General features: G+C 37.0%; 1 long non-coding RNA gene across 1 annotated transcript; it reads left to right on the forward strand.

Moving 5' to 3' along the window:
- Window positions 1–13,002: 13,002 nt before the first annotated feature.
- LOC136793923 (uncharacterized) lies at window positions 13,003–57,343 on the forward strand. Its single transcript, XR_010840007.1, has 4 exons — window positions 13,003–13,182; window positions 13,294–13,412; window positions 54,899–55,097; window positions 56,987–57,343. It is a non-coding gene; the product is annotated as an uncharacterized lncRNA (long non-coding RNA).
- Window positions 57,344–72,089: the final 14,746 nt, after the last annotated feature.

A 72,089-nucleotide genomic window follows, 5' to 3' on the forward strand; every position in this document is an offset into this window, starting at 1 on the left:
ACTGCTGGTAAAAATGTAAAATTGTGCAACCCCTATTGACAGAAATGTATCAATATCTAGAAGTACATATATATTTACCCTTTTCCAGCATTTGCATTTCTAGGATTCTTCCCCAAATGAGAAGATACAAAATGACAAAAGATATACTTTCACATAGGTCTAGTCAACATGTTCTTTAATACTATTAACAAGTTGTTTACTTTTTATTGAAGTATAGTTGATTTAAAATATTGTGTTAGTTTCAGGTATACAGCAAAGTGATTCAGCTATATGTATATTTATTTTTTTCAGATTCTTTTCTATTATAGGTTATTACAAGATACTGAATATTGTTCCTTGTACTATACAGTAAATCCTTATTTCCCATCTATTTTATGTATAGTAGTTTGTACCTGTCAATCCCATACTCCTAATGTATCCCTCCCCCTCTTTCTCCTTTGGTAACCATAAAATTGTTTTCTATGTCTGTAAGCCTATTTCTGTTTTTTCTGTTTTTGTTTCTTTATTTTTATTGGAGCGTAGTTGCTTTGCAATGTTGTGTTAGTTTCTACTGCACAGCAAAGTGAATCAACTATATGTACACATATATCCCCTCTTTTCAGATTCCTGTTTCTGCTTTGTAAATAAATTTATCTGTATTTTTTTGGATTCCACATATAAGTGATATCATATAATATTTGTCTTTTGCTAACTTACTTCACTTACTATGATATTCTTTGTGCCCATCCATGTTGCTGCATATGGCATTATTTTGTTCTTTTTTATGGCTGAGTAATAGTCCATTGCATGAATATAGATAGGTAGATAGATAGATAGATAGATAGAGATACTACATATTCTTAAACCAATCATCTGTTGATGGATGTTTAGGTTGTTTCCATGTCTTGGTTATTATAAACAGTGCTACGATGAAATTAAGGGTGAATGTGTCCTTTTTTTATTAATTTTTAAAATTATATATATATATATATTTTGGCTGCACTGGTCTCTGTTGCTGCACCCGGGCTTTTCTCTAGTTGAAGCAAGCAGGGGCTACTCTTTGCTGTGGTGCACTGGCTTCTCATTGTGGTGGCCTCCCTTGTTGTGGAGCTCAGGCTCTAGAGCACAGGCTTAGTAGTTGTGGCGCATGGGCTTAGTTGTTCCGTGGCATGTAGGATCTTCCTGGACCAGGGCTCGAACCCGTGCCCCCTGCATTGGCAGGTGGATTCTTAACGACTGCGCCACCAGGGAAGCCTACCTGTGTCTTTTTGAATTATAGTTTAGTCCCGATATATGCCCAGGAGTGGAATTGCTGGATCACATGGTAGCTCTATTTTTAGTTTTTTAGGAACCTCCATACTGTTCTCCGTAGTGGTTGTACCAATTTACATTCCCACCCAGTGTAGGAGGGTTCCTTTTCCTCCATATCCTCTTCAAATTTATTGTTTATAGACTTTTTTTTTTTTCTTTGCTGTATGCGGGCCTCTCACTGTTGTGGTCTCTCCCGTTGCGGAGCACAGGCTCCGGACATGCAGGCTCAGCGGTCATGGCTCACGGGCCCAGCTGCTCCGCGGCATGTGGGATCCTCCCGGACTGGGGCATGAACCCATATCCCCTGCATCGGCAGGCGGACTCTCAACCACTGCACCACCAGGAAAGCCCTTACAGACTTTTTGATGATGGCCATTCTGACAGGTGTGAGGTGATACCTCATTATGGTTTTGATTTGCATTTCTCTAATAATTAGTGATGTTGAGCATCTTTTCACATGCCTGTAGGCCATCTGTTTGTCTTCTTTGGAGAAATGTCTGTTTAGGTCTTCTGCCCATTTTTCAATTGGGTTATTTGCTTTTTTGATATTGAGTTGTATGAGCTGTTTGTATATTTTGCATATTAACCCCTGGTTGGTAGCATTGTTTGCAAATATTTTATTGCATTCTATTGGTTATCTTTTTGTTTTGTTGATAGTTTCCTTTGCTATGCAAAAACGTCTACGTTTGATTAGGTCCCATCTGTTTATTTTTGCCTTTTTTTGGGGGGTGGGGGGCTTGGGAGAGAGATCTAAGAAAATATTGCTACGATTTATGTCCAAGAATATTTTGCCTAAGTTCTCTTGTAGGAGTCTTATGCTGTCATGACTTAAATTTAGGTCTTTAATCCATTTTTTAGTTTATTTTTGTATACTGTGTGAAGGAGTGTTCTAATTTAATTGATTTACATGTAGCTGTCCAGCTTTCCCAACACCACTTGCTGGAGAGACCATTTTTAATCCATTGTATATTCCTACCTCCTTTGTCATAGATTAATTGATCATAGGTGTGTGTGTGTGTGTGTTTATTAATAAATTGTTTTTGACACACCTCACAGTGACTGAGACACTGTAGTGCTTAAAGATCCTATAGTTTTAAGTGTTGGCTTTCTGATTTTTCTGGCTTCTGCATTAATCTCCAAACTTGCTCAAAATGCTACTACTGCTTTTCCTTCTTTTCTTGTCTACCTTGCTTTCTGTCTCACTTCAACTTGGCTTGTTCCTAGAGTAAGAAATATGTGTATTTTCAATTACTTCCCTGAATCTTTATTCAATTTTACTCCTATTCCTCCTAAGTGTTGCTTCTATGACTTTGTTTTGACTACATAATTTGTCTTTCCTTCATTCTCATTTTTACTTTTAAATATTCTTTCATAATCTACTAGGATCAATGCCTGCTTCTTCTAGAGATGAAAATGGGTAAGTTGACCTTTTGGTCCTGATGTTTCCTTGAAAAGAATCACTTCTAAGTAACATAGGAAAATGGAGACTTTTCTCTCTCTGAACACACAAGACACCTTCCTATTAGAAACCATTTACTATGGACTTCCAGACAACTTTTCTTTCCACTATTACCTATTATTGTAATTATTATAACAATCTCTCATTTTTCTATATTACATAAAATCAAGTGTAAACTCAACCTTTGAGATATGAAACTCTTTCCTCCAGCATGGTTGGGATCAAAATTTATTTTTGTAATATTTAATTTTTAATTTAATTTTTAATGCTGACAACTTAGAAATGTTTCTACTTCATAGTTTATTAATGATAATAATATTTAAATATTTATGATTGTTGTCAAATTTGAGAAACCCTCTCTCAACTTTCTTTCATATATAAATTGTACAATTTTACAGTATTTCAAGTTTTATTATACAGTGGCTAATCTTAAATATTTATTCTTTCAATTGAAAACACTCATTAGCCAGTGTGCCAATAATTGGAAATGGTTATACAAATTAACTTTGCCGCCATATAGCTCAAACATGCTTTCTCTTCCACTGTTCATATACTTTCATTGCCCAGGATTATAGAACATATTAATATTGCAATGATATTTCTGGCCCTAAACTTCAGGCTCACAAGTCAGGCAAATCAGCACAGTGGGTGTGAAGGGTGATTCTGGACACCATTACTTCACCAGGATAGCAAGCAATAAATGAACTGTAAATGAAAATGATCATAAACTATAAAATGATCATAAACCATAAATATATCCCACTAAGCTCATCTTCTGCTTGGCTGCAACCCAAACATCCCATTCCAATACCACGTAAGTAAAGAAAAAGTATAGTAAGCAGGAAGTCAGTGTGATAAAAGATGGTGGGTCCTAACTAATTGCACTTAAAATACTTTACTTTTAAAGAACATATATACATATATATATATATATATATAATTGAATCAATTTGCTCAAAGTACACCTGAAGCTAACATAACATTGTAAATTAACTATACTTCAATTTTTAAATATGGTTATTGAAAACAATAAATCAAAATACTTCTAAAAATTTATAAAATTGTTCAACCATGTGAATATATTACTAGGACCTCTCCCAGGGGAAGCAAAGGAATCTGAAGCTTAAGCGTTTTATTAACTTCACAATTAATCCACCTATGAATAGAATGCATAGCTTTATGAATAGGAATCAGAACTTCTAATTCTATTTATCAACGTTATGCTCATGAAAATTCTCCAGAAGATAATGGAATATAATGCAATGAGATAATTCAATGTGATGCCCAATTAAAAATCTGTATAAGGCCATCAGATGGGCTGGGAGCAGGGCCAGGGTGAAGGAGTGGTATTGATGAGAAGAAATGCAGCTAATAGAGAAGATAAATGAATCCAGCCTGGTGATTCTAATACTCAAAAAGTTACAATGGTTCAGACCTAGTCATTTCTTCAGAGTTTACCCTAAAGCAGGCCTGTTTACCTTCTTACACTGTAAATTGGGTAGAGGCAAAAACTGCTCAATTTATGTGAACTTGTGATCATCAAAGCATTTATTAGCTCACTCCACTATGAATTGTGACAGTATTAAAGTGTGTGTTCTGGGCCTTAAGACATTGAAAAGTCCATTCCAATAGCCCTCACTTGGAACACATTTTCTAATGTTATAAAGAATCTGTTGTATGAAATTTTTAAAAATGTGTCTGTGAAATCTGGATAATTTATAGTTCTCTTGTTTTTTCTCTAGTCTAACAAAGTGAGCAAGAGGGCTGAGAATAATTTTCTGTTTTAAATACTGTAAGTATAAATTGTCCTCAACTGAATCACCCAATAAATGAACATCTTAAGCTTATAATATTACATTTTCCTGAATAAAAGCTCTGGACAGGAAACAATAAAATATTACAAAATCTAATTAATACATATAAGCTTAAAGCATTTTTACAGAAAAAGAGGGAGAGGTTTCATTTTATTTTCAGGAATAAAACATTATTGCAGAGCTCATTGTGCAACTTAACATCTAAAGCTTCAATAACATGGTCATTTAAGGCACATACAGAGTTAAAAAACCATCTAGTACACCAGACCCATTAACATAACAGTTTTCTACTGGTTCCATAAATAGTGAAAATTTCCTATTATACTCACGCTGGTCTATATTACATGCCTTTTTATGAACACAATCATTTCATAGTCTTTTTGGTTTGATTTTGGTCAGGAGACCAATAACAAGTGGCTCTTTATTCCCAGAAACATCTCCATCCTTAATTCAAATGAAGAGGTCATGTTCCCAAGTACTTAGAGCAAAATTATTGGAGATACAGGAGCTTCTGGTTTCAACTTCTGACTGTGAGACCTTAGAAAATATTTTATCGAGTTGTGCTTCAATCCTTACAGCTTTTAAAATCAAAATGTGAAATAAAAATAAAGCCCTAGATTATATTCAGGTGCCAAAGCTGAATTTTGAAAATCAGAAAATGCCATAAGTGCAAATACTCTATGCTTACACAATATTTACATAGTCCCTTACAGACTACAATTTTGCCTCCCTAAAGAGTCTATACCTACTTGGTGGCTAACTTGCCTCCTTGCTCCTGACCCCTTATGATAACAATTTACTAAAACTTAGGAAATTCCCTCAGTTTTTCCCATCCATACTTCCAGACTCATCTTTTTTTCTTGTTGTTGAATACTGAGTATAACTTAGGGAATAAATGCCTATGTTCTGCCCCTACTTTACACTCCTTCCACTGCTTTAATATATCCATAATGTTAATATTTATATCCACAGGGTATTCCCTGTCTATGGATTTCATATTTCATTCTGTGCTAATATGCAGATAGTTTATCTTCTTTCCCATTATGCAAAACCCGTAATCACTATCTTGACATACATCCGTGGCTACTCTAAAAATCTACATTTAACTTGGCTCACAGAGTTTAAAAGAAGTGTAGACCCCCCCCATCCCAAGCTTACCCTCTGCCTTAGATAATTTCAACAAGTTATAAAAGAATGAAAAGGGACGATTATGAATTCTCAAATCAACGGTTTAAAGGCAGCCAATAAAATCTATAAAAATGCATCAGGAATCTATGCCACAGAACTGCAGACTAGAAATTACAAATAAATGTGCTCTTACCTTTGTCATAGTTTTACAGGCTTTCAACATCTTATCTGGAATCACATTACTCTTCTCAATGAAGTGCTGAGATACCCCCCATCTTTCTCAAAGTGCCTTTCTCCCCCATTCCACTAAATCCATATGAATGTCCATTCAATCTTTCTATCTGGTGGGACTGTCTGAGCTGAGATCTTTTATGAGATCCTTAGAAAAGAAAAACAAGCTACTCTTCCTTGAAAGTTAACCAATTCAGGGGTTTCACTATATTTTCATTTGAGAAAAGTACAGTAAAACTGCTCAGGCCTGGGGGACATGAATAATATCTCATATCTCTTTGATGTCCTAACAGAATCTAATACCATTCCAGCATGCAGTGTTCACTCAAAAATACTAGTGGCATACAAACTACTCGATAGCATAAATCTGAAGTATGTGGCATTTCGCTATTGCCATGGTCTCTAATGTCTCCTGTGTTGTGGTGACCAGAGCCCCTCAATGCCACAGAGGGAAAAAAATCAGTTAAAAAAATGAAACAATTATTTACATTTTAAATTTCATGTCAGGAATGCACACTTAAGATAAATCATAAATGGGTTCAGAATTTTTCTTTAGCAGATTAAAAATTTTCATTCCTTTCCACATACATGTGCACACACCTACACAACATAGGCTGACAAGATGTAAGCAGACAGTCCTAGCAAAAAGTAAAACAAATCATCTCCCATGATAGAACATCCCCAATAATTTCTATTTTGAGAGACTTTGTATAAAAGCTAGATGCCTTGCACAAGTTGTCTTGTCTGTAAGGATTCTGCGATGTATTTTATTTTTACAGTGTTGTTGAATGTCTACTCAATATATTATTGTGTTAGGATATCAATCACAAAGGAACAAAGTTAATATAACAATATATGGGAAACTCTGGCATGTTGAAAGTCAAGGGTCTGACACTGAAAAACTTTTCCCCCTGTAGAAAACAATTTTTTACTGGGTCTAAACCGTTCAGTTGAAATTTGTCACCAGTTACCCTGACTACACAATAATTTTCTACATGCACACTCTTTCACACCCACTCCTGCCACTACCCCTTTTTTATCTGCACAGTTTACCAATATAAAGAAATTGCCTAATTCAAGTACAATACCGGTAATCACTATCACATTTATTATTTCCTTATATGGTACCTCACATTGTTACGGTTCAATTATCTTATTGAAAATATGTTGAACACTCACAACTACATCATTAATAAATTCTGTTAAAGTCGCAGTGACCTATACTGTGTGGTTTTGGTAAGATCTGGTTTCCTAATGTCACTCTGGTCATAGACAGATTTTGCCCTTAGCTCACTCAACACTTAGTCAATGCCCTTGCCTTTGTCTTGTAATTCTAGTACATAAAATGCAATTATAGATAAAATCCCTCTTGAGACTAGTTTTTCATTGTCTCTCCAAAGTAAATTTCCTTTATGCATTAAATCATATCCCAGGACATTCCACAACACTGGCTGCCACTTGGATTCTTGTTCTCTCTGTATCAAAGTGGTCAATTTATATTCTTACCTTAATACTTCTGAGTTCTAGTCAATTTCCCTCGTATATTTGTAGTTATCATGGTTTTTTTTTTAAAGTAGGGTTCTTGATGTGTTCATAGGTAATCAATAATTTACTTTAAGTAAAAATTTGAATAAAACAGATTATTTGGAAACTGAATAAATTATAGGCTATTTTTGGCATACTAAACTTTCAACATTTAAAAAAGTATTTTTCCCCTTTATGTATTGCTGTTATCAATTCTGTGGCTTTTGGCTATAATGGTGTGTTGATTTTCATCTAATCCCTATAACAACTATTTTATCTTTCTTGTTTTAAACCATATGGCCTTTAAATTTTTAGTTATCATTGCATATTATGGGCCTCACTCAATACTCCCAGATGACACTTTACTTTGTTTGTGGTGCATTTGTTTTTCCCCTCAGTAAAATAATTATTTTAACAGAAACAGGTGGATCAAAATTGTGATCTTTATCTTTTGTATTAAAATTATATTTAAATCTTCTGCAGGTAAAAGAGCTATGTTACAAATTTCAAAACTCTAGTTAGCTTTAGTTTCTAAATGTTATCATATTTTTAAAAGTTTAAAAAATCTTTCCCCCTTCTCTTTTCCTCTCTCCCTCCCTCCTTCTTTTCATCCCCTCCTTCCTTCTTCCTGCCAATAAATATTTATTGAACACTTATTTTGTACCAATAACATAGTAGATACTGATGTTATGGCTGGAATTAAGACAAGCACCCTCATTGGCCTTACAAGCTATTGAAATATGTTGACATATTTTTAAGTGTTAGGGTACAATTTTGGAATGCTTTTTAATTTCTTATAAACCCATTAGCTTAAACTAAAGCTAAATGTATCATAAGAGATTAAAATCCCAATCACATCATGTTGGAATCCTACTTTTTTTTTTTAAGTTGTGGGCTGTTCTTTATTTTTTTCCCAGTAATCTCTGTCTCTGCCAGTTATTCTGAGTTGGCTGCCATTTCCTTTCAGTCTCTGCCATCTTTTTGGTCCAGCAGGGTTTCTGATCCAATTTTTTTTTCAGTTTTATTAAGAAATAATTGACACAGATCATGTAAAAGCCTAGGGCATACAGCATGATGGTTTGATTTGCATATTTTGTGAAATGATTACCACTGTAGGTTCAGCTAAGAACAATCATCTCATACAGATACAATAAAAATAAAAGGAAGAAGAATAAAGAAAAACATTTTTTTCCTTGTGATCCATTTTAGGGTCTACTCTCTTAACTTTCTTACATATCACACAGCAGTGTTAGCTCGAGTCATCATGTTGTACACTACATCTCTAGTATTTGTCCTGTAATGGGAAGTTTGTAACTTTTGATCACCTTCCTCCAATTCCCCCTCTCCCAACCTCCTGGCTCTGGTAATCACAAGTTTTGCTTTTTTTTTTTTTGCTATGAGTTTTGTTGTTGTTGTTTTCTAGATAGAATTCTATTCCTTATATACACCTGATGTTTTGGATCTATGTTATTTGGGGGGGAACCACATACACTGATGGGCTTATTCTTCTGATATTTAAAGGTGGATGTCTGAGTAATTATGATGAGAATAAATCTGGATAAATAAGTTAAGACACAAAAAATATAATTGTCACCTCTATCTTTCCTATGAAAGAAATTCATCTGAGCCCTAAAGGTCCCTGAGATCCAGGGTCAGCACATACAATAGTTACAAGGGTGAGTGGAGTGTGCAAGGCTATGTCTCTCCACCTGCAGGAGGCAGCACATATTTTTTCATACAAAAATGATATTTGATGGCCCAGCCTTGCTCCTAAGAGTCTATAACTTCCAAGAAAGGGACTCCTTTTATTTGCTCTCTGGTAACCTGCAGGCTAATGGTGTCCTTGGTTATATCTTTGAAAGTTTATCTTCCTTTCTTTAACCTGCAAATCAACTGTAACTGCCATCTTAAGGTTTTCTTTACAACAGTAATAGTGGAATGACTATGTGCTTTCTTTCTCTCTGCAAAGGCTGGAAGTCAGAAGAAAGTCAAAATATTGTGGATTGTTTTGGCAACCCAAGCAGCCAGCTATAAACTGGAGTTCCATAGGACTAGCCAGGGATGTCAGTAGTTGACTCTGGCATCTATGTTATGAGTGACATCTTGGGATAAAATCTCCCTTCTCATTTCTTGGCAGCTTAAGAATCTCAGATGGAGATAAAAACATGGCTCTCAATGCCTCGATGAGTAGCTGGAATATTTTGGACCTGCTTGTGCCAGTATGAGATTTGTGCACATTTCTGATTTTCAACCCAGTTTTGAATTGATATTCAACACCCAAGAAGTAGAGACTTACAATGAAAAACATCTTTAATTGGTTCAAAGCTTCAAAGTTCCATTACTGTGAAGAAAGAATACTTGTACAGGTTTTTCTGATCTTTCATCTGCCCATGATTGCTTTTCCTCATCAAAAGTAGCAAGGTAAGAGTCTTTCTTATTTGCTCTTTGAAATACAGTACGAATCTTTGTAGACAAGCAGAAGGAAATTATTCTTTTCACTAGCAATAGCTGTTTAAATTTCAAAGTTTATATTAAAATGTGCATCCTCATTCTGTTTACAGTATTTCAATCCTTTCCAGTAGCAGCTTGGATATTATATCACAGTGGCTTTTGTTTTTAGAAAAAAGCAGAAGTGTAGACTCAGGATGCTCAGTTTGTAAGATGGGGAAACAATGACTGCTATTAGGGCATGTCTGAAAATAGGGCAGGAGATGAATAGGTGAATTAAGCCACCATATGCCCAGCCAATTAAATTAAATCCTGGCACATTAGAAAATGCTAATCTGATTTAAATAGGACATGTTTTGCCTAAGAACACAAAGAAATGAAAATAGACTTCAATCATATATTGCTGACTAGTTACAGCCTAAATGCTTTACAACTATGAAATAAAAACATTATTTTAAGAAAAGCAAACTAATTCACGATTACTTCAGAAAATTTCTTCTTACATCCAGGCCTTGTTGAAAGCCTCACCTAACCACCCACACACACACATATACATATGTGTGTGTATGTTATATATATGTGTGTATATATGTATATGATTACTAGTAAATACTAATATACTTCATTGCTAACGTACAACGTCCCCAGAAGGAATAGACAATGAGTTTGGAAAAACCATGATATAATGAAGAGTGCCTTCTACAATATTCTGCATTTGTAGTTGAAATTGTATATCTTAATGAAAATAGTTAAAGGATGATTTTTTTGGTCTGGAAAAGTCTGTAGATCTTCTCTTAAACATCAGTTTTATGAGGAAAACAGCATTTAAAGATTTAAAAATATTTGTTGTTTCACTAGACGGGATTCTGTGGGAGTAATTACATAGCCATATGGTGACGGCTTAAGAAATTTCATTTTGTCTATAATGTCTGAGATTCTATTTTTAGTCTCAGTTTGCTTGACTTCAATTATTACGTTACATACATTTTAAATAACAATTTGAGCACTTATTATTTTAGGCATTGTGCTAAAGAATTTATAACATTGTCTTATTTCAACTTCACAACAATCCTGTCATGTACTATGAGTATCCTTACTTGACAAATGGTAAAATAATCTTTAAAAGTTATATAATCAGCCCAAAGCTATACAGCTAGCTCTCTAATGACTTAATTAACTCCTAATCCCATGCTATTGAAAATTACTCTATATATATTCCTCATAATTTTCATTCATTCTCAAAATTTTCTGGTAATAAGTAGACAAATATCACTGAGGTTTTATTTACATGAAAGACAGCTAGGTCCACTACAAGGCTTACTCTCATGACCAATGACTGCCGTGTAGAAGTAAGATGACTTATGCCTTGTTTGTTTATTTAGGAATGAGAAGGATAGGACCTACGTATGTCTGTCTATTCCAGACAGAACTGAGAGCAAACAACTTAGTAATGTCTTTGTCTAATAATTTGCACTGTCAACTGTGCAGTGAGGACTGCATAGCCACAATAGCCAGTGATGAGGAAAGGGAGATGGAAATGCAGGGATCCGTTCTGAGATCACATCCTTCCAATTGGTCATAGTCAACCCAGCTCTCCTCTCCTGGACTACACTCTATCCACGCTTGATTCAGTGTAAAACAAATACCCTCTGACCAGCTGTGCTTTACATACAGTAGAATTAATAGAGGGCAGATTCATAACCCCAATTAACATTGGCTTAAGTGTCAGCCTGACTAATAAAAGATAACTAATCTAAAGTGCTAACTTAAAATATGAAGCAATACATTTTTATGTTTTATTTTTATATGATGTATCACAATTTTTATGTTTTATTTTGTTATATGAGACTTCTAAATATCATAATAGTATGTTATTAACTTTCAATGATTTTCAAACTAGTGTTGTAACATCTTTAATCAGTCAAGATGATGCTCCAAGATTCATTACCCATTCTTGTATATAAATAATGTCCATATCTATTTTAACATGAGCTAAAGGTATTTACAGTTTGGAAGAAAGCCCCAATCTTTGGAGGCAGACAGAAAATTACCCTTTTCTTTAGCAATTTTATGTATATGTGATGTTTACATTAGTCATTTTTTTATATATTATCTTCTCTCCCAGATTAAAGATACATCATATTTGACAGTTTTCATTAATCTCCCTCAAATTTCATTATGACTGCAGAATTCTAATGAAGGTGTATATTCACTTGTCTTTTCTGATAACCTAAAAAATGTCATTTCATTTTTGGATATAAAATAGGGAAAATTTACTTTCCAGGTTAGTAAATATCTTGACCTAGATATTAAACCTTCTGAAGTACATAGGATAAGAAACAAAGTCAAAAGTTGTCCCTTGGGATGTTTATACTAGATGATAAGATTTCATTAGAATGACTGGCAAGTTTCAGCAATTTTCTAGACATACTCCAAAAAGACTTTTCCCTCAATCTCCACATAGCATAAAATTCCAAGGAAATATATATTGTTTAATCAAATAATGAGATTTGCATATCAATTTTAAAGATAGTTCACCCAGTTTTCCAATTGGATTGTTATTGCCATCCTCACCACAATTGAATTTAGACACACTGGAGTGGAATATTTAAAATTAGAGTTAATAGCAAAGAAGTAATGGCTGATTTGGTTATTTTTCAAATAATTGAAGAATGACTTTCCCTATATTCACTACTGATAAAGAAAAAAATGTCCCTACAAAGGAAGTACCTTAAATGCTGAGCTCTAATCACCCATTTCTCCAGTCTGTCAGTCTTAAAATATTGCAGAGCTGACTTCCCAGATGCCAGCTGGCAGCCCAATTTAAAGAAGCAGCAGCCTAGAGAAGTATACAAAAGAGCTTAAAAGCTATCTCCATGCTGCATGTCACGAAGTCTGCTGTCATCTCATGAACAATCACAAAGAACACAATGCAATGAGTTAGTTAGGAACTTAAGACAAAACTCATGGCGTGTGGCTAACTTCCTTTTTAACCCTATTTGTTGTAATATTTGCAATATGATGTTTGTGCTTTCAGACTGCATAATAAATTCATTTGAGGATTTTCTGAATATATTCATATCCTTCAATTAGATGAACAATTGAAAAAGTTATTCCTCTAAGAATGCATTTCATCAAAAACACCATTGCCATTTCAAAGCCATTGTTTGAAGCAATCAGTTAAATATCTGGGCTTTTATAGAGGCTTCTCACTTTTTGGTTGCCCAAGGGAAGTCTGGCTACAATATCCTACTGCTTTGAAATCAACAGAAGCAAGGAAATATAAAGGTAATTTAAATAAACCTATTGCTCAGCGATGCTCAGCAGACATAAATGAATACATTTTTTAGAAGCTGTGAATACTTTATCATAACCATTGTTCTTTTTAACGTATTTCAGAGGCATTGCAGGTATTATAATTCCAAATGATTTCCACTTAAAGTCCTCACTGCATATGGTTTGCACTTAAACTGAAATCCCAAGAAAAGGTCAAGATGAGCCCGATCACCACTACACTGGTAAGCAGAATAATAAAGGGCCTAGATGTGCAATTTATAAGCATGCAAACTGCAACATACATGCTAAAAGAATGTAGGATTAACTATATGACCAGAAAAGTTTAAGTATTTAGGCTTAATTATTAGGTTTATTAAATAACCATATTTCTTCTTTAACATCTCTTCTTTCTGATTCTCTGGTTGCCCAACTTCGAGATGTATAATTACATGTAACTTGTTCAGCAAAGGAGAAGAAAAAGGAGAGACATCTCAGTACTGCTGTAGCCTTATTCATCTTACAGCAGATCTATTTTTAGATTGGTGCCAATGGTCAAAATTCTATTTTTGAGGCATTTTAAGGTTCAAGTCAAAGTTAATCTGGAAGCACCATTCATCTGTCCATTCATTTGTTCATGAGGAACAGCACAGCAGATTGGTTAGAGGTGAGAGCATTTATTTGTCCAAATCCTAGGTCTACCACTTATTTACCCTGTGTCCTTTGATAATATGTTTAACTTTCCCCTCTACGCTTCAGGTCATCATCTTAAAAATGGGGACAATTACAGAACCACCCACTTAAGGTTTATAAGAGAATGAAATGAGAATTCCATTTAGGTAGTACTCAGTTTAGACATGACACAGAGAAAAGCCCTCAAAAACTATTACTTTTAATTGCAAAACCCTTGTTTTATACTTTTTACAGAACAGTGCTATGCTAGAAGCTGGAAACAATAATGTATGATATAGCCCTCCACTCAATAGATACAGCTTAGTCAAGGAAACAAAAGCAAATGATCATAAAGAGTAGAATATTCGTGGTAAAAAATATGCAGAGATTTATAAAGGTACTTTGTATAGTCAGGGGGTGAAAGGAAACGAATCCCAGAAGATGCCATCTGGGTCTATTCTTAAAGCATAAATAAATAATTTCTGAAAAGTTTCAAATTATTTGTATTTAATTAGATCCTTTCTTGCTTCTAGAAGATTTGGTCCTTTTTCCAACCTCTTTTCTGTCCTCTTTTACTCATCTGTATTAGCAGGTTATAATGTGAAACAGAGAGATACAAAGATGATAACAAAGAAAATCGATGAAAATTGGTCTTGGATAATAGCTTGCATCCTCCTTTATATAATCTCCATGATATCCTAGTGATAGGATTTCCTAGGCTTAAAACAGCTAAAGGTAGTAAGTTCTAGAATTACACGAAAAGTGACCCAATATAACTTTCTAATAAAGCAAAGGGGGGAAAATCCATTTGGTAAAGAATTTTCTATTGTATGCCAAAAACTCTGAAAAACAGGAAGGGTTTGAAGGGAAGACTCAGGAAAAATAACTGTTTTTAGTATAGGAGAAAACCATGAAGTCACAGATCCCCTGATTCCAAGGGTCTCAAGAAGTCCAACCCTTTCAGTACACTTAACTGAAGTTCTCAAAGTCCCTAAACCAATAAAATCATCAATCACAAAAATTAAGGAAGTAATCACAATTGTCATGTCCTGTGTTAAGATTAAGCATGGACAAATTAACTAACTATATCAAGAGAGGACAAATAGGGACCAGTGAAAATTGTATGAAACTTGCCCACCATGTTGGAACAGGTGGAAATTTTGGGGGTTAATGTTTAGGAAGGGATTGATCAGAACACTGTGGTAAAGGACAGGGAGAGAGAGTGTATAGGCGACGACTATGTTTTGCTTTAACTTGCCCTTTTGGTTCAGCATAACACTCAGTCTTTTAAAAGTCAGAAGGTTTTTATTTTTTTTTAAAGCAATTATTATTTTTTGAATTTTATTTTATTTATTTTTTTATACAGCAGGTTCTTATTAGTCATCCATTTTATACACATCAGTGTATACGTGTCAATCCCAATCTCCCAATTCATCATACCACCAACCTCACCCCCTGCTGCTTTCCCTGATTGGTGTTCATATGTTTCTTCTCTACATCTGTGTCTCTATTTCTGCCCTGCAAACTGGTACATCTGTACCATTTTTCTAAGTTCCACATATATGCGTTAATATACGATATTTGTTTTTCTCTTTCTGACTTACTTCACTCTGTATGACAGTATCTAGATTCATCCACGTCTCTACAAATTACCCAGTTTCATACTTTTTATGGCTGAGTAATATTCCATTGCATATATGTACCACATCTTCTTTATCCATTTGTTGCTCGATGGGCATTTAGGTTGCTTCCATGACCTGGCTATTGTAAATAGCACAGCAGTGAACATTGGAGTGCATGTGTCTTTTTGAATTATGGTTTTCTACAGGTATAGGCCCAGTAATGGGATTGCTGGGTCATACGGTAATTCTATTTTTAGTTTTTTAAGGAACCTCCATACTGTTCTCAATCTACAGTGGCTGTATCAATTTACATTCCCACCAACAGTGCAAGAGGGTTCCCTTTTCTCCACACCCTCTCCAGCATTTGTTGTTTGTATATTTTCTGATGATGCCCATTTTAACTGGTGTGAGGTGATACCTCATTGTAGTTTGATTTGCATTTCTCTAATAATTAGTGATGTTGGGCAGCTTTTCATGTGCTTCTTGGCCATCTGTATGTCCTCATTGGAGAAATGTCTATTTAGGTCTTCTGCCCATTTTTTGACTGGGTTGTTTGTTTTTTTCATATTGAGCTGCATGAGCTGTTTATATATTTTGGAGATTAATCCTTTGTCCGTTGATTCATTTGCAAATATTTTCCCCCATTCTGAGGGTTGTCTTTTAGTCTTGTTTGTACTTTCCTTTGCTTTGCAAAAGGTTTTAAGTTTCATTAGATCCCATTTGTTTATTTTTGTTTTTATTTCCATTACTCTAGGAGGTGGATCAAAAAAGTTCTTCCTGTGATTTATATCAAAGAGTGTTCTTCCTATGTTTTCTGCTAAGAGTTTCACAATGTCCGGTCTTATAGTAATGTCTCTCATCCACTTTGAGTTTCTGTATGGTATTAGGGATTGTTCTAATTTCATTCTTTTACATGTAGCCGTCCAGTTTTTCCAGCACCACTTATTGAAGAGACTGTCTTTTCTCCAATGTATACCCTTGCCTCCTTTGTCATAGATTAGTTGACCATAGGTGTGTGGTTTTATTTCTGGGCTTTCTATCCTATTCCATTGATCTATATATCTGATTTTGTGCCAGTATAATACTGTCTTCATTACTGAGGCTGTGTAGTAGTCTGAACTCAGGGAGTCTGATTCCTCCAGCTCCATTTTTTTCCCTCAAGACTGCTTTGGCTATTTGGGGTCTTTTGTGTCTCCATACAAATTTTAAGACTTTTTGTTCTAGTTCTGTAAAAAAAATGCCACTGGTAATTTGATAGGGGTTGCATTGAATCTGTAGATTGCTTTCGGTAGTATATTCATTTTCACAATGTTCATTCTTCCAATCCAAGAACATGGTATATCTCTCCATCTGTTTGTATCATCTTTAATTTCTTTCATCAGTGTCTTATAGTTTTCTGCATATAGATCTTCTGTCTCCTTAGGTAGGTTTATTCCTAGGTATTTTATTCTTTTTGTTGCAATGGTAAATGGGAGTGTTTCCTTAATTTCTCTTTCAGATTTTTCATCATTAGTGATAGGAATGCAAGAGATTTCTGTGCATTAATTTTGTATCCTGCAACTTTACTGAATTAATTGATTAGTTCCAGTACTTTTCTGGTAGCATCTTTATGATTCACTATGTACAGTATCATATCATCTGCAACCAATGACAGTTTAACTTCTTCTTTTCCAATTTGTATTCCTTTTATTTCTTTTTCTTCTCCAATTGCCATGGCTAGGACTTCCAAAACTATATTGAATAATAGTGGTGCGAGTGGACATCCTTGTCTTGTTCCTGATCTTAGAGGAAATGCTTTCTGTTTCTGACCATTGAGAATGATGTTTGCTGTGGGTTTGTCATATATGGCCTTTGTTATGTTGAGGTAGGTTCCCTCTGTGTTCACTTTGTGGAGAGTTTTTATCATAAATGGGTGTTGAATTTTGTCAAAAGCTTTTTCTGCATCTATTGAGATCATATGGTTTTTATCCTTCAATTTGTTAATATGGTGTATCACATTGATTGATTTGCATATATTGAAAAATCCTTGCATCCCTGGGATAAATCCCACTTGATCATGGTGTATGATCCTTTTAATGTGTTGTTGGATTCTGTTTGCTAGTATTTTGTTGAGGATTTTTCCCTCTATATTCATCAGAGATATTGGCCTGTAATTTCCTTTTTTTGTAATATCTTCTTCTGGTTTTGGTATCAGGGTGACGGTGGCCTCATAGAATGAGTTTGGGAGTGTTCCTTCCTCTGAAATTTTTTAGAAGACTTTGAAAAGGATGGGTGTTAGCTCTTCTCTAAATGTTTGATAGAATTCACCTGTTAAGCCATCTGGTCCTGGACTTTTGTTTGTTGGAAGATTTTTAATCACAGTTTCAATTTCATTACTTATGATTGGTCTGTTCATATTTTCTATTTCTTCCTGGTTCAGTCTTGGAAGGTTATACCTTTCTAAGTATTTGTCCGTTTCTTCCAGGTTGTCCATTTTATTGGCATAGAGTTGCTTGTAGTAGTCTCTTGGGATGCTTTGTATTTCTGCGGTGTCTGTTGTAACTTCTCCTTTTTCATTTTTAATTTTTACTGATTTGGGTCCTCTCCCTCTTTTTCTTGATGAGTCTGGCTAATGGTTTACCAATTTTGTTTATCTTCTCAAAGAACCAGCTTTTAATTTTATTGATCTTTGCTACAGTTTTCTTTGTTTCTATTTCATTTATTTCTGCTCTATCTTTATCTTTCCTTCTGCTAATTTTGGGTTTTGTTTGTTGTTCTTTCTCTAGTTCCTTTAGGTGTAAGGTTAGATTGTTTATTTGAGATTTTTCTTGTTTCTTGAGTTAGGCATTTATTGCTATAAACTTCCCTCTTAAAACTGCTTTTGCTGCAGCCCATAGGCTTTGGATCATCGTGTTTTCATTGTCATTTGTCTCTACCTGTTTTTTGATTTATTCTTTGATTTCCTCAGTGATTTCTTGGTTATTTAGTAACGTATTGTTTGGCCTCCATGTGTTTGTGCTTTTTACGTTTTTCTCCCTGTAATTGATTTCTAATCTCATAGCACTGTGGTCAGAAAAGATGCTTGATATGATTTCAATTTTCTTAAATTTACTGAGGGTTGATTTGTGACCCAATATGTGATCTATCATGGAGAATGTTCCATGTACACTTGAGAAGAAAGTGTAATCTGTGGTTTTTGGATGGAATGTCCTATAAATATCAATTAAATCTATCTGGTCTATTTTGTCATTTAAAGCTTGTGTTTCCTTATTTTCTGTTTGCATGATCTGTCCATTGGTGCAAGTGAGGTGCTAAAGTCCCCCACTATTATTGTGTTACTGTTGATTTCCTCTTTTAGAGCTGTTAGCAGTTGCCTTATGTATTGAGGTGCTCCTATGTTGGGTACATATATATTTATAATTGTTATATCTTCTTCTTGGATTGAAGCCCCTGATCATTATGTAGTGTCCTTCCTTGTCTCTTGTAACATTCTTTATTTTAAAGTCTATTTTATCTGATATGAGTATTGCCACCCAAGCTTTCTTTTTTTTTTTTTTTTTTTTTTTTTTTTTTGTGGTACACATTCCTCTCACTGTTGTGGCCTCTCCTGCTGCGGAGCACAGGTTCCGGACACGCAGGCTCAGCAGCCATGGCTCATGGGCCCAGCCGCTCTGTGGCATGTGGGATCTTCCCAGACTGGTGCAAGAACCTGCACCCCCTGCATTGGCAGGAGGACGCTCAACCACTGCACCACCAGGGAAGTCCTCTAGCTTTCTTTTGATTTCCATTTGCATGGAATATCTTTTTCCATCCCCTCACTACAGTTTGAATGTGTCCCTAGGTCTGAAGTGGGTCCCTTGTAGACAGCATACATATGGGTCTTGTTTTTGTATACATTCAGCAAGCCTGTGTCTTTTGGTTGGAGCATTTAATCCATTCACGTTTAAGGTAATTATCGATATGTATGTTCTTATTACCATTTTCTTAATTTTTTGGCTCTGTTTTTGTAGGTCCTTTTCTTCTCTTGTGTTTCCCACTTTGAGAAGTTCCCTTAGCATTTGTTGTAGAGCTGGTTTGGTGGTGCTGAATTCTCTTAGCTTCTGCTTGTCTGTAAAGCTTTTGATTTCTCCATTGAATCTGAATGAGATCCTTGCTGGATACAGTAATCTTGGTTGTAGGTTCTTCTCTTTCATCACTTTAAGTATATCATGTCACTCCCTTCTGGCTTGTAGAGTTTCTGCTGATAAATCAGCTGTTAACCTTTTGGGAATTCCCTTGTATGTTATTTGTCATTTTTCCCTTCCTGCTTTCAATAATTTTTCTTTGTCTTTAATTTTTGCTACTTTGATTACTATGTGTCTCAGTGTGTTTCTCCTTGGGTTTATCCTGTATGGGACTCTGCACTTCCTGGACTTGGGTGGCTATTTCCTTTCCTATGTTAGTGAAGTTTTCCACTATAATCTCTTCAAATATTTTCTTGGTTCCTTTCTCTCTCTCTTCTCCTTCTGGGACCCCTATAATGCGAATGTTGTTGCATTTAGTGTTGTCCCAGAGGTCTCTTAGACTATCTCCATTTCTTTTCATTCTTTTTTCTTTATTCTGTTCTGCAGCAGTGAATTCCTCCATTCTGTCTTCCAGCTCACTTATCCGTTCTTCTGCCTCAGTTATTCTACAATTGATTCCTTCTAGTGTATGTTTTCATTTCAGTTATTGTGTTGTTCATCTCTGTTTGTTTGTTCTTTAATTCTTCTAGACCTTTGTTAAACATTTCTTGCATCTTCTCGATCTTTGCCTCCATTCTTTTTCTGATATCCTGGATCATCTTCACTATCATTATTCTGAATTCTTTTTCTGGAAGGTTGCCTATCTCTACTTCATTTAGTTGTTTTTCTGGGGTTTTATTTTGTTCCTTCATCTGGTACATAGCCCTCTGCCTTTTCACATTGTCTATCTTTCTGTGAATGTGATTTTTGTTCCACAGGCTGCAGGACTGTAGTTCTTCTTGCTTCTGCTGTCTGCCCTCTGGTGGATGAGGCTATCTAAGAGACTTGTGCAAGTTTCCTGATGGGAGGGACTGGTGGTGGATAGAGCGGGTTGTTGCTTTGGTAGGTATAGCTCAGTAAAACTTTAATCTGCTTGACTGCTGATAGGTGGGGCTCGGTTCCCTCCCTGTTGGTTGTTTGGCCTGAGGAACCTCAACACTGGAGCTTACCTGGGCTCTTTGATGGGGCTAATGGCAGATTCTGGCAGGGCTCACACCATGGAGTACTTCCCAGAACTTCTGCTGTCAGTGTACTTGTCCCCACAGTGAGCCACAGCCATGCCCTCCCTTTGCAGGTGACCCTCCAGCACTAGCAGGTAGGTCTGGTTCAGTCTCCTATGGGGTCACTGCTCCTTCCCCTGGGTCCTGATGAGCACACTACTTTGTGTGCGCCCTCCAAGAGTGGAGTCTGTTTCCCTCAGTCTCATCGAAGTCCTATAGTCAAATCCCACTATCCTTCAAATTCTGATTCACTAGGAATTCCTCTTCCCGTTGCCAGACCCCGAGATTGGGAAGCCTGACATGGGACTCAGAACCTTCACTCCAATGGGTGGACTTCTGTTGTATAAGTGTTCTCCATTTTGTGATTCACCAACCAATCAGTTATGCGATTTGATTTTATCCTGATTTCACCCCGCCTACTGTCTCATTGTGGCTTCTTTGTCTTTGGATGTGGGGTATCTTCTTTGGTGAGTTCCAGTGTCTTCCTGTCAATGATTGTTCAGCAGTTAGTTGTAAAAGTCAGAAGGTTTAACCTACTGTGTTACATTTACAAAATATTTTGTGGATACAGAAGATTTGCCACAGCTCAGACAATATCTGAAAATAATACTACAGTTTCTAAAGTTAAATCTAGTCTTTATATAGAACATCGATAAAACCTAGTATCACATTCATTTTCATTTTATAAACAGCTCTTCTAAAATATGTTTAAATAGCATTCTGCTTCAAGACAGTTAGTGAGGACCTTTTGAGATTCTATGAATTATTCCTCACTAGTCAAGTACATAGGGTGGTGAGGGAAGGCAAAAATAAATATTAAGGGGAATTTCATAAGACTTCAAAATCCATATGGGAATGGGGTAAGAGAAGCAGGTATTTATATGCAACATGAAAGACCTAAAAGAACTAGCTCTGAGGAAAGCTTTTTGAGCACAAATTTTTATTTGTATGGACAATAAAGAAGAATCAGCAAATCCAGCAATCTAGTTCAGTCTTTTTGCTAATGGACTAAAACGAAATCCTACTGCAGCACATATGTTCTTAAGAAACAGCTTGAATTAACATTACTTATGTTCTTAGAACTTTTCAAAAAGATATTTTAGAGTGAGAACCAAAATATACCATGTTTCTTGAACAAGGGTTAGAGGAGAATGGAGGATTTGGCACATGTAGACTGAAGTTTAAAAGAAATGACCACATTTACAGTGGTGATGGGCCTTTGGGGAAAAATATGTATGGATGGCAGGTGGCTAATTGGGAGAATAAGCTATTTCTGCAATTGGTTGAAGAAAAAAATGAAATGCAAAGGGTTGGAAAAGTCATGGTTGTAGAGCACAATAGAAAGGTAAGAATCGGCAATTTCTCTTTTAATTTCAAATGTCAAACATGGTTTAAAGAAAAAATGTGTTGCCTGAGGACGTTGGCACTCAAGGTGGTTCTCTAGGTGAATTCACCACTGTGCAGGGCTTCAGGTTCAGAAAGCAGGTTTTTTCAGAACTAAGAGAGGAGTTTGTATACAAATTAATCAAGTTTACAGAAATTGATTTTCGAAAATCAGAGCACATGAGCAAAGAACAGTAGTCGGCAATTCACAAAATAGAAGTAAAAATGACAAACATCTGATAATATATTTAGCTTCACAAGTCATCAACAGATTAATATTAAAACCAAGTTGGTAATTTGCACATTTTAAAAATATAATTAATGGTAAAGCCAAATTGTTGTCAAGTATGTTACAAAATGATCATTCCCAGCTAGTCCTTTTGGGTACATAAACTGACACACATGTTCTACAGAGAAATTTAACAAAATTACCAAAATCCTTTTATGAATATTTATGGGCCTAAATCTAGGAAATTATCTTGTTACAATTAGTTGGAAAGTACATAAAGCTATATATAGAAGGATGATCTTCAAAACATTGCTGAAAAAAGAAAGAAATGGAAACAACTGAAACTTGAAAACATTGGTTTGGAAATAAGCTCAGGGAAGTAGAACTGGGAGAACTCTGTTTTACTAGGAAGCTCAATTTATTTTAACTCCTCTGGAAAGAGACTTACTTTATGAACAAAACGCAGATGGTCTACCATGGAAATGTAGGGAAAGGAGATCCATTATCCAAGACCCTTGGCTAAAGAAGGCAAAGTGGAACACTACGGCTATGTCTGAAATATCAACTGAGGAAAGGTGGTCTCAGGAAAATTTATCTCAGAGTCACTTCTTAATATCATCTTACATTTTTGTTCTAATCACATGTCTACCAGGAAAATTCCTGATAATACAGTTGTCTATTTTTTTTTTTTTTTTAAATAGTAAGAGATTGTGTGATTGGCTCTCCAGAGAATTACGGTCTACTTGCTAGTTGTATTTATCCTTGAAATTTAATTAAATGATATTCTTTTTATTAAGCCAAATTTGCTTTGATGTTAAAAATTTAAATAAACTTTTAATTTTAGAATAGTTTCAGATTAACAGAAAAGTTACCAAGTTGGTATAGTTCCCATATATCCCTCACCAAATTTCCTCTATTATTAACATCTTACATATGAATATATTACATTACTATCTTACATTACTATATTGCATTTGTCACAACTAAGGAATCAACACTTACACATTATTATTAACTAAATTACACACTTTATTCATGCTTTGACTTCATTAAATTTATTTAAGAAGGAAATGACGTGCTTAATCTTTCCATGTTATTTGGTCAATACGCTAAATGTAAAGTTTTAGTAAATATTTATTCATTCTTCCTGTCTAAAAAAAAACTCAATTTTTTCTTTATTTCCTAAAATATACATTAATGTATGTACTAAGTACCTCCATATTGTAATATTTTAAAACTTTCCTAAATCCCTGAAGAGAGGAATAATTCTGCTCTGCAAATCAGGCACCTATTTAAATAAAATAATTTTAATAAAATAAGATTTACTTTAAAGAATTGGCTCACAGAATACTGGGGGCTGACAAGTTTAAAATTCATAGGGCAGGCTGGCAGGACTTAGTCAGAAGTTGACTCCAAAGTCTTGAGGCAGAATTTTTTTTCTCTGGGAAACTGAGTTTTTGTTCCTAAGATCTTCAACTGATTGGATTAGATCTCCCCACAGCTTGAGGGCAATCCTCTTTACTTAAGCCAACTGATTACAGCTGTTAACCACACCTGCAAAATACCTTTACAAACACACCTAGATTAGTGTTTGATTAAAGTATTAGATACTATAGCCTAGCCAAGTTGGCACGTAAAACTAGACATCATTGCAGGACACATAACTTCTGACCACATCCTACTGGCCATAATTCAGTTAAAAGTCACTAGAAAGGTGATAGATAGTAGATAGATGGATGAAGGGAAGGAGAGAAGGAGGAAGAAATCACTGTCTCTCAGTATTTTAATTTTTAAAAGAATGGTGGTTATCAATTAAAGCAGTTTTATTTTGTCATAAAGCTAAACTTTTACTAAACTTTAGATAGGAATTATTAAATTTAATTACTTAGAATAAATGTTTATATAATAATCAGCATTCTTTTTAGCAGTATTCTTTAATTGTTGCAGAAGATTCTACATCTGTATAGATCAAGGATTACTGGTCCTTGAACAATAGTCCTTTGTTGGAGCAAATCTACAAGAAAATACTTTACCATAAGTCCTTGTCACACAGCAAAATGAACATAAAGTAATGAAAGTTTATTCTATAACACATATACCTTGGTTTATATAACACCTACATCATCACCTTCATGACAGTTGTCCTATATGTCATCAAATACCTTGTGCGTTAGGGGACTCAACACCTAATTTTTTAAATGTAAACAAAGCAGAGAGAGCACATCTCCTCATCTCTACAGAGAAATAAGTCAGAGCAAAATCTCTTTTATATTTATTTCCATTATTCTGGCATCCTTACATCTATGGTAGGTATGGGAATTAAAATTAGAGTTAATATTTGAAAGTTTTTCTTAAAAAATAAGAATTTTAAAATATTCAGTTGTCAGGCTAGTTTATTAAATAAAAACTAGCAATAGTATCCTTATATAGCCAAAATCAGCAGCAAAATAAATATCTAGAGACATTCTGTTGAAATTTTTCTAGGGTTGAAAATCAAATACTTGAACAGATTCTGAAACTGAATGAAGATTTATCAGGTAGGGAAAGGAAGTAAAGAATAACATAAAGTGTAATTCCATGATCTTGCTAAGTTACTGTAGCACTAAATGGATCAAATGTTCAAAGAGAAATCATTGCCAAATTTATATTCTTAGCTTTTCCTCAGGTGGACATCTTCACAGTGTTTTCACAGACTCCTTGGGTGAACCACTCAAAGAAAATTCACTTGTCAAAAACTGACATATTAAAAGAGTGGGGAAAACATGAGACAAGATTTTTTTATATATAAAACTCAACCAGGTTTTCCATCTTTGGGAAAGGAATTATCTTAATTCTTCAACACCTTGGTGACTTGCTGAGTTTCTTGATGCATATTAGAATTACTTAGGGAGCTTTAAAGAATATTGACTCTAAATTAAACACGGGGTTAGGGTGGTGTTTGGCACTGATATTTTTAAAGCTCTTCTGATTGTTTTAATGGGCAGCCGTGGTTGAAAGTTCTGAGGCAGTAGAAAAACAAATGAACATCCAGTTAGACACCTAACTGAACATATATGTTTGCTCCCATTTGTTGCTCCTCTGAGTCCCAGAAACTGGATAAATGTGTCCATCTTGCTCCTGACAAGGACTTCACTCTGCAAACATACTACCTAAGCCTTTATTCTTTCTCTTAATTGTCCCTTTTAAAAGCTTTTTATTTGATTTGTTTAACTACTCAGAGTTCTCATGAATGAGTTGGGGGGTAGTCCTGAGATTCTCAGGGCCTGAATGTTTTGTCCTATTGTCATTTGAAAATGGGTAATTTCTAGTCATTCAATGAACCTGTGTGTCATTCTCCAGTTTTTCTATGTGTACAAAGGTCAGTGGGACCAAACAGCACCAAATACTTGGAAGTTGTGGTAGGATTTTCCCCAAGACCAATTTAGAATTCCAGCGGACACCCTAGAAAACGTAAGATACACATACAATAACCCACTGTGCTGTGTCTTAGAATCAAAGAGCTCATAGACTCCAAATATTCCATTGTCAGAATTTTAAAAATTGGTATGGGAGATATTCAAGATGGCAGAGGAGTAGGTAGACGTGGAGTTCATCTCTCTCCACAGAGCATCAAGAATACATCTATAGATGCAACAACTCTCAAAGAACACTGGCTGAAAACAAGCAGAAGAGCTTGGACACAAGAAAGGACTATAAAGATCTCGTCATAACTGGTATCAAGAGATCAAGTTTCAACTTCTCAGATTCTTTTTTTTGCTTGATAAAGCCTGCTACAGAAAATCACTCTTCGAGGACCTACAAAATGGCAGAGGATAAAGACATGGAGATCACCTTCCTCCCCCAAAATAAAATAAAAATACATCTACGTGTGGAACAACTTCTACAGAACACTTACTGAACACTGGCAGAAGACCTCAGACTTCCCAAAAGGCAAGAAACTCCCCCCATACCTGAGTAGGGCAAAAGAAAAAAGAAAAAACAGAGACAAAGAATAGGGATGGGACCTACACCTCTGGGAGGGAGCTGTGAAGGAGGAAAAGTTTCCACACACTAAGAAGCCCCTTCACTGGTGGAGACAGGGGGTGGGCCAGTGGGGGAAAGCTTTGGAGCCATGGAGGAGAGTGCAGCAACAGGGTTGCAGAGGGCAAAGCAGAAAGATTCCTGCACAGGGATTGGTGCCAACCAGCACTCACCAGCCTGAGAGGCTTGTCTCCTCACCTGCCAGGGCAGGTGGGGGCTGGGAGCTGAGGCTTCTTTGAGGTTCAGATCCCAGGGAGAGGACTGGGGTTGACTGCATGAACACAGCCTGAAGGGGGCTAGGGCACCACAGCTAACTGGGAGGGAGTCGGGAAAAAGTCTGGAACTGCCTGAGTCAAGAGACCATTGTTTGGGGGTGCACAAGAAGAGGAGATTCAGAACACCATCTAAAAGAGCTTCAGAGGAGGGTGCAAGATGCAGGTATCAACACGGACACCAGAGACAGGCATGAAATTCTAAGGCTGCTGCTGCAGCCACCAAAAAGCCTGTGAGCAAGCAAAGGTCACTACCCACACCCCTTCCGGGAGTCTGTGCAACCTGCCACTGCCAGGGTCTCATGTTCCAGGGACAACTTCCCCAGAAGAACACAGGGCATGCCTTAGGCTGTTGCAACATCACTCTGGCCTCTGCCGCTGCAGGCTCTTTCCACATTCCATACCCATCCTTCCCCACAAGCGGAGTGACCCAGAGCCCCCTAATCAGCCGCACCTTTAACACCCTCCTGTCTAGGCAAAGAACAGATGCCAGAAGTTGACCTACATGCAGAGGCAGAGCCAAATCCAAAGCTGGGCCTGAGGAGCTGTGCGAAAAAAGAAGAGAAAGGGAAATTTCTCCATGCAGCCTCAGAAGCATCAGATTAAATCTGCAAAATCAATTTGATGTACCCTGCATCTGTGGAATACATAAATACACAATGACTCATCCCAAAATTAAGGCACTGGACTTTGGGAGTAACTGTAGACTTGGAGTTTGCTGTATGTGACTGACTAGTTTCTGATTTTTATGCTTATCTTAGTTTTTAGCACTTGTTATCATTGGTGGATTTGTTTACTGATTTGGTTGCTCTCTTCTTTTATTTTTATTACTTTTTAAACTTTATTTTTTTAATACTTTAAAAAATTTTTAATTTATTTTTATTTTATTTTTCTTACTTTCTTTTTTTTCCTCGCTTTCTTCTGAACCATGTGGCTGACAGGGTTATGATGCTCCAGTGAGGTAACAGGCCTGAGCCTCAGAGGTGGGAGAGCCGAATTCAGGACACTGGACTACGAGAGACCTCTTGGCCCCACATAATATCAATTAGTGAGAGCTCTCCCAGAGGTCCATTTCAATGCTAAGACCCAGCTCCACTCAACGACCAGCAAGCTACAGTGTTGGACACTCTATGAGAAACAACTAACAAGAGAGGAACAAAGCCCCACTCATTAGCAGAGAGGTTGCCTAAAATCATAAGGTCACAGACACTCCAAACACAAAACCAGAGGCAGTCTGATCCACCAGAAAGACAAGATCCAGCCTCATCCACCAGAACACAGGCACCATTCCCCTCCACCACAAAGCCTACACAACCACTGAACCAACCTCACCCACTTGGGGCAGACACCAAAAACAATGGGAACTAAGAACTTTCAAGCTGGGAAAAGGAGACCCCAGACACTGTAAGTTAAGCAAAATGAGAAGGCAGAGAAATACGCAGCAGATGAAGGAACTAAGTAAAAACCCACCAGACCAAAAAAATGAAGAGGAAATAGGCAGCCTACCTGAACAAAAATTCAGAGGAATGACAGTAATCATGATCCAAAATCCTGGAAATAAAATGGAGAAAATACAAGAAACATTTAACAAGGACCTAGAAGAACTAAAGAGTAAGCCAACAATGATGATCAACACAATAAATTAAATTTAAAATTCTCTAGAAGGAATCAATACCAGAATAACTGAGGCAGAAGAACGGATAAGTGAGCTGGAAAATTAAATACTGGAAATAACTACTGCAGAGCAGAATAAAGAAAAAAGAATGAAAAGAATTGAGGACAGTCCCAGAGACCTCTGGGACAACAATTAAATGCACCAACATTAGAATTATAGGGGTCCCAGAAGAAGGGAAAAAGAAAGGGACTGAGAAAATATTTGAAGAGATTATAGTTGAAAACTTCCCTAATATGGGAAAGGAAACAGTCAATCAATTCCAGGAAGCAAAGAAAGTCACATACAGGATAAATCCAAGGAGAAACATGCCAAGACACATATTAATCAAACAAACAAAAATTAAATACAAAGAAAAAATATTAAAAGCAGCAAGAAAAAAACAACAAATAACACACAAGAGAATCCCCATAAGGTTAACAGCTGATCTTTCAGCAGAAACTCTGCAGGCCAGAAGGGAGTGGCAGGACATATTTAAAGTGATGAAAGGGAAAAACCTACAATCAAGATTACTCTAACCAGTAAGGATCTCATTCAGATTCGACGGAGAAATTAAAACCTTTATAGACAAGCAAAAGCTAAGAGAATTCAGCACCACCAAACCAGCTTTACAACAAATGCTAAAGGAACTTCTCTAGGCAAGAAACACAAGAGAAGGAAAAGTCCTACAATGACAAACCCAAAACAATTAAGAAAATGGTAATAGGAACATACATATCAATAACTCCCTTAAATGTAAATGGATTAAATGCTGCAACCAAAAGACACAGACTGGCTGAATAGATACAAAAATAGGACCTGTACATGTGCTGTCTACAAGAGACCCACTTCAGACCTAGGGACACATACAGACTGAAAGTGAGGGGATGGAAAAAGATATTCTATGCAAATGGAAATCAAAAGAAAGCTATAGTAGCAACACTCATATAAGACAAAATAGACTTTAAAACAAAGACTATTACAAGAGACAAAGAAAGACACTACGTATCAATCAAGGGATCAATCCAAGACCAAGATATAACAATTATAAATATTTATGCACCCAACATAGGAGCCCCACAATACATAAGGTAAATGCTAACAGCCATAAAAGGGGAAATTGACAATAACACAATAATAGTAGGGGACTTTAACACCACACTGTCACCAATGGACAGATCATCCAAAATGAAAATAAATAAGAAAACACAAGCTTTAAATGATGCATTAAATAAGATGGACTTAATTGATATTTCTAGGACATTCCATCCAAAAACAAAAGAAAAGACTTTGTTCTCAAGTGCGCATGGAACATTCTCCAGTATAGATCATATCTTGGGTGACAAATCAAGCCTAATAAATTAAGAAAACTGAAATCATATCACATATGTTTTCTGACTACAACACTATGAGACTAGATATCAATTACAGGGAAAAAAAACTGTTAAAAAATACAAACACATGGAGGTTAAACAATATGCTACGAAATAACCAAGAGATCACTAAAGAAATCAAAGAAGAAATTTAAAAATGAAAACACAACAGCCCAAAACCTATGGGATGCAGCAAAAGCAGTTCTAAAATGGAAGTTTATAACAATATAATCATACCTCAAGAAACAAGAAACATCTCAAATAAACAACCTAATCTTAAACCTAAAGCAATTAGAGAAAGAAGAACAAACAAACAAACAAAAAAAGTTAGCAGAAGGAAAAAAAAAACATAAAGATCAGATCAGAAATAAATGAAAAAGAAATGAAGGAAATGATAGCAAAGATCAATAAAACTAAACGATGGTTCTTTGAGAAGATAAACAAAATTGATAAACCATTAGCCACTCATCAACAAAAAAATAGAGAAGACTCATATCAAGAGAATTAGAAATGAAAAAGGAGAAGTAACTGACACTGCAGAAATACAAAGGGTCATGAGAGATTACTAGAAGCAACTATATGCCAATACAATGGACAACCTAGAAGAAATGGACTAATTCTTAGAAAAACACAACCTGCTGAGACTGAACCAGGAAGAAATAGAAAATATGAACAGACCAATCACAAGCACTGAAATTGAGACTGTGATTAAAAATCTTCCAACAAACAAAAGCCCAGGATCAAATGGCTTCACAGGCGAATTCTATCAAACATTTAGAGAAGAGGTAACACATATCCTTCTCAAACTCTTCCAAACTACATCAGAGGGAGAAACACACCCAAACTCATTCTATGAGGCCACCATCACCCTGATACCAAAAGCAGACAAAGATGTCACCAAAAAACAAAACTACAGGCCTAATGTCACTGATGAACATAGATGCAAAAATCCTCAATAAAATATTAGCAAACAGAATCCAACAGCACATTAAAAGGATCATACACCGTGATCTAGTGGGGTTTCTCCCAGGAATGCAAGGATTCTTCTATATACGCAAATCAATCAATGTGATACACCATATTAACAAGTTGAAGGATAAAAACCATATGATCATCTCAATAGATGCAGACAAAGCTTTTGACAAAATTCAACACTCATTTATGATAAAAACCTTCCAGAATGCAGGCATAGGGGGAACTTACCTGAACATAATAGAGGCCATATATGACAAACCCGCAGCCAACATCATTCTCAATGGGGAAAATCTGAAACCATTTCCACTAAGATCATGAAAAAGACAAGGTAGCCCACTCTCACCCCTATAATTCAACACAGTTTTGGAAGTTTAGGCCACAGAAATCAGAGATGAAAAAGAAAGAAATGGAATCCAATTTGGAAAATAAGAAGTAAAACTGTCACTGTTTGCATATGACATGATACTATACATAGAGAATCATACAGAATCTAACAGCAAACTAATCAATGAATTTGGTAAAGCAGCAGGATACAAAATTAATGCACAGAAATCACTTGCATACCTATACACTAATAATGAAAAATATGAAAGAGAAATTAAGGAAACACTCCCATTTACCACTGCAAGAAAAATAATAAAATACCTAGGAATAAAGCTACCTAAGGAGACAAAAGTCTTGTACTCAAATAATTTATAAGACATTGATGAAAGAAAGAAAAGGTGATACAAACAGATGGAGAGATAGACCATCTTCTTGGGTTGGAAGAATCAACATTGTGAAAATGACTATACTACTCAAAGCAATCTACAGATTCAATGCAATACCTATCAAACTACCAATGGCATTTTTCACAGAACTAGAACAAAAAATTTCACAATTTGTATGGAAACACAAAAGACTCCAAATAGCCAAAGCATTCTTGAGAAAAAAACGGAGCTGGAGGAATCAGGCTCCCTGACTTCAGACTATACTACAAAACTACAGTAATCAAGAGAGTAAGGTACTGGCACAAAAACAGAAATATAGATCAATGGAAGAGGATAGAAAGCCCAGAGATAAACCCATGCACATAAGGTCAACTTATCTTTGATAAAGAAGGCAAGAATACACAGTGAAGGAAAGACAGCCTCTTCAATAAGTGGTGCTGGGAAAACTAGACAGCTACATGTAAAAGAATGAAATTAGAACACTCCCTAACACCATACACAAAAATAAACTCAAAATGGATTAAAGACCTAAATGTAAGGCCAGACACTATAAATCTCTTAGAGGAAAACATAGGCAGAACACTCTATGACATACACACAGCAAGATCTTTTTGACCCACCTCCTAGAGAAATGGAAATAAAAACAAAAATAAACAAATGGGATCTAATGAAACTTAAAAGCTTTTGCACAGCAAAGGAAACAATAAACAAGATGAAAAGACAACCCTCAGAATCTGAGAAAATATTTACAAACAAAGCAACTGACAAAGGATTAATCTCCAAAATATACAAGTAGCTCATGCAGCTCAATATCAAAAAACAAACAACCCAATCCAAAAATGGGCAGAAGACCAAATAGACATTTCTCCAAAGAATATATACAGATTGCCAACACGCACATCAAAGTATGGTCAACATCACTAATCATTAGAGAAATGCAAATCAAAACTACAATGAGGTGTCACCTCACACCAGTCAGAATGACCATCATCAAAAATTCTACAAACAATAAATGTTGGAGACGGTGTGTAGAAAAAAGGAACCCTCTTTCGCTGTTGGTGGGAATGTAAACTGACACAGCCACTATGCAGAACTGTATGGGGGTTCCTTAAAAAACTAAAAATAGAACTACCATATGACCCAGCAATCTCACTACTGGGCATATACCCTGAGTAAACCATAATTCAAAAAGAGTCATGTACCACAATGTTCATTGCAGCACTATTTACAATAGCCAGGACATGGAAGCAACCTAAGTGTCCATCGACAGATGAATGGATATAGGAGATATGGCACATATATACAATGGAATATTACTCAGCCATAAAAAGAAATGAAACTGAGTTATTTTTAGTGAGGTGGATGGACCTAGAGTCTGTCATACAGAGTGAAGTATGTCAGAAAGAGAAAAACAAATACCATATGCTAACTTATATATATGGAATCTAAAAAAAAAAAAAAAAAAAAAAAAAAAAAAAGGTTCTGAAGAACCTAGGGGCAGGACAGGAATAAAGACGCATACATAGAGAATGGACTTGAGGACACAGGGAGGGAGAAGGGTAAGCCGGGACAAGGTGAGAGAGTGGCATGGACATATATACACTACCAAATGGAAAATAGATAGCTAGTGGGAAGCAGCCACATAGCACAGGGAGATCAGCTCGGTGCTTGTGACCACCTAGAGGGGTGGGATAGGAAGGATGGGAGGGAGACGCAAGAGGGAGGGGATATGGGGATATATGTATATGTATAGCTGATTCACTTTGTTATACAGCATAAACTAACACAACATTTTAAAGCAATTATACTCCAATAAAGATGTTTAAAAAAATTGGTATGGAGAATATTTTATAAGATAGGGAAAATTAAAATTTCTTCCCTTAAAGAGCTCTTTAAAAAGACTAATAATAACATTGAGGATCTAAAATCCAAACCTGAAGTATCCCCTCCTTCTGACCCAACTCAGGGTTGTCCTGCCTCCTGGCTCTCTGTACATTGATTATCTTCTCCTTTCTGATCAGTGCCTCTTGATGCACCTCCACTGGACTCTTTTCTCTTCCCTCTACTACCCCTTCCTAAACAAAGCCCTCTCACTGGAAAATAACTCCTCACAGTGTCTTCTAATGTAAGTGAGGAAGAACACACAAACTCCAGTGGAATTACACCTTCAAACATTTTTCAAACTCAGACCTATAATCAGCTTTCTTAACCCTCAGACTGAAGAACAAAAATTTAATGAAGAACTGAGAATTGTCCTTAGGTCATATAGTATGAGACTTCCTAACCTTTACCAATTAATATATCTTCTTATGAGACCCAGAGATGTAAAAATCTGATTTTATTTTTTTTTTAAGTAGAATAGATTGATTACAAAATTATATCAAACCTATGGATCAAAACTCAAAATGGGTATAAAACAGTGCAAGATCCCTTAACTGCTATCTCTGATGTCTTTTCTATGAAAGCTGTTCAGTCAAAAATTCAGTCCTGTAAACAAGGAAAAATCAAAATTACTCCAGACTTTAAAGGCATAGCACTACTACCTTTTGACATTATACCAATCTCAACAGAGGGAATATTATATCTACCCTATGTAGCTTCTTTGTTCATGATTTTAAAACTGAGGTGGCCGATGTAGTAAGAAAAAAATATAAGATGTACTATTTGCCTCCTGTCTGAATTACAAGAGCTGGCAAAAAGAACAAAGCAAAACAAAAAATATTTTGAAGATATTTTGACTACAAAAATAGAAAATTTGCAGACCCAATTAATACCTCTTCAGATTAAGCAACCAGGGTGCTTCCATGTCTAATCTACACAAAGATATTCATATTATAAGAAAAAGGAACACTGGAAGAACATTAGCCCTGCCTTTACTCAGAAGATGTCAAAAGACAAAGGACAAATTTTTCCTAACAGAGTAACATCCTACAAGAATGTAGTATCTCTATTCTGCCCCAAAATGCCTTACCACAAAAAGGAGACATTTCCGTGCAACTGGCAGAAACACTATATTCCAAAACTAGCTGACCGTATGACCTTTTTATTATTCCTTCCTTGGAGCAACAAAAATATTTCATGGTAAGAATCTCAAATACCCCTCACACTTTTGTCTTCATCTCAACTACTTCCTGTCTCAACTAATTCCTGTCTGTCTGAGACATGGCAACATAATCAACATGCTTCTCTGCTTAGGTATTTCACTCCAGTGAATCTGCTGCGACAAAACCTACTTTAGAAATGGGATGGCCCTATTACATTTGGATTAGACAGCCACTTTCTAGACAAATATTCTCAGTGTGTAGTTTGATGAAAGCATAGTTGTTACTTGAAACCTCTTCTATTAATACCTCAAGATCTGAATCTGTCTCCAAGAGCTTCTAGGCTAGAAACAGTTCAGATGAAGGACACATAAATGAGGCTGAACTCTTAATGGCCTCAATCGATCTGGCTGAGCCCTTGAAATTAGCCCAAGAGCCACTAAAATGAGTGACTGCTCTAAAAAGAGCTGTGGGCCATTATATTTGTGTACCTTCTGAAACAACTCATTAGTCCTTGTATTAGACCTTGTACAACTCCTGTTCTGCCCATCAAAAAGACAAGTAGATACAGCTACTGATTTGCACAAGTTTTAAAAGTCATTAGAAGATTGTGCTTCTCTGCTTCCCTCTGTTCCCCAACCCCAATATCATCTTTTCCTTGATCACTCACATAGCTATTTACTTTATGGTGTTAGATCTACACTCAACATTTTTCAATATACACTTATACCCAGGCTTATGGTATCTAGTATTTGCATTCACTTGGGAAAAATCAATAATATACTTGAATAGTTAGGCCCCAGGGTTTACAGAAGTGCCCTCTTACTCCTTGCTTAATACTTAATCATAAACTTAGAGACATTCCATTCCCAGGAATCCACTCATATACAGTATGTTGATGATCTTCTATTATGCTCTCTGAGTCTTATAGAATTAATTCCCTTCACTTGAGAATAGCATTACCATAAAAGAAAGACAAAGCGTCTACCTATGACCTCCAATTTTGTCAGACCTAAGTGCATTATCTAGGCTATAACATCAGACAAAATGTAAAGTCTCTTTCTTCTCAAATACTGGAAACTACTCATGACTTTCCCTGGGTAATTACTAAAAGGATTTCTTGGTCCCATAGGCTATATGGATATCAAATTCCTAACTTTTCTGATATGATAAATGCTGACACACATAAGCCTTTTCCTTGGTAGACACTAGGTTGTCTTTAATAATTTAAATAACTCACATAGAAAGACTCCTTTAGACTCCGCAATTACTACAAATCTTTTTTTCTAATTGAACCTGGAAGATCAGGTCAAGTTTGGGGTGCACATACAATGGATATGAGAAAACCTATTACTTATCACAGCCTCTCATTGACCTCGGAGCAAAAGCTAGTCCTCTCGTTCGTGTGCATTGGTGGCAGCAAAGTTAACTGGGACCTCTACTGACTTAGTTTTAGAATATCTATTTTATCTCATGATTCTTCTGGCTACTCATACCTTATTCTTGACTAAAAACACCCACCATTTTTCTTCTAGATTGACCTTGCATTTAGGAACCAGACAAAGAGGCTCTTAACTTGGATATAAATCTAATCTACTCAGTCTCAGTCCTGCTCAAATCTAACCCTCTCCCAGAAGCCAAATCTGCACAAATAGCTGAAACTGTAGCCCTTACTTGGCCCTTCCAGTCAATGGAAATAATAGAGCAAATGTGTATAAAGATTGTACAGATACAATTCTGAGGTGAGTCATAACTTTTATATGTTTTTTCCAGTTTCTAGAAGCCACCCATTTTCCTTGGCTCATGGCCTCCCTTCCACCAACTTCAAAACTGCAACATTGCATACCTTTGATCATTCTTCCATAGTCACACTCAGCCTCTGACCATAGCCTGGAAAAGTTCCTCCCTTTTAAGGAAGAATAAGATTAGGTTGAGCCCATGCAGATAATCTCATCTCATGATCCTTAACCTTAGTCACATCTGTAAAGTCCCCAAATCCACTTTGTCATGTAAGGTAACATATTCACATGTTCTGGGACCATTATTCTGCTTACCACAACTGGAAATAACCCACATATTAATGTGATAGTTTGCATCATGTCAATTTAGTTAAATTGGAAACTATGTTTTCTAGAATTCTCTTCCCGGCATAGTTCCATGTAAGAAGAGTTGGCTAAAAGAAGGACTTCTTTGAGACTTGGAAGGAGTAAACAAAGCAGCTGTCATTATTCTCAGACTGTTATGGTCAAGTAGATAGACAAAAAAAAAAAAAAAAAGTACTGTCTACTTGCTGGACTTGTTGATCAAAGTTGGCTCCTGGACCACCACAAATCACTTGGTCTATACTGATGAAAATACCTCTCTACAGGTCCTGTCCACTTTGGTAGTTGGATATGTTTGACTTTTTGGTTCTACCTGAAAGTTTTGACTTGCATTATGATGCTGTTTCAGGAGGAACCTGGTTAGTGACTCTCTCTCTCTCTCTCTCTGACTGCTGAATTCTCCCTTCCAGAACTTTACTTTCCCAGCTACTCTCAAATTTGTGTAAAGTCTATTACTATACTAAATATTTTATTTTTATAATAATCATAGTTGTCCTGTTCCCCTAAAAGAATCCTGATGAATACAGCCAATAAAAAGTGAAATGGATGATTAAACTATGATATTTCTGTATGTAGAACATATCTCAAAATGAAAGAAAGGAAGGAAGGAAAGAAGGAAGGAAGAAAGTATAGAAAGAAAAGATCAGTGCATGAAATGAGTACCTGTTGCCCCAAATACATTACAAAACTTTAGTTTGAGTCTCAACCTGAGGGAAGACTGCTTTGCCTCTTTTTTTTCACAGTGCTAATTCCTTGACAAAACCCAGCAGGTGAGTAACCTTAGTAAGTAAGCATTTGCACCAGCACAAACTTCTCTCCCTAAGTAAACAAATTCTCCACCTGATAGGGTTTTCCTTACAAATAAAAACACCCCAGGATGAAGAAAGGGAAGGAAATTCTTTAAAAATGGATTTTATACCAAGAGTTTTCTCAGAACATAGAGGAGTGTCACTCTTATAAATGTTTCCCATTTATTGAGCTCTTACCAGTGGCCAGCCTTGTGCTTAAGTATCATTTCAATCCTCACAAAAACCCAATGGAAAGCAGACCTAGCTCCTCATTTTACATACGAAGAGACTGAAGTTCTAAGAGTTTAAGTAGCTTTCCAGAGGTTACACATTGAGTGTTAGATGTGAGAAGGAAACCTAGATCAGATATTGCTAACTCTAAAGTCTGCATCTAACTAATATGAGATCTAAGGAAAAAACATATAGTTTAAATAACTACAGTTTGCCTGGCTCTACAGTTAAGCTCTGAATTGTGTTCCATGACACCTGGCATTTGCTGCTTGGACACTATTTATCATTCTCACTTTTTTCAAAGAAACCAGCCTCCCACCCTTGGGAATAAATTAATAAGAGGTATGGAAGGAGGAGTCAGGTCATGTGGAGTAAAGCATAATGTACAGAGAGGTAGTGAATCACAGAGGTTTGGTCCCCTGGCTCTGGAGCTAAGATGGATTTGAGTCTTCAACTCAGCTCTGCAGAAAGAGAAATGGAAGAAACAGGAGGAAAGAAATCTTTGACAGCTTTGGTGTTTTATTATTACATCCACAATGCAACGAGATGAGTTGATCTCAAAAATATTAAATTTCAAAATTTTTTTCTCACTACCTATCACCAGGTAGTATTTTGTTTTCAACTTTTTAGTCCATGTACTCTTACAATAAACATTCTTTTTATAAACAAGGTCAAACTGCTTTCTTCTAGTCCAGACTGGATATAAACACATCACATTAAGCTATGGCTTGGGTCACACTGAAAAGCTCAGGTCATGGGAGAACAACTGTGTGATCAATGGCTTTGGATGGTAATGGGACATATCAAGAAACAAAAAGAATAGTTTGGCCCAGGACTAGACTAAGTAAAATGCTACATCATATAATTAAAGCCATGGGTTAATACCAGGCTGAATACTTGGAGATAAACACATTCAGGAAAGGTGAATGCCAGGAATTGCATATATTTGGGTGGAAAGACAATTAATAGTAATTTCATACTGAAACCAAAATCAGAATGTTTCTTAAAATAGCAACAGAGCAGTCAGCTGGCAGGGGTCCAAGTACAGGCAGTATGAATACTGCAGGCAGATGGGCACTGCAGAAGACTGTTATTATTTCACCAAAGGAATTTTGTTAGAGCAAAGGTTAATCTGAAATCCTCTGTAACATATCCACTTTATACTCAAGGGCTAAAATTTCACTGTCTATGATATTTCTCCTCCTTAATTTTACATCCACCACATTGTGTCATAGAGCCTAGTAGGAGTTCTGCAGAGAAATCACTTGACAATATTAAGAGATTCCAATAATAAAATATCACCATTATTGAGGTGGCAGGATACAAATTAATGCACAGAAATCTCTGGCGTTTCTATACAACAACAATCAAAAATCAGAAAGAGAAATTAAGGAAACACTCCCATTTACCATTGCAACAAAAAGAATAAAATACCTAGGAATAAACCTGCCTAAGGAGGTGAAAGACTTGTACTCAGAAAACTATAAAACACTGATGTAAGAAATCAAAGATGACATAAACAGTTGGAGAAATATACCATTTTCTTGGATCAGAAGAATCACCACTGTGAAAATGATTATACTACCCAAAGCAATTACAGATTCAATACAATCCCTATCAAGCTACCAATGGCATTCTTCACAGAATTAGAACAAAAAATTTTACAATTGCTATGGAAACACAAAAAACTCTGAATAGCCAAAGCACTCTTGAGAAAGAAAAATGGAGTTGGAGGAAACAGGCTCCATAACTTCAAACTACACCGCAAAGGTACAAGACAGTATGGTACTGGCACAAAAACATAGATCAATGGTACAGGATAGAATGCCCAGAGATAAACTCATGCCCGCATGGGCACCTAATTTATGACAAAGGAGGTACGAGCATACAATGGAGAAAAGACAGCCTATTCAATAAGTGGTGCTGGGAAAACTGGACAGCTACATGTAAAAGAATGAAATTAGAACACTCCCTAACACCATACACAAAAATAAACTCCAAATGGATTAAGGACTTAAATGTAAGACTAGACACTGTAAAACTCTTAGAGGAAAACACAGGAAAAACACTCAATGACATAAACCACAGCAAGATCTTTTCTGACCCACCTCCTAGAGTAATGGAAATAAAAAACAAAAATAAATAAATGGCACTTAATTAAACTTAAAAGCTTTTGTACAGCAAAGGAAACCATAAACAAGACAAAAAGACAACCCTCAGAATGGGAGAGAATATTTGCAAATGAAACAACAGATCAAGGATTAATTTCCAAAATATACAAACAGCTCATGGAGCTCAATATGAAAAAAAAAAACCAATCCAGTTTAAAAAATGGAGGGAAGACCTAAATAGACATTTCACCAAGGAAGACATACAGATGGCCAAGAGGTACATGAAAAGATCCTTGACATCTCTAATTATTAGAGAAATAAAAATCAAAACTACAATGAGGTATCACCTCATGCCAGTCAGAATGGCCATTATCAAAAAATCTTGAAACAATAAATGCTGGAAAGGATGTGGTGAAATGGGAACCCTCCTGCACTGTGAGTGGGAATGTAAATTGATACAACAACTATGGAAAACAGTATGGAGGTTCCTTAAAAAACTAAAAATAGAACTACCAGATGACCCAGCAATCCCACTACTGGGCATATACCCCGAGAAAACCATAATTCAAAAAGAGACATGTGCCACAATGTTCGTTGCAGCACTATTTACAATAGCCAGGACATGGAAGCAACCTAAGTGTCCATCGAAAGATGAATGGATAAAGAAGATGTGGCACACATATAGGAAGAAAACTGAGTTATTTTTAGTGAGGTGGATGGACCTAGAGTCTGTCATACAGAGTGAAGTAAGTCAGAAAGAGAAAAATAAATACCATATGCTAATGCATATATATGGAATCTAAAAAAAAAAAAAAAAATGGTACTGATGAACCTAGTTGCAGGGCAGGAATAAAGAGATAGACATAGAGAATGGACTTGAGGACATGGAGTGGGAGGGAGAAGCTGGGGCAAAGTGAGAGTACCATCGACATATATACACTACCAAATGTAAAATAGTTGGCTGGTGGGAAGCAGCAGCATAGCACAAGGAGATCAGCTCCGTGCTTTGTGATGACCTAGAGGGGTGGCATAGGGAGGATGAGAGGGAGACACAAGGGGTTGGGGATATGGGGACATATGTATGCATATGGCTGATTTGCTTTGTTGTGCAACAGAAACTAACACAGTATTATGAAGCAATTATACTCCAATAAAGATCTATTTAAAACACACACACACAAAAAGAAAACTAAGAGTAAAAGCAAAACAAAACACCATTATAAGAGAGGCCGCACATTTGAATATAAAATCCCTTCCACTGCAAAATTTTCTGTGAAAAACTAAATCTAAAAATTAAATCTTTTCGCAAGTTAAAAATCCAAATTTAAAGTCTCGAACAAAGGCCAAACTCAAAATATCTTGCTTTTGTGAATTAATTAACATTCGATAATTATCCCCCTCCCAGCCCTCTAATTCTGCTCTGTCTCAGCTGTTATAGTTAGGGTTCTTTTAGCAGCTGAAGCCTTGGCTTTTCACTGGAATCAGTGTAGTCTTTTAGGAATTAACTTGTTGAATTATTCAATAATAAGTTTCTCCTGAGCCTTACTTTGAATAATTCACAATGTTAGTAAGACATAAGATTTTCACAGCTCTGGCCCTATACCCACCAAATTTAGAAAATAAGCAATTCCCCACCCATAAAACCATTATCATAGGTAACAGTTCATAGAACCCAAGGCTTAGAACCTCCAAAGTAAGTGAGAATGTAGTTGAAGTCAGCCTACCAATGGTTTTTTTTTTTTTAGAATCCAAAAGTTATGAATATAAACTCAAATGGAAGACTTAGCCCATAAATATTTTAATTATGCTAGTCTGTTTACCTTATCTTAGAAGGGGTAGAAATCCACCAACACAAATGATTTATTCTCCTAGAGAATTGCTTTGGAAAAATTACTGTCTTTTCTCAATCTATAGAAAACATAATGGTGATACGTGGCACTCACTAATTATAATTTGAAATGTCTTTCTTTCTCAAGTAGTACATTTCTCTCTGGTACTGAATTAAGTGGGGAGCCCACATGGAAACATTGTGTCCACTCCCTTACTAGGCAGGCATTTTCAGTTCTGTATCACAAGAGCTATTTCCCCTGCCTCTTGTAAAATTGTTCAGGACTCTCTCACCTGCATTCTAAGATGCGTGTCTTCTTCACGCATCTTTCCCTGTGTCATAACACACTGCTGTGTCATGAATGGGTTACTCATTACCGAGCACTTGTGTCCTCCAGGCAATTCATAGCCTGGTACATTTACTCCAATGAACAGCAAATATATTATCATGTTCAATATGTGCAATGGCATGAAAAAGGCTGGGAAGCTCTGAAACCAGTCCAGAACCAAATTACAAACACCCAGTGAGGTATCTCTTGAGCCTGCAGACAGCAATATGAGTACAAGATTATTTCCCTTCCAAAACCTCACTGCCATACACAGTGAAATGCACTTTGGAACAGGCCATCTCACTGTACCTGACCAGACCTGTCACTATCAGCTTATGTTTGGAACTTCACCAGATCTCTAAAGCCTTCACAGGACTCAGCTGCTTTTCAAGTCAAAAGCAGCAAATACTCTCTTGTACTTTACATAAGCAGAATAGCTTCCCTATAACTGAGTCCTTGCCCCTGTTGTTTCAAACTCATAAGATTGATGATAGGGTGACCATATAATTTATTACACATTTGGGGTCATAAAATGGAGCACTAAAAAGCATTACCTGAGACTTTCCTGAGCAAACTGGGACATATAGTCACCCTAGTCATTGAGGAGCAAACCAACAATCAGGAAATAAGTTAATAAGGTTAAATAAGATCCTGAGAATAGGAATTACTGACCTAGAAATAGGATTGTTTCCTTGACACTGAGTCAGGCTCCACCAACAGACGGAAGTTGAGAGGCCCAAGTTGGGAAGATTATATTACATTAGAAAGAGAGGTATTTTACTAATGTTTAGTCCTCCCTCTTTATCTTCTACTTCTCAACAACTTTTGACCTGTTTGATTCTTGTTTCTTTATTGACAATCTTTATGTACTACTGGATAATCACACTTAACAGATTTTCCCATCAATTCCCGGCTTACATATTCTCAGTTGCCTTTATTGCCTCCTCCTCCTCCCCTGTCAAATTTTTAAACTTTTCCCTGAGGACTCTCCTTGACCCTTTACTTGGTGTTCTCTCTCTTTAGTTGACTTTTACCAAATGGCTATAAATTACACTTACGCTGATGACCCTCTAAGTTACATCTCCAGACTCATCAATTCACCTTTGCTCCAAATTCATAACTAACTATTTACTTGTCATCACCACTGCAACCTAATAAAGCCCAAGTAAAACATAAATTCTACCCTGTGAAATGCACTTAGCTTCAGACCTTTTATTTCTCAATAAATAGCACACCATTCATCTGGTATCACAAATGTAAAAACTTGGTTTGATCCTTAAGTACTCTTTTTTTTCTCACACTCATCAATTAATCAATCACTAATTCTTCCTGTCTCTACTTCAAATATATCTCCCCAATTGGGTCATTTCTCATCTTTTTTTATTGCTACAACCTAGTCCAAACCATCATCATCTCTCACCTAGAATAATACATTAACTTCCTAAGAGACTTCCTTGTCTCCCACTCTGAATTCACAGTGATCCATCCTCCCCAGTGTTTTTCTGGGCTTATATCATTACTTCCTCCCTTTCTAAAAACTTACCAATAGCACCCCATGGTAATCAGAATAAAACTTTACCACAGCTTCTAAGATCCTATAAAATCTGGCCCTTGCTTACCTCTCTGATCTAATCTCCCTTCACATTCACTACACTTTAGCCACCCTCTCCTTATTTCTGTTTCTTTAAGAGGCAAAGATCATTCTCATCACTGAGGATTTTGATCTTGCTATTTTTTCTGTTATGGATGCTATTCTCCAGAATTTTTGCACAACTGACTCCACATTACCCAAGTCAAAGTTCTCAGAGATACCTTTCTTCACCATGCTAGCTAAGCTAAAGCTCTCTCCTCCCCTTGTCTGTCCTATCTCATTTTATATGTCACTTATCAACACCAGAAAACCTAGGCCAGAATAACCTCCTGCATGTGGGAACTCCGAATTAGTCACTGCTTAAAACAGTGCCTGGCACCTAGTAAATATTCATTAAATAGTTTTTGACTGACAAAAATGGAAAAAATCTGTCATTCTGCAAAGTATAACAAAAATATCATTGAAACACATCTCAAAACTGTAGCCTTTATATATATTTCCCCAGATCTTTATTTTCACAAGCAATCTCAATTCCAAACATTTTGCTCATTCCCATTCATGTTTCCATCTTCTCAAATAAGTTTTATACAGCTTGCTTTATTTCAATAGCCCCAAAATCTACCATAATGGACCAATATTGTTTATAAGTTGGTAAATTTATAATATGCTTGCTTTACATATTATCACACTTTAAAATGTTTTTACAGTTTTTGGTCCCTTTCTCTGTCATTTATTTGCTTGGTAGTTGAACATAGATATCAGTCCTTCAGGTCTCCTTCTCTAAATACAACTTCTTTGTCTTGTTGCAGCCATAACCACACACCACCCCCCACCCCTTGCCTCTACACCACCCATCACTTCCAACATCTGGAAGTTATAGAAATCAAGAAAAAAGGAAAAATAATTCCTTTCCCATTGTGCACCTGCACTTGTTCATTCCCTGCCTATGTCAAAGAATGCCTGGATCTCAAGGATACCAACACCTACACTCCCCTCCCAGCTCTCACTGACACTTGATGTTTTCACCCACAGTTTCATAAATATATGCAGGTACCTTAAAAAGCTAATACTATACCATCTATTTAAAATTATATTCTTTAAATATGTTTCAAATTTTTAGAGGGTGAAAGAAGACTGATCTTTGCATTGACGAAAACAGTATACAAAAACAACTTTGCTTCCTAGCTCTTATCCCCTGATTAAGTAGAATCCATGTTATGAAAAACTGTTACAAAGAGTTTCTTACTTTCCTGTTGTTCTTGTTGTCTTTTCAGTTTTCCTTTGCAGAGGTATGAACCAGACTGCTTCCTGAGAAGCATATTAGAGGAATTAAATTTAGATTAAATTAAATTTTATGAAAATCACTCATTCCAGGTAAACCACAGTAGACCCAGGCATTATTCCAGCTCAGATTTTAAACAGACTATAGCATCTGACTGTGGCAAAAAACATTTAGCCTATGCATCAGCACTGTGAGAATGCTTTCACTTATTCTCTTCCTTTTCATTCAAAGGCACTGTCTACTTTGGCAGGAGTGTGGCCAATTTACATTTTTTCCAGTTATGTAAGGAGTTATGTGTGGAAACTGGGCTTAAACAGCTCTTTCATTTTAGTGATATTTCAGCTTCTCTTCTAGATGGTGCCCTGAACAATTGCTACTTGGCTGTTCTATCTCCAGATCTAACTCAGGTTTTACCATCTTGCTCAGTCTTTCTTCTTCCATCACCAACTGTACCAGTTGCACTAACACCTTTGGGCTGGCGGTACAGAGCCAACCATCCCCAGTGCTGGCTTTTCTACTGTCCTAACCCCAACTCACAGAACACATTTTATGCCTACTTGATACATTGGATTTAGAGTTGAGAGCAGGTAGATCTGTACTCAGGAACCTCACAGGACAGAAGAGACAGGAAGGCCAGTAAGGGAGGAACACAGTCTCAAAAGGAGAGAAAAACCAGACACGAGAGTGGAAACACATGGTACCAAAGAGACACAGAGAATAGAGACAGAGATGGAAAGAGAAGTTGATTAGCATTATATTGAACCAGGCAAAAAATTTAACATAGCATCGTTGTTAGATGTAAATGACCTGGATCATAGAAAAGTAGAATTCTAAATTGATTCAGATGTTTAAACCTAATGTTAATCAAGTCATATTCTTAAACCATATACTATTTATGTCTAATTACTCTGCAGGAAAGTATTACATATTGTTAAATGTCAAAGAAACCTGAGTGAGTTTTAGATGACGATAACAATAAATCCATTCTCTCTGTGCTCTCTTTAGGGCTCCAGTGTTAGCTTCTGTGATCTAGCTCACAAAGTATGACTGCACCTGAGAAATGAGAGTTCACAAAACCACAGGAAGAGTACCAATTCAGATTAAGAACTTTTTAAATAATAATCCAGTTGATAAAAGCAGAATGCAAAATATTTCAAGTACAAAAAGGGAATTGTTGGGCCAAAAAAAAAAAAGAGGGAAAACGCGACAGTTTTGTTTCAGCTTTAGTTCAAGTTTGCAAATCATAGAACTTATTAGTGATTTCAGGTATTTGGTTTTTACAAATATCAAATCCTTTTATTTCAATTTGCTTCCATATAGACTCCTACAATAAAAGGATTTGATAGTCCATTTTAATGCCACACTACAATAACAGGTATTTTTTATCCCAGCAACCAATGGGAAAAATATATTATAAAAAATCAGAAATACATATAGCTGAGAAAGAAGTAGATGATAAATAACAAAAGAGAAAAACTGTTTGAAAATACTTCTTATCTATACTTTTAATCCTCTCAGCTATAAGAAAGCCTGTATTTTCTAACCCTTCTCTTATTAAGTTATGCTCACTTCTTTCTAGTCATTCCCACCCTCTAATGGCCACCATTCCATTTGTTAAGAAAACAAAAATATATGATTAAATAACACATACAGAGGTTTTCATAAATGTAAAATCCCATTAATCCAAGACAATAAGAAAATAAATATATTACATTTCATGTTATCGTAAATGCTTTTAAGATTGTTGTGCCTTCTTAAATCTTGTTATGTCTTGGTACTCCTTGCATGCATGTGTAGTTACATGTGTATATGTGTGTATCTGTATCATATTTTAATTTTATTCTTCAAAGCATAAGTTGATGTAAAATAATCTTAAATAGCTCATTGAAAGAAAACATGTATTGTATATGGTTGAAAATAACAATCAACATGGGCGTGTAATGTAGCAAATATAAGTATTAGGCATTACTGATGCACTGGATGTTTTATAAATATAACCAAGCCAGCAAAACATAAATTATGCTTATCAAAAAACCCATCCTGGGCTTCCCTGGTGGCTCAGTGGTTGAGAGACTGCCTGCCAATGCAGGGGATACGAGTTCGAGCCCTGGTCTGGGAAGATCCCACATGCCACGGAGCAACTAGGCCCGTGAGCCACAACTACTGAGCCTGTGCGTCTGGAGCCTGTGCTCCGCAACAAGAGAGGCCGCGACAGTGAGAGGACCATGCACCGTGATGAAGAGTGGCCCCCACTTGCCGCAACTAGAGAAAGCCCTCGCACAGAAACGAAGACCCAACACAGCCAAAAATAAATAAATAAATTAATTAATTAATATATATATTTAAAAAAATAACCCCATCCTGACCCAAATTTCTGAATTTATAAAATTAGAATATATGCTTCCCTTCTCTGTGACCCTAAAGGAATTAGGAACTACTAAAATAATAGAACTAAAAGGAGTGGACACTGTTTTCCTACCTCCCCTGGTAAAGAAAGCATCAGAAGCATGAGTGGAATTTGGAACAGCACCTGAACATCATATCCAGAACCTGCGTGAAAATCTTGAGCCTGAAAATATACATCAGCATCCCTCACCCTCACTGAGAGTTCCTCAGTGCTCACTTGGTTGCCTTCTAGCATTCTTCCTTCCCTGATTTTATCAAGAATTCATTCATCTCTAGCGTAGCCCAGGTATGGTACCTTAGTAAATCTTACCCACCCAGGTTCAGAGGTAGCCCTAATTTATTTCAAAGGATTTCCATTGACTCCCACTTGCCAGAGATTGGTCCAGGATAATCATGTGTGGCAAGCCATGGTCAGGCCTATCAAACTAAACCTGGCGTAGGCCGGATGATTAGTAGTAAATGCAGCATGGAACAATATACTTAAATTCCCTTAGATGGTAACAGGTGGAAACAAGTGGTACATACTCCATCCACCCTGACCCAAAATACAATAAAAGGCAACAAATTCAGCTGGCGTGGCAGATGCATCACTTTTCACAATCTTCAGAGACCACAAAACTCTGGGCGTACAGACTTCAAGAAAAGCAAGGAGAAATATTGAGACCTTATGCTCATGAAGTACACTTTATGAGTATTTTCTCCATTGCCTATTTCCAGGTACAGGAGTAAACCAAACTAACAGTGACATAAACAAAGCCCTGTATTTTGTTGTCACCATTTCTCAAACATGAAACTGATGATTTAATCTGGCTCTGCTCTTGGATGAGTCAATAGATTGGTAAGTACAGACAAGAAAGGACTGAAATAAGGATGAGGTCACCAGGCTATCTGGCTACCCTACTACCACTGGGATCAAGGTCGCTTGACCCGTGGAACCTGAAGGAAAGTTTCTGGAAAGATACAGGTTATTTAATGACAGAAGATTTACTAGCTCTGCCAAATCCCTTCCTTAAGCCATGACCCATCATCCCAATGCTACTAAGTTATGGGCCTCTTGAGGGAAATTTAGGAATGTGTAATTGTGAAACACCCAAACCTAAGCAAGCTGGTTATTAAGGCTTGGAACCAGAGTCTGGTTTCATGGTCTGGAGCTGGGTCTTTCTCATAGAATTTTTCAGCTGCGGTGGGATTTATACAAATGCCCATGGACCTGGGAGCCCAGAGGCCAGGCCTTCTGGCTACAGGTTTACTATCCTTTTTATTTTCTGGCTTCTCTTCTTGGAGGGTTCTGGATGGGGGTTCCAAGCAGCAGTGTCAATCTCCCTTTCAGGGTCACTCTTGGGCCATAGTTTCAAGTAATATCTCATTCCTGTTGGACCTAATAGGTAATTCAAACTAATGTGGGGTCCTGTTCAAGATGGCAATGTAGGATACTGAACTCACCTCTTCCCATAAACACAATGAAACTATAGCTACATAAGAAACAATTTCCTCTCAAAGAAACCCCCAAAATAGCCGAGCAACTCCTATACATCAGGCAAACAAGAAAAAACCCACATCAAAATGGGTAGGAGAGGCTGAGACACAATCTGGCCATAAGCTCTACCCTTGGCACAGCAAGCAATGTTGCAAAAGGAACTCACAACCCTGAGCTTCTCCCTGAAGAGCAAAGGGTTTGAACCCCACATCTGGTACCCCAACTTTTAAGGCCTGCACCTGAGAGATGAACCCTCAAAACATCTAGCTCTAAAAGCCAACAGGGCCTTCATCTATAAGACTATAGTGATCTAAGAAACACTTCTTAACAGGTTCTTGTGGACTCACCTGACTATCTTCCTCCCACCCCCTTCCCAGAGCCTGTGCAGAGGCAGCCAACTGAAATGCACAGTCTTCTGTGAAAGAGACCTAGTTGCTTATCTTAAAGCTTGGACTTGAGGGGCAGGCACATCTAATTTAACACAAATCTAGGGGCCTACGGAAATGCTCTCCAAAGAGGGAGGCTGGTGGGTGCCATCTTCACACTCTCCCTCTGTCTTGTTCCAGATCACCAGTATCTTCCAGAAAGGAGCTTGTGCAAACTTCTGCTGCTCCAGTTTTTGCAGGTGCCACCCAAGGGACACCTCTTGATCACCTGGCTCTGATAGCCAGTGGGGTTTACATTTCTCAGGTGCCACAGAGCTGTAACAAACAGAAAGAATTCTTAACAGCCACCTCCCAGGGCAGAGGACTGAAATGCTCAGTGTCTGTGGAAGAGGCCTATTATCTTCATAGCTGCAGCCTGAGGGACAGGCTTCTAATTAAACACACGTCTAAGGGCTGACTATAATCGTCTCCAGAGACCTCAGAAGGCAGGTGCTATCTTTGTGCTCTCCCTGTGCCTTGATCCTTTACATTGGTCTTAGTGATGAATTGTTTGGAGTTGACACCAAAGTAGAGTCAACGGAAGCAAAAATCAACAAGTGGGACTACATCAAACTAAAAAGATTCTGCACAGCAAAGGAATTAATCAACAAAATGAAAAGACAATACACCAAATAGGAGAAAATATTTGCGAATCATAAATCTAATAAGGGGTTAATATGCAAAATATATAAAGAACTCCTACAACTCAATAACAAAAAAAAATATCTGATTTAAAAATGGGCTGGAGATCTGAGGAGACATTTTTCCAGAGAAGACATACAGATGACCAACAGGTACATGAAAACTGCTCAACATCACTAATCCTCAGGGAAATGCAAATCAAAACCACATTGAGATATCAGCTAACACCTATTGTATGGCTATTATCAAAAAGATAAGAAAGAACAAACATTGGTGAGGATGTGGAGAGAAGGGAACCCTTGTGTACTGTTGGTGGGAAAAGCTAGAATCGAATATATCTAAAGAATTAACCTGAAGAATTCTATGCAAATACTTTACAAACAAAGGAAGTCTATCTAGCTTGCTAAAAAGTCACTTATATCATATATATTTTTTCTATGAAACAAGCAAAAGATAAAATAAATTCTCACGGACTTTTAACCTATCAACAAATTTATAAGTACTCAAGAAGCATAATATATCTTTGTATAAACATGAATTATTATTGTACTTCATTCCAGTAAGAACCCAATTTTAAAAAGCATTAGCAAAAAAAAAAAAGCACGAGCAAAAATCACATTATTTTATATTTAATTTAAAATAATGGTAGGAGATAAAAACAAATGAAAAATAATTTTTATTTGATCAGCTCCATCTAAATGAATGAAAATCCCTTATGAAGACACCAAGAGGTCATACTCCCATGTAAAATTCTTAAAGCTTTAAAAGAAATGTTTTATTCTATCTGTGAAGCACATTAAATTCTCTCTCCCTTAGTACTGTATCCAGTGAAGCAATTCTGATTTTTTGTACATTTTCCTATTAACAATGTGCATAGTATTCTGAAATAAACTGACAGACTTTACAGAGAAACAGCTGTCAATTCACTAGTTGATGAGCAGGCAGATATAAAGGCTTTCCATACTTAGTGTTTCCAAGGAAACCCCCCTTTCAGTATACACTCGTTCAACATGTAAGCTTTAAAGGAACTGTATAGTCTCTGTGCATGTGAGAGGAAAGCAAAATAAAGGTGTAAGTTAAAATCTCTAGAAAGAAACATTAGTTCTATGACAATGAAGAGTATTACAAGAATCAGTTAACCATATTGATTTGATTGAACATAAGCAAGATGATGTTTGAAAAAAAAGAGGAAACTAGAAGAAACAAATATGCCCTAGGGAACCTTGTTAGTGAAATATTTCAAAAGGGAATGCCATTGTAAACAATACCAGAATGACAATACAAGGAGGGATGAGACAAGAAAGCAAAATAAAGCAAGAGCAACAAATAAACAACTGAAACTAAAGAAAAAGAAATGAATTAAGAAAGGAAACAAATCTGTATATTTGAGCTTATCAGTGTTTATTTATAGCAACACTAATATAAAGAAAATTGACCAATGAGGTTAATTCCAAAAATCAATGGCAGCTGTAAAACTTTAAATTAGTCAGAACAGTAGGTTGCAATCTTACACTGAAAGTGTTTGATGTCTGAACTCTTTGGTGTACTCAGTAAGCATCCACTGTCATCATTCATTTATGAAAAATATAAAGGCTTATGAAACACTAAGATATGTATAAGTATGAGAATACTTCTATAATATGATAATTTCATTAGGATGCTTTATTGTGCTTTCATGTGTATAATGTTATTATTTAATATTAACATTTTCAGTACAGACAGTCCCTGACATAACAGTTCAACATAAGATTTTTCGACTTTACATGTTTGAAAGCTATACTCATTCAGTAGAAATTGTACTTCAAATTTTGAATTTTGATCTTTTCCTGGGCTAGCGATATGCGGTAGGATACTGTCTCCTGATGCTGGGCAGCAGCCGTGAACCATGGCTCCCAGTCAGCCACACCATGTCACAAGGGTAAACAACTGATACACTTACCACCATTCTGTTGTATAGTATAGCATTCAATAAATTACATGAGATATTCAACACTTTATTATAAAATAGGCTTTGTGTTAGATGATTTTATCCACTGTAGACCAGTGTAATGATTCTGAACATGTGTAAGTTAGGCTAGGCTAAGCTATGACATTCAGTAGGTGAGGTGTATTAAATGCATTTTCTACTTATGATATTTTCAACTCACAATGGGTTTATTGGGAAGTAACCCCATCGTAAGTTGAGGAAGATCTGTACCTAATTAACATGTTTCATGTTCAATGAAATGTATATGTATATACACAACTTTTTTGTTGTTGAACAGCTGAGATTACACACACACACACACACACACACACACACACACACATGCATACTACTTGAAAATGCCACAGCTCTAACATGCCTAACCCTCCAAGGAACTCTACAGAATAAAGTGATTAACCTTCATACCTCCTGCATTATCACAGAAACACACTAATACCTAATATACTTCCAGTCACTGTGTACTTTGTCTTCTTTCAGATGCTTCTGAAGGATGCTCCAATTTAAGTATGTAAATTATGGATAGGATGTAGACACATCTTCATCATAAAGTAGCTCTATTAGCAAAGTCCATGTCAAGACTTCAAATGAAATTTGTGCTGACTTATTTTCAGAGAAAACCAACCTGCTTGCTTCCTTTTATATCTGTGGCATGGTCATATGAATGTTCATGTTTTCTTCCTAGACTGATAAAGCTTGCAATGCACACACTGATGGAATAAGTGTTACTGTGTCAATGAGGCTTTAGGCCAATATGTTACCCTTTCCACAGTGAAGATCTAAGAATTTAATTTGTGTATGTTGGGTCTATGATGTGCAATGATATTTGAATTCAAAATAAAGCTGTCTGCTATGGGTAGATATATGTGTTATGACTTAGGCCATCTATAACATGACCTCATTACTGCAATTCAAAGAAAATTGTAAAATGAAGAGCTAGTATACTAGGGTTTGGAATGACAAACTGTCATTACTTAGAATAAAAAAGATGGTTCAGTTAAAAAGTGATAGTACCAAGTTTCAAACAAATTAAGAGAAATTGATATCTCTGTTTTACCAGTATGATGAGTAGTGTACATCATTTTGGCAATTTAATGTTACATTTCTCCTTAAAAAAGATTTTTTAAAGTTCCCTGTTTAACAGCAATGGCACTAATATCTGCATTTTGTCTTATTTTAACAAAAACACTTTCATAACTGTCTGGGTCAGAGTTACAAGTGGGGAAGCTAAAAAGTGACAGTCTGAGATTCAAATTTGGATCTATATCACTGGACTTGAGGCAATAGCCAGCATCTAGATCCATATCCATTTGTTGCTCATGTGCTGGAGTTTAACTTTTCTGGGCTTCAGTGTCCGTATAAGTAAAATTTAAAAATTGAATTAAGTGATCATTAAGCTCCATTACAGTCTTTTAGAATTAGGCAGAATGTATATTTAAGTCTATGATTAGACAGAATCACAAAAAGGAGAGATTGATGAAATATGAAATTATGTGTTCAAAATGGAGCCTAGTGATTTGCAAAACATGGCTTTGCTTACAAAACTATGTAAATTTTGCATTATGACAGGTAAACGATTTTGTGCGTGGTTTTTATTTATTTATTTTTTTTCAGGAAACATGCTCTCCTAACTCACAGGACCACTAGGAGGATCAATATCAAAATGAAAAAGAAATATAAATACATTTTGTAAACACTTCCCCAAAAAGCATAATATGTAATTTTATTCTGTTTTGTTTGATAATCTTTGTTTTTTGTTGTATAATCTGTTTTACAACAGATTTATTGAGATATGATTCCTATTACACAAAATTCAATTATACACTTTTTTTTTTTTTTTTTTTGCGGCATGCGGGCCTCTCACTGTTGTGGCCTCTCCCGTTGCGGAGCACAGGCTCCGGACGCACAGGCTCAGCGGCCATGGCTCACGGGCTTAGTTGCTCCGCGGCATGTGGGATCTTCCCGGACCAGGGCACGAACCCGTGTCTCCTGCATCGGCAGGCGGATTCTCAACCACTGCGCCACCAGGGAAGCCCAATTATACACTTTTAATGTGTATAATTCAATGGTTTTTAGAAGATTCACACAGTTTTGTAACCATTACAATTAATTTCAGAATATTTTCATCACCTGCAAAACAACCTGTTTACCTATTAACAGCCACTCCGATTCTCACCTCCCCCAGCCCCTGACAACACTAATGTACCTTTAGTTTCTATGAACTACCTTCTCTGGACATTTCATATCAATGGAATCATACAATCTGTGTCCTTTCGTGACTGTCTTCTTTCACTTAGTATAATGTTTTCAAGGTTCATCCATGTTGTGGCATACACCAGTATGTGATTGCTTTTTATTACCTAATAATATTCTGTTGTACTGATATACCAGATTTTATTTATCCACTCATCAGTCGGTGGACATTTAGGTTGTTTCTACTTTTGGGCTATTATGAATAATGCTTCTGTGAACACTCATTCAAGTTTTTGAATGGAGATGTTTTATTACTCTTGAATATATACCAAGGAGTAGGATTGCTGGATTGACGATAAGTCTAGATTTAATATTTTCAGGAACTTCCAAACTCTTTTCCAAAGTGGCAGTAGCCATTTTACAATCCTAGCAACAATGTATGAGGGTTCTAATTTCTCCATATCCTTGTCAACATTTATCATTACCAGTCTTTATTTTAGTAATCCTAGTAGGTTTGCAATAGTATTTCATTGCAGTTTAAATTTGTTTTTCCCTAATAACTAATGATGCTGAACATCTTTTCAAATGTTTGTGAGTCATTTGTATATTTTCTTCAAAGTAGTATCTATAAAAGTTCTTTGCCCATTTTTTAATTGGGGTTTTTGTTTGTTTGTTTTTACTGTAGAATTGTAAGAGTTCTTTATATGTTCTGGATACTAGACCTCTGAAAATGATTTCCAGATATGGGGGGAGTGGTTCCAAAATAGAATTGCTTCTGATCAAGTAACTCACTTCATAGCAAATGACATCTGACAATGGACCCATTTCCATGCAATTCACTGGTCTTACCATGTTCCCCACCATCCTGAAGCAATTGACTTGGTAGAATGGTGGAATGGCCTTTTGAAGACTCCATTACAGTGTCACCTAGATACTGATAACTTGCAGGGCTGGGGCAAGATTCTCCAGGAAGCTGTATACATGTTCTGAATCTGTGTCTAATACACGGTGCTGTTTCTCTCATAGCCAGGATTCATAGGTCCAGGAATCAAGAGGTGGGAACAGAAGTGGTACCCCCTCACAGTTATTCCTAGTGACCCACTAGCAAAATTGTTGCTTCCTATCCCCAAGACCTCATGCTCTGCTAATCTAGAGATCAGTTCCAAAGGGAGGAATGCATCCACCAGCAAACACAACAGTGATTCCATTCAACTAGAAGTTAAGACAGCCACCTGGCCACTTTGGGTTCCTCATGCCTCTGAATCAACACGCAAAAAAGGGAGTTACTGTGCTGGCTGAGGTGATTGATACTGATTACCAAGAAGGAATTGGACAACTACTTTACAATGGAGGTAAGGAAAAGTATGTCTGAAATACAGGAGATCCCTTAGGGCATCTCTTAGTATTACTATGATCTGTGATTAAAGTCAATAAGAACCAACAACAATCCAATCTAAGCAGTACTACTAATGGCCTAGACTTTCAGGAGTGAAGGTTTGGGTTACCCCACCAGGTGAAGAACAATGACCAGGTGAGGAGCTATCTGAGGGCAAAGGGAATACCAGATGGCTAGTTATAAACAATGGGAATAACAATGGGAAGATTGTTATAAATATTATGACCATGTGACTAGTTATAGAAATGAAAACCATAATTGTCATGAGTATTTCTGCCTTATTTGTTATTAATATGACCGTGTGTTACATAAATATCTTTGTTCTCCTCCCTCTCTTATGCCCTTGTCATGTAACATAAAATATACTGACCTTATATTGTACTATTTAAATATCATTACTTTATATCTTAGTGTTTAAGTTATGGGACAGCAAGGAGAAGAGTAAACATCACCCAAGCACTTTGCATCCTCTTCTGGAGAAAGGGTTTGTAACTTTTAAGTTGTATGTAGGATAGCTATATCATGTTAGGCAGAAGTATGACCTTGTTATTGTCTTTATTCGGAGATTAAGTATAGTTTAAGGAGATGTGTATGAGTGTCAAGTTGATAAGGGGTGAACTTGTGATGCTTAATTTTATATGCCAACTTGGCTGGGCCATGGTGCCCAGATATTTGATCAAATATTATTCTGGATGTTTCTGTGAGGGTGGTTTTTGGATGAGATTAACATTTAAATTGATTAACTCGGAATAAAGTAGATTGCCTTCTACAATTAGAGTGGCCCTCATCCAATCAGTTAAATGCCTTAATAGAACAAAGAATGACCTCTCCTAAGCAAGAATGAATTCTGCCATCAGACTGCCTTTTGAACTTGAATTGTCACTCTTCCCTGAGTCTCCAGCATGCCAGCCTACCCCTGTAAGCTTTTGGACTTGGCAATCTCCACATTCAAATGAGCCAATTCCTTAAAGTAAATTAATCAATCCATCTCTATCTCTCTCTGTAGACCTATGACAGGAGAGAGAGAGAGAGAGAGAGAGAGAGAGAGAGAGAGATACACACACACCTTGTATATATAAATGCATACATATACACATACATATCCTACTGGCCTTGCTTCTCTGGAGAACTCTAATACAGATGCCTTTGAGCTGTATATACAGAGAGATATAGGCATTCTGTAGCTATAAACATAAAGATATATATTAGGTTTAACAAACTTAGCAGCTTAAAAGAACACATATTTATTCCTTTTCTGTGAAGCAAGGTGTAGGCATGTCTCTCATGTCTCACATGTGTAGTCTCATCAGTTGCAATCAAGGTGTTGACAGGTATTGTGGTGCCCCCTGAGGCTAAACTGGTGAAGTATCCACTTTTTGAAGAATTCAGTATTTTGTGGTTGTAGGGTTGAAGGCTTCAGTCTTTCTGGCTGTTGTCTAGAGGTCATTCTCAGCTTCTAAAAGCCACCCTCAGTCCCTTCCCACATGGATCTTCCAACATAGGCCACCCACAACATGGAAACTTTCTTCTTCATAGTCAACAAAGGAGTGAGAGACTCCAGGAAGGCACTACATCTTATGTAATATAATCAAATAATCACATATACATTATCACATATAGCCCATCACCTTTGCATATGCTATTGATTAGAAGCAAGTCAAAGGCGCAACCCATACTCAAGGGGAGGGAATTACACAAAGATATGAACTCTAGGAGCTGGGGATCATGGGGGTAACTTTAGATCCTATCTGCTATAATATATATTTTTCTATAGACTAAACAATTATAAATAAGAGTTGTCACATTTTTCAGTCAACTTGTTCTTTTTCTTTGTTTCTTGAATAGGATGAAACCGAAGGTCTGTTCACATGGAAGGCTGACTATAAATTGTATCTGCAGTTTTGCATCCACAGATTCAACCAACCACAGAGCATGTAGTACTGTAGTATTTACTATCAAAAAAATACATGTATAAATGGACCCATGCAGTTGAAACCCACGTTGTTCAAAGGGTCAACTGTATTTTCTTGTCCTGAATACCCCCTGAATGGAGTAGGTTTAAATTAATGTGATTTGACCTTAACTTTTAGAATAATGCTATTAATGTCATATGGGGTATGTTGATAATTAGAAAGTATTTCTTAGACTCCTATTGTGATTATAACAACTCACTTTATAATAAAATAACAAAGGTGGGCAGGTGATCTCCAGACTCTATGAGTTGCCTGTAGCTTGCATTTCTCTACCAAAATATTCATTTAACCAAAGTCACTGTTTCCCTTGTAGACTCTTAGATGGTGACTGCCCAGTCACAGTACCCAAGCTACCACGAGGCTGAGGTTCTGTGTATATCTGTATATCCACATTACACAGGTTCCAAACCATTATTCTTCCATTGTTATGCAAAGCATATTCGGCCTTTAAGGGTTTCCTGAGGGGTGCAGAGTGGAGATTAGGGGTTTGAGTGCTATCACTCACCCCACCCCATGAGGAATCCAATCCTAAACCTGTGTTCACAGAGAATAACACTGGAACGGAAAACAAAATACCATTTCATTAACAGCTGAGTATGCATCCAGTGTCCCCTGTGTGGCCTTAGAGAATAAGACAAGAGAGGCTTTCTGCATCCACAACCTTGAATCTGTGTTTCACATACAGGTCATGGAACTGGAAATACAGTCAGTCAGGGGTACCCCAAAGAAACCACTGCTGCTTATCTGCTTCATTTATAGGGACAAATAACACAAGAGAAGGCATCATGCATGTGTACTGACCACTAATGCACAGTAACATCATCCACTTGTGAAGCAGTAAAAATTGCTGAACAAATGTTCCAGATTCAGACCTTTGTTTCAAAGGAAAGTCAGGCCACTGGAAAGAATGATGATCATAAATTTCTCCTCATTCATACTCCCTTCACACCCTTATGCTTATTACCATTGTAACACTTTGAGGTGTCCAGCTCCTGGCCAAAAACTTATGTGTGATCTTTCAGGTCTGACCGTAGGAAATTACAAAGAGTTTACCAGGCAGGTCTCACAGGGGAAAACTGCTCTCCCCACATCAGACCTGATGAACAGCCAGTGCATCACAGTCTATGAAGGGAGTTACAGTAAAGGACCCAAGCCCCGCAGATCAGGCATGTTCCTACACATGGCTGCATTCCCAGCCCAGCTGCCTCCATTCAGAGTTGTCTTTATCTGGGGCCTTCCACTGACATCTTCCTCAGGCATCTCTCTTTATGGCCGAAAACTATTTATGAGGGGAGGAGGAGGGAAACTTGAAGATACTTTTTCCCCCTACTCTGACTCAGTACTTTTTTACTCCTAGCCCTTTCCCTTCTCCCTCCTCGCAGCCACCAGGTCCATAAAACTGCAGGATCCTTTTGCTTGAGGCAGTGAGACCAGCCCCATATCTGTGCTATTCACCTGACCCTCAGCTGGTGCTAGTTCATGAAGAAAAGAAAAGGGGACAGAGGAAAGCCAGAGCTAAAGACAGCTGAGCTGCTAGGTGTTGAAGCAGACAATAAAGACAAGTCAAAATTAAAGTAACAGTCAAGCCTTTAATCACTTAGACCATCTGAGCTCTTGACACACATGAATGTAAGATTTTGACAATGTTTGTCTCTTGCCCATCCCAGTGAGTGGTAGCCCACATCACAACACACACACACACGCACACATATGCGTACACACACACACACACACACACATATCCTTCCTGAGGGTAGTATGTTCTCTTTTTTGTTTGTTTGTTTGTTTTTGCGGTACGCGGGCCTCTCACTGTTGTGGCCTCTCCCGTTGCGGAGCACAGGCTCCGGATGCGCAGGCTCAGCGGCCATGGCTCACGGGCCCAGCCGCTCTGCGGCATGTGGGATCTTCCCGGACCGGGGCACGAACCCATGTCCCCTGCCTCGGCAGGCGGACTCCCAACCACTGCGCCACCAGGGAAGCTCAGTAATGTTCTCTTATTCATTCTGAATCCTTATCACCTAGTTTAAGCTTTGGCACATATTTGGTACTTAGTATATTTTTATAGAACTAAACTGAGTTTCTTTTCCAATATATTTAGTATTCATTGTCTCTACGTCTGCTCTCAATGAAAGATGCATTTATAAAGTAATGAGATGTGAGGACTTCCCCAGCAGCCCAGTAGTAAGAATCTGCCTTCCAATGCAGGGAACGCAGGTTTGATCCCTGGGGGGGAACTAAGATCCCACATTCCACAGGGCAACTAAGCCCTCATACCTCAACAAGAGAGCCCACGTGCTGCAAACTACAGAGCCCACGTGCTCTGGAGGCTGCGTGCCACAACTAGAGAGAGAAAACCCACATGCCACAACTACAGAGAAGCCCACGCGCTGCAACAAAAGATCTTGCATGCTGCAACGAAGATCCTAAATGCTGCAACTAAGAACTAACACTGCCAAAAAGTTTAAAAAATATATTTTTAAAAAGTGATGAGATGTGAGCATCCTTTTAAAAGTCACTGAAGACTGTATAAATATAAATTAGTATTATCCTTTAGAGACAATATTAGGAAGATACTTATGATATAACAAACACTTGACAAACTGTGAGCTCTTCTAGTGGACCATCTATGAATATCCAAATTGCCAGAGATGCATAACACCGAAATATCCAATAACATGGGTAATAGTTGGAATGTCAAGAGATAAAGGCACTGAGGAGGTGTAGGGAGTGGTAATTAGATGGATAACATTAACATCAAAAGAGAAAAGGGTTTTGCCTAAAGATTTTTTTTTTAAGTACTGAGTTAGAAGGAGCAAAGTGGAGTTAAAACAGTGCTAACACCACATAACAATCAGAGGGAACCTCAGAAAGGCAGAGTGTGGGAGGTCTCCACTCACAATGGCTACATAAATACAGGTCCAAAAAAGAATCAGGAGGAGAAGGAGGAATTGCATGATACAATGAGAATGCAGGAAAGTTCATTCACAATGGAATAAAAAATCTATATGAGAATAGTGAAAAGTGATGGACAAGAATCCAGTAACAGAAAAAGTAGCAGATCAAAAATCTAGCTAATTTAGAGCAGAGTCAATCAGGGTGCTTTAGGGTTTAGCTAATGATAAGGTCACCAATGACCTCCATGTTGTAGAATGTAATGTTTAGTCCCTGACCCTCAGCTTAGTTGGCCTATCAGCATTTCACTCCCTCCTTTTAATTAATCCAACTGCATTTCTACCATTCCATTTGAATGTCAGTGAAATTCACAAACATGACACATGTCAGATTGAACTTCTGATCTTCCCCTGCTCACACTCTCATTTCCTTCTCAGTTTCACCACTCTTCAGTTGCTCAAAACCTTGGAGTCATCTTTGGCTCCTGTCTCACATAACTTAAAATTGATCACCTAACAAAACCTGTTGTCTTAACATTCAATTTATATCTATTATCCAACCACAGCTCAAGACCTCCACTGCCATCACCATTTCCAAGCCACCACCTCTCATCTAGATTGACAGTAGTCCTCCAACCCACCTCCCTTCAGACTGGTCCCAAGAGAGCAACCAGAGTGCTAAATCATATGTCAGATTATGTCACACCTCTACTCAAAACCCTCCAATGTCTTCCCAATCTCTCAAAGAAAAAGTCAAAGTCCTTGAAGTCTCCTTCCAGGCCCACACAACCTGGTTCCCATTACTTCTCTTGTCTCGCCTTTTACTTTTCTCCTCCTTGCTCACTTCTCAAGACTCCTTATCTTTCCCACCTCAGGGCCTTTGCACCTGGTCAGTCCCTTCCTTTGGGATAGTCTTCTCCTAGACATCTGATAGCTTGCTTATTCCCCCACCTCCTTCAGGTCACTGAAATGTCATCATTTCAGTGAGGCCTTCTCTGGCAAACTACTCAAAATTACATCCTCTACCTCAGCGTTATTCCTAGTTCTCTTCTCTGCCCTATTTCTCTCCTAGTACTTATCACTCTCTAATCTACCATTTATTTTACTTATTTATCTTTGTTACTTGTCTACTTTTTACTTTCCCGTTCATCTGCTTTGCTCATTGCTGTATCCCCAGCCCCTAGAATACTGCCTGGCATATACAAATGTTGAATAAAAATTGTAGGAGGAAGGAAAAAAGGAAGATTTCATGATAACCAATATTTAGTGAATGCCTACTTTTAAGGATTATGCTAGTCTTAATGCAGAGGTTATTTTTATTAACTTCCCACAAGTAGCCTGAGAAATATGCTATTACAGTATACCTTTAACAGATGTGAAGCAGGCTTACAAGTTCTAAGTAACGTGTCCAAGATCACACAGCTAATGATTCATAATGAATTACCACTTTTGTTTGATACATATTTCATAAGATTAAGCTACCACTAGAGAGGGACCTTTTGGATGAATTATCCCCATGTCTGTGAAATGTGTGAGGTCAATTGTACACTCTTTAAAAAGCTACACATCTTGAATATGTACACATTTATGAACACTGTCATAACAAAATTCTCATGGAAAAGTAAAGGTAATACTCATATTTAGACTAGTCTAAATAATATAACTCCCACGGGGAACAATTTTGAGGCACAGTAAATAATTTTAAAGTCTTACCACAGCATTTCCTTTTCTTCATGTCTCCCATTAATACTGGTTTACTGTTGTTCTTTCCATTTTTATAACTCACTAGACTATGTAAATCACTTTGGTATTCTAAAATTAGAGGATGGCAGAACTATTTTGTCAAGTTTATACTGTCGAACACTTGAACCTTCCTAATCCTGAAATGAATGTGGGCATATTTTGTTGAATGAGGTTTCAAAACCAAACTAGTTTATGTCTTTTTAGAATGAAGGAAGACGGAAACTAGCATTAGTCAAAAAAGGTACTGAATTTGTTTTGGAAACGTTTATCTTTTTTATACGCTTTATATTTTCAGCTAATTTGATAAACTTGAACAACTGAACTATCAGATTTTACTCGGTATTCTTTTGTAATTATAATTTTATCTCAAGAAATTAATTAATAATATTGTTATTTTCTATTTTTCATCAAAATGTAATGTGTGATAAAAGCTATCCTCAAAACCAGTATTAAACAATTTAGTAACCATTAATTACTAATTAATATTTAGAAAAGTTTCCACTTTTCTAAATAACATCAAATTTAGTTCATATTTGACATTGTGCTTAATCTCTCCTCATGGAGACTATTGGAACAGTTGGAAATGTGGTTAAATTAGCATTATCTGTAACTAATTTAAAATTTATCTTTACACGATCTTCCAAATTCTTGGGCTTGATTATTAAGTTCAAATTGAGAAAAAGTTATAAAAGTAAATCTATAACCAGACCTGCTTAAGACCTGATAATACATTCCTAAGCAGAACTAAAAACATGCATTAAAAAATCACAGCTAAAGGGCTTCCCTGGTGGCGTAGTGGTTGGGAGTCCACCTGCCGATGCAGGGGACATGGGTTCGTGCCCCGGTCCGGGAAGATCCCACATGCCGCGGAGCGGTTGGGCCCGTGAGCCATGGCCACTGAGCCTGCGCGTCCAGAGCCTGTGCTCCGCAACGGGAGAGACGACAGCAGTGAGAGGCCCGTCTACCGCAAAAAAAAAAAAAAAAAAAAAAATCACATCTAAAGATTAGAGAAGTTTAAGGGAAAAAAATCTGAAGAAAAATTATAAGGATCTGAGAAAGTTGATAAAGTAACATGTTGCCTAAAAAATAAATTGGCTTACAATCCATATTTAATGGTTCCAATAAAGTTTTATTAAAGAGTATATTTTTCTCCTTCATTTAATTCACAATTTTATTCATTAAAAACTTTCAAATTTATATGTTTCCAGGTTCAAATGCAAATGTTTCATCACTGTTGTCAGCCTAAAAAGAAAGGATTTTAAAAATTCAAAGTGCAATTATTTGATTGCTCCTGAGAACTTAAGCTTTATTCTTTCTGTCTCAAACATCTCAAAAATAGATAATACACACATAAAAAAGATCAAGCTGAGGTTATTTTGACCTAAGTAATGAATAAAACCGTAAGCTAAACCAAGAATATCTCTAAAGGTATTTATTCTCGTCTTCACATAGTGCTCTTTTAATCTGTTACTAACATTGAAAAAGCATATAAAAATAATTCATTGGAGTCAAAGTATAATATTTCTGAATTACAAAATAAGGCAGCTATAATATAATAATAGTCCCTAAAAGTAGGGCCTGTAATACCTATCAATATATTCTTTGGCTCATAAATATGACATAAAAAGTTAACTATTTTAAACTAATATAAGAAAAATATATTATTTATTTTTTCAGGTTTTTAAACAGAATTAAATTTCAAAACTATCAATATCTCAGATTTATTCAACTTTATAGAGAAGTTCATTTCAAATCTGACAACTGCATTTAATTTTTAAGTGTTTAAAGAAACATCTAATTATATAAAATTAAGAAGCCTAAAATATCTTAAAAATTAGAAAATACCTGGAACTGATTTGCAGTATATATTTTTGTCAAGTGAAATTCAGAGAAAGTGATACCATGGGGCAATTTCTATCACACTCTCCTCTCTCTCTCCTTCCTTCTCCAGCAGTTTGTAATTGTCATCACCAAATAAAGTGAGAAGGGTTAATCTGGTGAACTCTCCACTGAACCAGCTGAACCCCTTAGTATCTTTTCATTTTTTCCTCATTTTTTATTACATAAAAAATTTCAAAGGGGTTGCCTGATTTTAATCAAATGTGGACATTATGAACTGAAATAATAAACTAGCATAAATTTGAGTTGCAAACTGGGATACTGTTTTTTAATTCAATTCACCAAATAATTATTAAAGACCTCCACTGCATAAACCATTAGTCACAGAGGTGGGGAGTAAAACTATAAACTCTCTGGGAGGCAGTCAACCTCCTGATATTTATGACTTTGTGTAATTCATTCTCCTTAAATGTGGGCTGAACTTAAAGATATGATTCTATCAAACAAAACATGGCAAAACTGATGAGATGTCTCTTCCAAGTTTAGGTTGTAAAAGACTGTGTCTTCCCTTTCTGTCTCTCCCTCCTTCCCTTCCTCTCTCTCTCCCTCCCTCTTTCTTGCTCACTTTGATAAAACAAACTGTCATGTTTTAAGCTCACCTATAGACAAGCCCATATGGCAAGTAACTGAGGGCAGTCTTTGGCCAATGGCAAGTGTGAATTGAGTCCCTCAGTGGAACAACCTGGAAGGAACTGAATCTTGCAACAAATATTGAGTGAGCTCAGAAGAAAATCCTCCCCCAGATGAACCTTGAGATGCCTGCAGCCCCAGCTGAGTCCTTGACTGCAGCTTTATAAGATACCCTGAGCTGGAAGATCCAGTTAAGCTGCCCCTGGATTCCTGACCCAATGATGGTGAGATAATAAATGTGTGTTATTTCAAGCTGCTAAGTGTGGAGGTAATTTGTTACACAGCAAGCAAGAGGTAACTAAATACACCCTGTCATCTAAAAACACATAATCTATTAAAAGAATAAAGTTTAATATAAGGTAAGATATGATGCACCAAGAGTTTTTTTAAAAGAACATGGTAGCACTAAGAATGATGATTTCTTTTTCTATGAATTATGCCAGTAAAACTTTGACATTAAAATTCCATATAAGTAGACTTATTATGCTGATCATTTCACAGTATATACAAATATCAAATCATTATGTTGTACACCTGAAGCTAGTATAATATGTCAATTATGCCTCAATAAAAATTTTTTTTAATTAAAAAAAGAATGATGATTTTTGACAAGGAATATTTATTAGGACAGAGATTGCAAAAAGAAGAGGGGAAAGTGAAGGACCTTTTTTTTTTTAAAGAAAGAATTCCATGGGCCCTGAATGTGGCCCTAAGGAATCTGCACTTTATCCCTTATGTGAGGAATCATTAAAGGTTTTTGAGAGGAATTACGTGATGAGATCCATATTTTTGGAAGAAAATTCTCATGCCATTAGGTACCCTGGATTAAAAATGAAAGAGAAAATAACTAGGCCATTGAAAAGCCATTGAAAAAGTCCAGATGAGAAGGAATGGGAGTCTGAACCATGGAGAAGTGGTAGTAGGAACAGAAATGGGGAAACGGGTCAGAGGTGGTTGGGAACAACATTAGTGAGACTGGCAAAGAAAGGGCTGAGGGGACATTGAAATAAAGAGGGAAACTGAAGATGGCACTGAGATGTTCAGCCTAGTTGACTTGGAGAAATGGTGACATGAAACAAGAAAGGGAGCACAAATGGAGGAACAATTTAAAGGGGCAGAACTCACCTTGATTGAGTAACAGCTGGGTAATAATGTCAGCAGTTTTAAATACATTGTGATCCTTAAGAACAAAGTCAGAATTGCACGTAAGGATTTGGGAATAATTAATTTAGGAGTCCTGGTTAAAGCCATGAAAAGAAATGCGATTGCCCACTGAGTGCTTAGAAACCTCATATTACTCTCCACTACCCACAGGATAAAATATATAATAATTAGTTACCCACTCATCCAGCCTCAGCTGATGCACACTCTAACCTACCCTCTATATTCCAAATGCACAAAATGACAAACGGGTCTCCCAAGACACACTGCATGTTCATACCCCATGCCTGAGCCCTTGAAGCTCCCATTCCTGAAAGGTTCCCTTCCCAAACACTCATTTAGCCTCTATGGAACTTCAAATGTCACCTTTGTGTTTCCATAGCACATATCCTTTATCACATTATATTATCATAAGTTTTCTTAACTTTCTGTCCAACACATTAGAACTAAGGCAGAGATCATGACTTATTGTTTATACCCAGTGGTACCTTGAATATATAGCATAAACTCAATGTTTAAAGCCAAATTAATTACTAGAAAAGAAAGAGGAAAGTATGAAGATGGAGAGACCACAAAGAAAAAAATGGAGCTTATCTACTTTTAAGAGGCAGACCAAATAAGAAGTGAGGGGTCTAAGGAAGTAAAATTACTTTCTGTTATGTAAAAAGGGTGATATCTCCTAATATTGAATTGAGAGTTCTCTTCAGTCACCATCTTCCTATTGATTAAATATGTGTCAAGAGACTTGCCTGGTGGTCCAGTGCTAAAGAATCCACCTTCCAATGCAGGGGATGTGAGTTCGATCCGTGGTCCGGGAAGACCCCACATGCCTTGGGGCAGCCCGGGCACCACAACTACGGAACTTGTGCGCCACAACTAGAGAGAGAAAAACCCACACACAACAACTAGAGAGAAGAGAAGCCCAAGTGCCACAACTAGAGAGAAGTCCATGCACCACAGCGAAGAGCCTGCACTGCCACAAAAGATCCCACACAACTCAACAAAGACCCAGCATGCCGCAACTAACACCCGAAGCAGTCAAAAAAAAAAAAAAAGCAAGTTTAATTTTTAAAAAATACTATAAAATTATTTTGTGACATTTGGAATATTTTTTCGATAAAAATCAGAGCACTTTATCAAATCTACCAGGAATTGGCACTATCCCTTAAAACATACTCTGCTCTGGGGAGACCTTCAAGATGGTGGAGGATAAAGACATGGAGATCACCTTCCTCCAAACAAATACATCAGAAATACATCTACATGTGGAACAACTCCTACAGAACACCTACTGAATGCTGACAGAAGACCTCAGACTTCCCCAAAGTCAAGAAACTCCCCCACACACCTGGGTAGGGCAAAAGAAAAAAGAAAAAACAGAGACAAAAGAATAGGCATGGGACCTGCACATCTGGGAGGGAGCTGTGTAGGAAGAAAAGATTCCAAAAACTAGGAAGTCCCTTCACTGGCAGAGATGGGGGTGGGGAGCTTCAGAGCCACAGAGGAGAGCACAGCAACAGGGGTGCAGAGGGCAAAGCAGAAAGATTCCTGAACAGAGGATCAGTGCCGACCAGCACTCATCAGCCCGAGAGGCTTGTCTGCTCACTCGCCTGGACGGGTGGGGGCTGGGAGCTGGGGGCTGGGAGCTGAGGCTCAGGTTTCAGAGGTCAGATCCCAAGGAGAGGACTGGGATTGGCTGCGTGAACACAGCCTGAAGGGGGCTAGTGCACCGCAGCTAGCCGGGAGGGAGTCCGGGGGGAAAAAATCTGGAGCTGCCTAAGAGACAAGAGACCATTGTTTCCAGGAGTGTCAAGAGAGGGGATTCACAGCATCGCCTTAATGAGCTCCAGAGATGGGCATGAGCCAAGGCTATCATCGCGGACCTCACAGACGGGCGCAAAATGTTAAGGCTGCTGCTGTAGCCACCAAGAAGCCTGTGTGGGAGCACAGGTCACTTTCCACACCTCCCTAACTGGGAGCCTGTGCAGCCTGACACTGCCAGGGTCCCATGATCCAGGGACAACTTCCCCGGGAGAACACACGAAGCACCTCAGGCTGTTGCAACTTCACATCGGCCTCTGTTGCTGCAGGCTGTCCCCACATACCATACCCCTCCCTCCCCCCCGGCCTGAGTGAGCCAGAGCCCCTTAATCAGGGGGCTCTGCTCCTTTAACCCCATCTGTCTGGGAGGGTGCAGACGCCCTCAGGCGACCAACACACAGAGGCAGGGCCAAATCCAAAGCTGAGCCCTGGGAGCTGTGCGAACAAAGAACAAAAAGGGAAATTTCTCCCAGAAGCCACAGGAGCAGTGGATTAAACCTCCACAATCAACTTGATGTACCCTGCATCTCTGGAATGACTGAATAGACAGCAAATCATCCCAAATTTGAGGTGGTGGACTTTGGGAACAACAGTAGACTTGGGGTTTGCTTTCTGCATCTAATTGGTTTCTGGTTTTACATTTATCCTAGTTTAATATTTAGAGTTTATTATCACTGGTAGATTTGTTTATTGATTTGGTTGCTCTCTTCCTTTTTTTTACATATATAGACATATATTTTTTTCTCCTTTCTATCTTTTTATGAGTGTGCATGTGTAGGCTTCATTGCAGAATTTAGTCTGTATAGCTTTGCTTTTACCATTTGTCCTAGGGTTCTGCCTGTGCACATTTTTCTTTTTTAGTATAGTTTTTAGGGTTTGTTTTCAATGGTGGATTTGTTTTTTGGTTTCACTGCTCTCTGTTGTCTTTTTTTTTAATTAGTTTTTGATTTTTGATTTTTAATATTTTGTTATTTTTTATTTTAATAAGCTCCCTCCCTCCATCTCTCTCTCTCTCTCTCTCTCTCTCTCTCTCTCTCTCTTTCTCTCTCTCTTTCTTTGTTTTTCTTTCTTTCTTTCTTTCTGTTTTGGTACTCTGGCCAGGTGTCAGACCTGTGCCTCTCAGGTGGGAGAGCAGTGTTCAGGAGGTTGGTCTACCAGAGATGTCCCAACTCCATGTAATATCAAATGGTGAAAACTCTCCCAGAGATCTCCATCTCAACACTAAGACCCAGCTCCACTCAATGACCAGCAAGCTACAGTGCTGGACACCCTATGCCAAACAACTAGCCAGACAGGAACACAATGCCACCCATTAGCAGAGAGGCTGCCTAAAATCATAATAAGGTTACAGACACCTCCCAAGAAACCACTGGAGGCAGTCCTGCCCACCAGAAGGACAAGATCCCGCCTCATCCACCAGACACAGGCACTAGTCCCCTCCACCAGGAAGTCTACAGAACCCACTGAACCAACCTTAGCCATTGGAGACAGACACCAAAAACAATGGGAACTACAAACCTGCAGCCTGAGAAAAGGAGAGCCCAAAGACAGTAAGTTAAGCAAAATGAGAAGACGGAAAAACACACAGCAGATGAGGGAACAAGGTAAAAACCCACCAAAACAGACAAATGAAGAGGAAATAGACAGTCTACCTGAAAAAGAATTTAGAGTAATGATAGTAAAGATGATTCAAAATCATGGAAACAGAATGGAGAAAGTACAAGAAATGTTTAACAAGGACCTAGAACTATAGAGCAAACAATGATGAACAACACAATAAATGAAATTAAAAATTCTCTAGAAGGAATCAATAGCAGAATAACTGAGGCAGAGGACGGATAAGGGACCTGGAAGATAAAACAGTGGAAATAACTACTGCAGAGCAGAATAAAGAAAAAAAGAATGAAAAGTATTGAGGACAGTCTTAGAGACCTCTGGGACAACATTAAATGCACCAACGTTCGAATTATAGGGGTACCAGAAGAAAAAGAGAAAAAGAAAAGGACTGAGAAAATATTTGAAGAGGTTATAGTTGAAAACTTCCTTAATATGTGAAAGGACATAGTAAATCAAGTCCAGGAAGCACAGAGTTCCATACAGGATAAATCCAAGGAGAAACACACCAAGACACATATTAATCAAACTACCAAAAATTAAATAAGAGAAAAAATATTAAAGCAGAAAGGAAAAACAACCAATAACATACAAGGGAATCCCCAAAAGGTTAACAGCTGATCTTTGAGCAGAAATTTGCCAAGTCAGAAGGGAGTGGCAGGACATATTTAAAGGGATGAAAGGGAAAAACCTACAACCAAGATTATTATATGCAGCAAGGATCTCATTCAGACTCGATGGAGAAATCAAAGGCTTTACAGACAAGAAAAGCTAAGAGAATTCAGCACCACCATAGCAGCTTTACAACAAATGCTAAAGGAATTTCTCTAGGCAGGAAACACAGAGAAGGAAAAGACCTACAATAACAAACCCAAAACAATTAAGAAAATGGTAATAGGAACATACATATCGATAATTAACTTAAATGTACATGGATTAAATGCTCCAACCAAAAGACATAGACTGGCTGAATGGATACATAAACAAGACCTGTATATTTGCTATCTACAAAAGATTGACTTCAGACCTAGGGACACATACAGACTGAAAGTGAGGGGATGGAAAAAGATATTCCATGCAAATGGAAATCAGAAGAAAGCTGGAGTAGCAATTCTCATATCAGACAAAATAGACTTTAAAATAAAAACTATTACAAGAGACAAACAAGGACACTACATAATGATCAAGGGATCGATCCATGAAGAAGATATAACAATTGTAAATATTTATGCACCCAACATAGGAGCATCTCAATACATAAGGCAAATACTAACAGCCATAAAAGGGGAAATAGACAGTAACACAATCATAGTAGGGGACTTTAACACTCCACTTTCACCAATGGACAGATCATCCAAAATGAAAATAAATAAGGAAACACAAGCTTTAAATGATACATTAAACAAGATGAACTTAAATGACATTTATAGGACATTCCATTCAAAAACAACAGCATACACTTTCTTCTCAAGTGCTCATGGAACATTCTCCAGGATAGATCATGTCTTGGGTCACAAATCAAGCCTTGGTAAATTTAAGAAAATTGAAATTGTATCAAGTATCTTTCCCGACCACAATGCTATGAGACTGGATATTTATCAATAAAAGGAAAAATTCTGTAAAAAAAATAAAAACACATGGAAGCTAAACAATATGTTACTTAATAACAAAGAGCTCACTGAAGAAATCAAAGAGGAAAGCAAAAAAATACCTACAACCAAATGTCAATGAAAATGCAACCACCCAAAAGCTATGGCACGCAGCAAAAGCAATTCTAAGAGGTAAGTATATAGCAATACAATCATACCTGAAGAAACAGGAAACATCTCAAGTAAACAACCTAACTTTACACCTAAAGCAATTAGAGAAAGAAGAACAAAAAAACACAAAAGCGAGAAGAAAGAAAGAAGTCATAAAAGCTCAGATCAGAAATAACGGAAACAATAGCAAAGATCAATAAAACGAAAAGCTGGTTCTTTGAGAACATAAAATTGACAAACCATTAGCCAGATGCATTAAGAAAAAAAGGGAGAAGACGCAAATCAACAGAATTAGAAATAAAAAAGGAGAAGTAACAACTGACACTGCAGAAATACAAAGGATCCTGAGAGTTTACTACAAGCAACTCTATGCCAGTAAAATGGACAACGTGGAAAAAATGGACAAATTCTCAGAAAAGCACAACCTTCTAAGACTGAACCAGGAAGAAAGAGAAAATATAAACAGATGAATAACAAGCAATGAAACTGAGACTGTGATTGAAAATCTTCCAACAAACAAAACCCCAGACCAGAAGGCTTCACAGGTGAATTCTATCAAACATTTAGAGAAGAGATAACACTTATCCTTCTCAAACTCCAGAATATAGTAGAGGGAGGAACACTCCCTAACTCATTCTATGAGGCCACCATCACCCTGATACCAAAGGCAGATAAAGAGGTCACAAAAAAAGAAAACTACAGGCCAATATCACTGATGAACATAGATGCAAAATTCCTCAACCAAAAAGTAGCAAACAGAATCCAACAGTACATTAAAAGGATCATACACCATGATCAAGTGGGTTTATCTCAGGAATGCAAGGATTCTTCAATATATGTTAATCAATCAATGTGATAAAGCATCTTAACAAACTAAAGGAGAAATACCATATGATCACCTCAATACATGCAGAAAAAGCTTTCGACAAAATTCTACACCCATTTATGATAAAAACCCTCAGAAAGTAAGCACAGAGGGAACTTATCTCAACATAATAAACATCATATATGACAAACCCACAGCCAACATCGTTCTCAATGGTGAAAAACTGAAACCACTTCCACTAAGATCAGGAACAAGACAAGGTTGTGCACTCTCACCACTATTATTCAACATAGTTTTGGAAGTTTCAGCCACAGCAGTCAGAGAAGAAAAGGAAATAAAAGGAATCTAAATGGGAAAAGAAGAGGTAAAGCTGTCACTGTTTGCAGATGACATGATATTATACATAGAGAATCCTAAGGATGCTACCAGAAAACTACCAGAGTTAATCAATGAATTTGGTAAAGTAGCAGGATACAAAATTAATGCACAGAAATCTCTTGCTTTCCTATATACTCATGATGAAAAATCTGAATGAGAAATCAAGGAAACACTCCCATTTACCACTGCAACAAAAAGAATAAAATACCTAGGTATAAACCTACCTAAGGAGACAAAATTTTCTGTATGCAG

The sequence above is a fragment of the Kogia breviceps genome, chromosome 3 (assembly GCF_026419965.1).
Source record: "Kogia breviceps isolate mKogBre1 chromosome 3, mKogBre1 haplotype 1, whole genome shotgun sequence".
NCBI lineage: Eukaryota > Metazoa > Chordata > Mammalia > Artiodactyla > Physeteridae > Kogia > Kogia breviceps.